This window comes from Arvicanthis niloticus, chromosome X (assembly GCF_011762505.2).
Source record: "Arvicanthis niloticus isolate mArvNil1 chromosome X, mArvNil1.pat.X, whole genome shotgun sequence".
In the NCBI taxonomy this organism is placed as follows: Eukaryota; Metazoa; Chordata; class Mammalia; order Rodentia; family Muridae; genus Arvicanthis; species Arvicanthis niloticus.
This window is the reverse complement of record NC_047679.1, coordinates 42472-114560: the sequence shown is the minus strand read 5'-3', so window position 1 is coordinate 114560 and position 72089 is coordinate 42472. Positions and strand designations below refer to the sequence as shown.

At 38.3% G+C, this 72089-nt stretch overlaps 2 protein-coding genes and 1 pseudogene across 2 annotated transcripts; all 3 read left to right on the top strand.

Annotated features, from left to right (window-relative positions):
- Positions 1-26297: 26297 nt before the first annotated feature.
- LOC143435478 (uncharacterized) lies at positions 26298-34622 on the top strand. Its single transcript, XM_076918319.1, has 2 exons — positions 26298-26702; positions 32061-34622. The coding sequence occupies exon 2, from the start codon at positions 32161-32163 to the stop codon at positions 33865-33867; it is 1707 nt and encodes a 568-aa protein (XP_076774434.1). The 5' UTR covers positions 26298-26702; positions 32061-32160; the 3' UTR covers positions 33868-34622.
- On the top strand, positions 26696-32067 carry LOC143435542 (igE-binding protein pseudogene; annotated as a pseudogene).
- A 6122-nt stretch (positions 34623-40744) lies between the features above and the next one.
- On the top strand, positions 40745-55272 carry LOC143435607 (uncharacterized). The gene is given in 7 exon segments (XM_076919063.1): positions 40745-40925; positions 44180-45251; positions 45647-45746; positions 52369-52495; positions 52692-52752; positions 54321-54418; positions 54421-55272. Coding segments are annotated over 6 exon segments (1155 nt in total). The 5' UTR covers positions 40745-40925; positions 44180-45171; the 3' UTR covers positions 55110-55272.
- Positions 55273-72089: the final 16817 nt, after the last annotated feature.

The window sequence follows — 72089 nt, the reverse complement described above, 5'->3', positions numbered from 1 at the left end:
TGTGTAATGTGTAATATGTAATACATAATATGTAATATGTAATATATAATATATACTATATAACATATAACATATGACATGTAATAAATAATATATAATGTGTAATATGTAATGTATAATATGTAATATATAATATATAATAAATATATAATATATAATGGATAATATAATATATAATAAATATATGATATATAATATTTAATATTATATTATATGGTATATAATTATATAATATCATATAATATTTATATATAATATATAATTTATAAAATATGTAATTAATATATAATATAATATAATATATATTATATATTATATAGTATATAGTAATATACTATAATAATATAATATATAATATCCGGTCCACAGGTCATGGTTTAGCATGAGAGAGAGAGAGGATGGACGTGAGGAATGGAGACCAGACAGAGTGTGATTCAATCCTGTTTATTCTTCAGTCTCTCTTACTAGTCCAAGTCCCAAGTCTTGAGTTCCTAGTCCCTAGTTCCTAGTTCCTAATGCCTCCAAGTTCCAAGTTCCAAGTTCTAGTCCCGAGTCTCATCCAAGTACTATTTTCTAATTCCTAGTTCTAAGTTATTCCAGCTCCAAGTCTCAAGTACTAATTTCTAAGTGCCCTCTTCTGTTTGCCTCTCACCTTTTATGTCTCACTTCCTAGTCACACCTTTAAGTCACACATTTAAGTCATACCCTTAATCACACCTTTAAGTTTCATACACCCAAGGGAAGATCCTGCTTATCTAAAACAAGATGTTATCAGAGTGTGCTCACCTGTTGTAGTCTATTGTAAACAAGTCTCTTGTCAGGGTATATGGCTAAAGATGGCTGCAAGGATGATAGCCGCCTTCTGTCTCCCCACATTGCATGGTGTTTGGTAAAGGGCTAGGGTGTGGTGGACATGGGTGGAGGATTAGAGAGAGGAGAGAGATTGTGAGGGAGCTGGAATTAGCTCATAATGGTTGCCTAGTTTCCTGGTCAGTTTCCTGGGGATGCTTACTTAGTAGGAGTTTAGAATTGGGGGCCTGAGACCAGGGCCTGATTGTCAAGGGGGCATGTTGGGATAGAATATTCATTCCTTCTTTTGATATGTCCTTGTCCTCAGCTCAGGGTGCTAGGTGGCCTGCAGGCAAGATAATGAATGTGGGTGGCCAACACCTCTGAGCCTCTGAGGTGGAAAAAATAGTGAATGACATTGTGGGGCAGCATCCACCAGAACTCATATTGAGGGATATCTGAGATACCAACTTGTGTGCCTGGGTTAGTAGGCGAAGGTCTTTGAGAGGGCCCTTCTTTTCATCTCCCACTGTACTCTGTGCTCAGGCAAGGGTAATGAAGGCCCCAGGGACACACAGAGCAGCCCACCCATTGCCCTGGGTCTAGTGCAAAGTCTCCTGCTGCTAGGTGAAAAGCCAGTGTTGGGACTAGTGACCCATAAAGAAGGTTGGTTCCCCAACCCCATCCTGTGTGGCCTCTGTTCAACTTCTGTTCCCTGAGCTCTCTGACTTCACCACCAAGGTTCCCTACCAGCTGAGGATCATACTGGGAGGACATTCTTGGCTGGGTGCCTTGTTCTGCCAACCTGAGAGAGTGTGCTCAGGGACAGAGGAGTCCACATCCCCAAGAATAGAACAGGTGGTCAGCTTTAGGGGACTCCCATGGAGTGGGGTCAGGCAGGCAGGTCCTAGATCAATCTCTGGGCCTGGATTAGTTCCAGTGTCCTTTAAAAAATTGAAGTTTGACAAGGAAAGAATTTGATATGAAATTGAATGTGATTTAAGAAAATTTTCTGATAAAATTGAATATTTGCATGGAAACAATGTTTGACAAAATTGAAGACACTGTTGAAAAAAACTAGTGATACAAATTAAGATAAGGAATGGGAATTGGATGAAAAAATATAAAACATACATGGAAAAAATTGATTAAAATGATGACAAATACAAGAAAAATGTATGAAAAAAACCAGTTTTTTTTTTTTTAAATTCTTTAAAAAATTGAAGATTGTCCAGGAAAAGATTTTATATAAAATTGAATGTGATTTAAAGAAAGTTTCTGATAAGATTGAATATGTACATGGAAAAAGTATTTGATGATTCTGAAAACATTGTTGAAAAATATTGTTAAAAATTAAGATAAATATGGAAAAATTAGTGAAATAAAGTAAAGCATATAAGGAAAATTTGAGTACAATGATGACAAACAGAAAATGTAGGAAAAAATTGAAACTGTTTTTAAAATAATGTCTAAAAAATTGAAGATTGATGCGAAAAATTTTAATATGTAATTGAATGTGAATTAAGGAAAATTCTGATAAAATTAAATATTTGCATGTAAAAAGTTTTGATAAAATTGAAGACAATGTTGAAAAAACTAGTGATAAAAATTAAGATAAATAGTGAAAATTTGATGAATATATACAAAAAACATTTAAAAATAGATTAAATGATGACAAATACAAAGAAATGTTTGAGAAAGTTGAAATTAATTTAAAAAAATTAAAAAATTAAAGATTGACAAGGAAAATATTTCAAATAAAATTAAATGTGATTTAAGAAAAATTTCTGATAAAATTAAATATTTGCATGGAAAGCTGTTTGATATAATTGAAGAAACTGGAAAATACTAGTGATGAAATTTAAAATAAATCATGAAAATTTGATCAAAAAATCATAAAAATTCAATTAAAAGTTGACAAATACAAAAAACATGTATGAAAATATTGAATCAATTAAAAATTACAAAAATAATAAAAGATGGATATTGAAAATTTTGATATGAAATTGAATGTGATTTATAGAAAATTTCTGACAAAATTAATTATTTGCATGGAAAAATGTTTGATAAAAATGAAGACAATGGTTAAAAAAATAGTGACAAAAATTACGATAGTGAAAATTTGATGAAAAAATACAAAACATATAGAAAATTTGAATAAAAGGATAACAAATACAAAAAAGTATGAAAAAGTTGAATTTTTATAAAAAAATTTCTAAAATAATTCAAAATTTACAATTAAAAATTTGATATGAAATTCAATTTTATTTAAGAAAAAATTTCTGACAAAATTCAATATTTGCATAGAAAATGTTTTATAAAATTGAAGACATTATTGGAAAATTTGTGATAAAAATTTAGATAAATTAGTAATAATTTGATGAAATAATACAAAACCTATTTAAAATTATTTTAAAAAATAGAAGATTGACAAGGAAAAAATAGATATAAAATTAAATGTGATTTTTGGAAATTTTCTGGTAAATTGAATATTTGCTTAAAATTGATTAAATGTAACATTTTCTTTGTAAAAATGTTGGATATACTTGGAGACATAAAAAAACTAGTTATAAAAATTAATATAAATAATGAAAATTTGATGAAAAAATACAATACATACCTGGAGAAAAATTGATTAAAATGATGACAAAAACAAAAGAATTACATGAAAAATATGAAATTTGTTTTAAAAAATCGTTAAAAAATGAAGATAAACAAGGAAAATACTTCTTACAGCATGGATGTGATTTTAGTAAAATTGCTCAAAAAATTGAATTTTTGCATTGGATAAAATGTTTGATAAAATTAAATACACTGTTGAAAAATCTAGTGAGAAACATTAAGATAAATAGTGTAAATTTAAAGAAATAATAAAAAACACACATGGAAAATTTAATAAAATGATTACAAAAACAAAAAATATATTAAAAATTGAAACATTTAAAAAAATTTTAATTGAATATTGACACAGAAAAAAATTTTCATGAAATTGAATCTGATATAATGAACATTTCTGATAAAATTGAGTATTTGCTTGGAAAAGATATTTGGTAAAATTGAAGATATAGTTGAAAAAACTAGTGATAAAAACTAAGAAGAATAGTGAAAATTTGATTAAAAAATACAAAACATACATGGAAAATTTTTCATTAAAATGATGACTAATAAAAAAGCATGAAATGTTGAATTAAAAAAAAATCTTATAAATGAAAATTGACAAGGAAAAAAATTCTCATGAAATTGAATGTATTTAAGAAAAATTTCTGATAAACTTGAGTATTTGCATGGAAAAAGTTTTGATATAATTGAAGATATTGTTGAAAAAACTAGTGATAAAAATAAGATAGTAAAAATTTGATGAAAAATACAAAATATATAAAATATTTAATTAAAAGGATGGTAAATAAAAATATTACACGGAACAACCGGTTCCTTCTCACAGCAGTTTACTCAGGATGCTTAGCAGTTGGTTAGTCAAGATGGCAAGCCCCTGATCCCCTCCCAGGCGCAGCTTATAAACCCTGCCAGGAGCCCATGAACTCATGCCACGTGCACCATACAGCTGAGGTCACTAAACAGCAAAACAAGCTATGTGGGATAAACAATATATTTATCAGGGTGTGCTTTGTATTTATATTTATAGGCTTTTGGTAACCAAGTCTTTCATCAGGGTATATGGTTCCAGATGGCTGCAAAGTTGATCTAGCTGCTTTCTACTAAAGTCAGCTCCCAACATATCCTCTCCAGCATTTTCTGTCACCTGAATTTTGGATCTTAGTCTTTCTGACTAGTGTGAGGTGGAATCTCAGGGTTGTTTTAATTTACATTTCCCTGATGACTGAGGATGTTGAACATTTCTTAAGGTGCTTCTTGAGCATTCAAATTTCCTCCATTGAGAATTCTTTGTTTAGCTCTGTACTCCATTTTTAATAGGGTTATTTTGTTGCCTGGAGTTTAATTTCTTGAGTTCTTTGCATATATTGGATATTAGCCCTCTGTCAGATGTAGGATTGGTAAAGATATTTTCCCAATCTGTTGGTTGCCATTTTGTCCTATTGACACCATCCTTTGCCTTACAGAAGCTTTGCAATTTTATGAGGTCCCATTTGTCAATTCTTGATCTTAGAGTAAAAGCCATTGGTATTCTGTTCAGCAACTTTTCCTCTGTGCCTAGGTATTTGAGGGTCTTCCCCACCTTATCTTCTATTAATTTCAGTGTATCTGGTTTTATGTGAAGGTCCTTTATCCACTTGGACTTGAGCTTTGTACAAGGAGGTAAGAAGAGGTCTATTTGCATTCCTTTACAGTTTTTTTTTACAGCTGACTTCCAGTTGAACCAGCACCATTTGTTCAAAATGCTGTCTTTTTTCCACTAGATGGTTTTAGCTTTTTTGTCAAAGATCAAGTTACCATAATTATGGGGTTTTATTTCTAGGTCTTTGATTCTATTTTAATGATCCTCCTGCCTGTCTCTGTACCAATACCATGCAGTTTTTTATCACTGTTGCTTTGTTGTACAGCTTGAAGTCAGGGATGGTGATTCCCCCAGAAGTTCTTTTATTGTTGAGAATAGTTTTCACGATCCTGGGCTTTTGGTTATCCCAAATGAATTTTAGAATTTCTCTATCTTTGTGAAGAATTTAGTGGAAATTTTGATGAGGATTGCATTAAATCTGTAGATTGCTCTTGGCAAGATAGCCATTGTTAGTATATTAATCCTTCTAATACATGAGCACAGGAGATCTTTCCATTTTGAAATCTGCTTCAATTTCTTTCTTTAGTGACTTGAAGTTCTTGTCATACAGATCTTTTACTTGCTTGGTTAGATTCACACCAAGGAATTTTATATTATTTGTGACTATTATGAAGGGTATTGTTTCCCTAATTTCTTTCTCAGCCTGTTTATCTTTGAGTTGTTTGAATTAATTTCATATCCAGCCACTTTACTGAAGTTGTTTATCAGGTTTTGGAGTTCTCTGGTGGAAGTTTCAGGGTCACTTATGTATACTGTCATATCATCTGCAAATAGTGAAATTTTGACTTCTTTCTTTTCAATTTGTATCCCTTTGACCTCCTTTTTTGTCTAATTGCTCTGGCTAGGCATTCCAGTACTATATTGAATAGGTAGGGAGAGAGTGAGCAGCCTTGACTAGTCCTTGATTTTAGTGGGATTGCCTCAAGTTTCTCTCCATTTACTTTGATGTTGGCTACTGGTTTGCTGTATATTGCTTTTATTACATTTAGGTATGGGTCTTGAATTCCTGATATTTCCAAGACTTATACCATGAAGAGATGTTGAATTTTGTCAAATGCTTTCTCAGTATCTAGTAAGATGATCATATGATTTTTTTGAGTTTGTTTATATAGTAAATTACATTTGGTAGATTTCCGAATATTGAACCATCCCTGCATTCCTGGGATAAAGCCTACTTGATCATGATGGATGATTGTTTTAATGTGTTTTTGGATTCAGTTTGCCAGAATTTTATTGAATCTTTTTGCATCGATATTAATAAGGGAGATTGGTCTGAAATTTTTTTCTTTGTTTTGTCTTTGTGTGGTTTAAGTATGAGTGTAATTGTGGATTGGTCTGAAATTTTTTTTTCTTTGTTCTGTCTTTGTGTGGTTTAAGTATGAGTGTAACTGTGGCATCATAGAACAAATTGGGTAGTGTTCCTTCTGTTTCTATTTTGTGGAATAGTTTGAAGAGAATTGGTATTAGGTCTTCCTTGAAGGTCTGATAGAACACTGGACTAAAGCCACCTGGTTCTGGGCTTCTTTTGGTGAGGAGACTTTTAATGACTATTGCTACTTCTTTAGTGGTTATAGGACTACTTAGATGTTTTATCTGCTCCTGATTTAACTTTGGCGTCTGGTATCTGTCTAGGAAATTGTCCATTTCATCCAGATTTCATTTTTGTTAAGTATAGGTTTTTGTAGTAGGATCTGATGATTTTTGTTAATTTCCTCAGTTTCTGTTGTTATGTCTCCCTTTTCATTTTGATTTTATTAATTTGGATACTGTCTCTGTGCCCTCTGGTTAGTCTGGCTAAGGGTTTGTCTATCTTGTTGATTTTCTCAAAGAACCAGCTCCTAGTTTTATTGATTCTATATATAATTCTTTATGTTTCTACTTGGTTGATTTCAGCCCTGAGTTTGATTATTTTCTGCTGTCTACTCCTCTTGGGTACATTTGCTTCTTTTTGTTCTAGAACTTTCAGGTGTGTTGTCAAGCTGCTATTGTATGCTCTGTTCAGTTTCTTTTGGTAAAGACTTAGGCTATGAGTTTTTCTCTTAGTACTGCTTTCATTGTGTTTCATAAGTTTTGGTATGATGTGTCTTCCTTTTCATTAAATTCTAAAAAGTGTTTTAATTTCTTTCTTTATTTCTTTCCTGACCACATTACTAAGTATAATGTTGTTTCCAAGTGAATGTGGGTTTTCCATTGTTTCTGTCATGATTTAAGACCAGCCTAAGTCCATGTTGATCTTATAGAATGCATGGGATTATACAATTTTCTTGTATCTGTTGAGGCTTGTTTTCTGACCAATTATATGGTCTATTTTGGAGAAGGTACCATGTGGAGCTGAGAAAAATGTATGTATATATACATTTTTTAAGATGAAATGTTTTACAGATATCTGTTAAATCCATTTAGTTTATAGCTTCTGTTAGTTTCACTGTATCTCTGTTTAGTTTCTGTTTCTGGGATCTGTTCATTGCTGAGAGTGGGGTGTTGAAGTCTCTCACTGTTATTGTGTGAGGTGTATTGTGTGCTTTAAGCTTTAGTAAGGTTCCTTTTTTGTTTGTTTGTTTGTTTTGTTTTGTTTTTTTCAAGACAGGGTTTTCTGTGTAAGCCTGGCTCTTCTGGAATTCACTCTGTAGACCAGGCTGGCCTCGAACTCAGAAATTTGTCTGTCTCTGCCTCCCAAGTGCTAAGATTAAAGGTGTGCACCACCACTGCCCGGCGGAAGGTTTCTTTTATGAATGTGGGTGCCCTTTTCTCACAATGAGCTGTTTTACTCATGCAACACATGTCTTAATGCTCATGGTTATGAATATCATTGTATATGTTTTTTCTTTTAAAATATAATATTTTTATCAATTCTTGGAGAATTTCTACACTATATTTTGATTATATTAATTTCCTATTCCATCTAAGTTCTCCAAGGTCTTCCCTTTACTCCCTCCCCCATCCCCCAAACTTATTCTGAAGCAGACTTTCTCTGACTCTTATACTCTTTCTCTCTCGTCTTTCTAGATGTTCTCTGAGCCTTGATATTTGTGTTATAATGTACTAATTCTGTTGTAAATAATTTTTGTGTACCCTAAGATCAAGTATTGTCTGCATTTTGACAGTTGTGACTTTCTGTAACCACCTTCCTAGGCAGCAGAAAGAAGTTTTTCTTGGTGAGGGATAAGAGCTAAATTTAGCTGTGGATATAAGGATAAATTGAATTTTGTTATTAATTAAACTGGCTTGAAAAAGTAGCATTAGTAGAATCTCCTATAGGTCCCCATAGTCTCAGATATATATAATTTTAAATAAACATGCACAGTTCCCTATGAAGTTTTCAAACATCCTTATTGTTATTTGCCCTTGTTCTTTCCATTTCCTCCATGTTGCTCCCTGTCCACTTCTTCACATAAGTCTCCCACACACAGTTTCCCATCTCCCCATTAGAACAAATATGTTATTTCCTTTTCTAGTGCTCCTGTTCCTCATGATGCAAACCCCTCATGATGCCTTTGTACTTTTCTGGTATCTTTAGTTAATCCAGGTTTTATGTTCACATCTAAAGATTTGGAGCTAGCAGCCCCAGATAAGAGAACAACACCTGCAGTGTTTATCTTTCTAAATCTGGGTATAATATTTTTTAGTTGAATGTATTTACCTTTAAATTTTATTTTTTGTTAGAGCTGAATGATATCCCATTGTTTTGTGTGTGTGTGTGTGTGTGTGTGTGTGTGTGTGTGTGTGTGTGAGTGTGCCACAGTTTAATTATTAAACTGATAAATGTATCAGTTTAAGGACATTTCAATTGCTTTCATTTCCTAGCTATCATTAATAGAGCACCAACAGTTGAATGAAGGTCCCTTTTCCATAGTTCCTTACTCCTCTAGCATTTATTGTTGGTTACTTTGTTGATTTTTGCAGTTCTGATTGGGGTAAGATGAAATCTAAAAGTTTTGACTTGCCTTTCTCTAGTTGCTAGGAACAATGAACATTTTATGAAATATTTCTTAACTTTTTTTTCTTTTGATAACTCTTGGTTCAACTCTCAGAGAAAATTTTAACAGGTTGTTTATTTTGACTCTTTGGGTTTTTTTAAAGTTCTTTACATATTCTAGATATTAAGTCTCTGTCATATGTATTGCTAACAAGGATTGTCTACTATCCTGTAGGCTTCCTCTTCATCTGGTTGATTGCTTCTTTAGTAGTGCAGATTTTCATTTTTAGGAGACCCCACTTGTCATTGTTGGTCTTAATTCTTAGGCAAATAGAGTCATACTAAGCATGTATTTTTCTATATTTGTGTCATGTGTGATTCTGCCTATATTTTATCCTAGCTTTTTCAGTGTTTCAGGTTTCATGCTTGGGTATTTGGCCCATTATGAATAGTTTTTGTGCAAGGGTCCCTGAAAATGCTAGTCAGCAAAGCAACCATCTGCAAAAAGAAAAGACAGAAACCAGTTTAGTACTGAGGACCATCTCTACAGTGTTCCATACTGGGAATTGAACCATGCAAAGAGATAAGAATGGAGACCAGGGGCATATTGACTTCCTAAACCTAGATCAATCAGACTATGGGGAGTCAAATGCCAGACCATTCATTATCAGCATATTTAAAACACAGTGCTGGGCTGGAGAGAGGGCTCAGCAGTTAAGAGCACTGACTGCTCTTCCAGAGATCCTGATTTCTATTCCCAGCAACCACATGGTGGCTTACAACCATATGTAATGAGATCAAATGCCTTCTACTGGTGTCTCTGAAGACAGCAACAGTTTACTCATATACATGAAATAAATACATCTTTAGAAAGAATAAAACAAAACACAGTATAATTTGGAAAAAGGTCTTTTTATTGGGTTGAGTTCATTGGTGTTAAGAGATATTAAGGAAAAATGATTGTGGCTTCCTGTTATTTTTGCTATCAGAGGTGGAATTATGTTTGTGCAGCTATCTTCTTTTGGATTTGTTGGAAGATTACTGTTTTGCTTTTTCTAGGTGGTAGTTTCCCTCCTTGTGTTGGAGTTCTCCATCAATTATCCTTTGTAGTGCTGGGTTTGTGGAAAGATATTGTGCAAATTTGTTTTTTTATGGAATATCTTGGTTTCTCCATCAATAGTCATTGAGAGTTTTGCAGGGTATAGTAGTCTGGGCTGGCATTTGTGTTATTTTAGGTCTGTATGATATCAATCCAGGATCTTCTTCTGGATTTTATGGCCTCTGGTGAGAAGTCTGGTGTAATTATTTTTTTTTTAATCCATATAACATCTTTATTGTTATAAGGCCATTGAAGATATAATTGCATTACAAGGCTTATTTTTTTTTACAGTGTGGGTGGCAAATGCCAATTTGAATATCACAAAGATTTCAGTCATCAGTGACCATGTTGGAAATAACTTCCAAGCAAATTTATTTCTCCTAATGGTTCTTGGGAAAGACAATTACATACTCAAAAAATGCTGATAAATAGCTTAAGTTACAGGCAATTATTTGTTGTTTGTGTATTTTCATTTTTTTATTTTATTTTATTTTTTATTAGATATTTTATTTACACTTCAGATGGCATCCCCTATCCCCCATGCCCCCCCCCCCCCCCTTAGGAAACCCATATCCCATGCCCCCTTTTCCTTTTTGCATTTATACATTTTTTTTTAAAAGAATGTTAATCATAGGCTTTATAAGTTTGGAATTGTTCAATCAGAGGTGTAACCCACTGACCGACTTAGATATAACAACTATCTTTGACTGGTGGAGATACATGAATATCTGCCTCCCTGTCTCCCTCCTCTTTCTCTCTTTCATCACCTAGCTTCTCCTCTCCTTCTTCTTCTCCTCTTCTTACTCCTTTTCTTCCTCTCAGTACTCCTCCTACCTTAGCTCCTCCTACACATCACCCTTCCTGTTAAAATGAAACTTTTCTCTCAAAATACAATTAGAGCATAATTATGCCAATTTGTACCAGTGAGGTACAGGATAGTCCTAATACCCAGTCCATCCTTTTGTTGACTAACCAGCTCCTCTGTCATCTATTCTAACTAGAACATTTAGTTCTGAACCTGGCTTTAGGATGAATGTCAGCTGACGACCATCCACTCAAATCTTTTCTCTTAAGGTCAATAGCTATTTGTTTTCAACCCCATCAGAAATCCAGAATGACTGAGTTAACTATAATTGTGGAAAGCACAAATCGTAGTTTCTAAAACTTAGCCAATTTATAGAGACCTCTGACCACCTGGACACTCGCTCTACTTCAAAACGTTGGAGTATCTGTTCTTCTGCCTTCTGGTCCAGGATCTTATGACAGACCTTAGTGCTGCAGAATTATTAAGGGCTTATTACTCTGTCTAGGCAGATATAATCAGTCAACTATTCTGCAAGTGTGTCCTTTTCTGGACAGTAATTTGTCTGTAGAAGGAAAGTGGCAATTCTTGCCTAGTGGCTGTCTCACCACAACTGGAGTAACTCCAAGGATGCTCAATTTCTTCTTAGAATATAACATAGGAAGCTGTCTGGAGCAGACAGGTCTCTAATGAAAATGAACATTAATACTAAAATGTTTGTCATGTCAATTCTAAGGATTTCTGATGTTTTGAAAGCCAGCTATCCATGTAAGGTAATCTGGACTGTTGCCTGTTAACTCCACTCAGCTATTTCTACATAAAACATAGAGAATACCCTTATAATAAACTCCAAGTCATGAATTTGCTATAATCCCTTAACTCACAGGCTGACCATCTCAAATCAGTTAAAAAGAGTTAAAGAAGGACTGGGTCTAAGCTTTGTATTCCTAAATGTGTTATACTGGTACAATGCCTATGAGAGTAGAAATATTTGTCTCACTCTTATATCATTAAGAAGCTCATGCCAATGACTGTGTCTATTTCTTTAGGCGTTATGGGACTATTTATATGGTTTATCTGCTCCTCGTTTAACTTTGGTACCTGGTATCTATCTAGAAATTTGTCCATTTCCTCCAGATTTTCTAATTTGTTGAGTATAGGCCTTTGTAGTAGGATCTGATAATTTTTTTAAATTTCCTCTGTTTCTGTTGTTATGTCTCCCTTTTCAGTTCCGATTTTATTAATTTGAATGCTGTCTCTGCGCCCTTTGGTTAGTCTGGCTAAGGGTTTGTCTATCTTGTTGATTTTCTCAAAGAACCAGCTCGTGGTTTTGTTGATATTTTGTATAGTTCATTTTGTTTCGACTTGGTTGATTTCAGCCCTGAGTTTGATTATTTCCTGCCGTCTACTCCTCTTGGGTATACTAGTTTCTTTTTGTTCTAATGCTTTCAGGTTTGCTGTCAAGTTGTTAATGTATGCTCTTTCCACTTTCTTTTTGTGAGCACTTAGAGCTATGATTTTTCCTCTTAGTACTGCTTTCAATGAGTCCCACATGTTTTGATATGATGTGTCCTCATTTTCATTTAAATCTAAAAAGTCTTTAATTTCTTTCTTAATTTCTTCCTTGACCAAGTCATCATTGAGTAGAGCATTGTTCAGTTGCCAAGTGTATGTCTGTTTTCTGTTGTTTTTTGTCCATGTCAAAGACAAGTCTTAATCCATGGTGGTCTGATAAGGTACTGGGGATTATTTTAATCTTTTTGTATCTGTTGAGGCCTGTTTTGTGACCAATTATATGGTCTATTTTCGAGAAGGTACCATGAGGTGCTGAGAAGAAGGTATATTCTTTTGTTTTAGGATGAAATGTTCTATAGATGTCAGTTAAGTCCAATTGGTTCATAACTTCTGTTAGTTTCATTGTGTCTCAATTTAGTTTCTGTTTCCATGATCTGTCCATAGCTGAGAGTGGGGTGTTGAAATCTTCCACTATTATTGTGTAGGGTGCAATGTATGCTTTAAGTTTTAGTAAAGTGTCTTTATGTATGTGGGTGCCCTTACATTGGGGCATAGATGTTGAGAATTGCAAGTTCCTCTTGGTACATTTTTCCTTTCATGAATATGAAGTGTCCTTCTTTATCTTTTTTGATTACTTCTGGTTGAAAACTGATTTTATTTGATATTAGAATCGCTACTCCAGCTTGTTTCTTGGGACCATTTGCTTGGAAGATTGTTTTCCAACCTTTTACTCTGAGGTAGTGTCTGTTCTTTCCACAGAGGTGCATTTCCTGAATGCAGCAAAATGTTGGGTCCTGTTTACGTATTCAGTCTGATAGTCTATGTCTTTTTACTGGAGAATTGAGTCCATTGATATTAAGAGATATTAAGGAAAATGAGTGTTGTTTCCTGTTATTTTTGTTATTGGCAGTGGAGATATGTTTGTGTAGCTACCTTCTTTTACGGTTTTTAGAAGATTACTTTCCTGCTTTTTCTAGGTTGTAGTTTCCCTCCTTGTGATGAAGTTTTCCACCAATTATCCTTTGAAGTGCTGGGTTTGTGTTGAGATACTGTGTAAATTTGGATTTGTCATGGAATATTTTGGTTTCTCCATCAATAATGATTGACAGTTTTGCTGGGTATAGTAGTCTGGGCTGACATTTATGTTCTTTTAGGGTCTGTATGATATCGGTCCAGGATCTTCTGGCTTTTATCGTCTCTGGTGAGAAGTCTGGTGTAATTCTTATAGGTCTGCCTTTATATGTTACTTTGCCTTTTTCCCTTACTGCTTTTAGTATTTTTTCTTTGTTTTGTACATTTGATGTTTTGACTATTATGTGGTGGGAAGTATTTCTTTTCTGGTCTAAACTATTTGGAGTTCTGTAGGCTTCTTGTATATTATGGACAGCTCTTTCTTTAGGTTAGGGAAGTTTTCCTCTATAATTTTGTTGAGGATATTTACTGGTTCTTTAAGTTGGGAGTCTTCCCCCTCATCTATTCCTATTATCCTTAGGTTTGGCCTTCTCATTGTGTCTTGGATTTCTTGTATATTTTGGGTTAGTAGCTTTTTGTATTTTGCATTTTCTTTGACAGTTGTGTCAATGTTTTCCATGGTATCTTCTGCACATGAGATTCTCTCTTCTATCTCTTGTATTCTGTTGGTAATACTTGTGTCTGTGACTCCTGATTGTTTTTTTTAAGTTTTCTATCTCCAGGGTGTTCTCCCTTTGTGATTTCTTATTGTTTCTACTTCCGTTTTTAGATCCTGCATGGTTTTGTTTACTTCCTTCTCCTGTTTGGTTGCATTTTCTTGCAATTCCTTAAGGGATTTTTGTGTTTCCTCTCTAAGGGTTTCTATCTGTTCTTTGAGAGTGTTATTTATGTCTTTCTTGAAGTCCTCTATCATCATCATGAGAAGTGATTTTAATTCTGAATCCTGCTTTTCTGGTGTGATGGGGTGTTCAGGGCTTGCTATGATGGGGGAACTGGCTTCTGATGATGCCATGTAACTTTGGTTTCTGTTGCTTACGTTCTTGCGCCTGCCTTTTGCCATCTGGTTAATTCTAGTGCTACCTGTACTTCTGTCTCTGATTGAAGCCTGTCTTTCCAGTTGTCTCGCTTGTGTTTGGTCTTCTAGGAGTCCAGATGTCTCTGTGATTTTTTCCAGCTGCCCTGATTACAGTGGTATCTCTAGGATGCCTCAGGGTATGGTGCCTCCAAGGTAGCAGTCCAGCTAGATGTCTGCTGTTCTGGGTGCAGTGTCTCCTCTTGGATATCTCAGGATATGTTGTCTGACACTCTGAGTTCAGTTGTTCCTCTGTGGCTCTGGGTTGAGTGGACCTTCCAGTATGTCTCAGGCGGGATCGGGGTCCACACAACTGCAGTCCTGGTAGAGGTCTGGTCTGGCCTCAGACCCGGGAGATGGGCAAAAGGGGGGTGCTAGCTGGCAGGGGCGCGGGGGGGGGGAGGGGTATCTGCTGGATTCTGAGCACTCAGGGCACCCAGCTATGAGCTCAGGGTAGTATGTGGGTTTTCCTACCTCAAGCTGGTTACGGGATCTGTGGATCCCCCAGAATGTGTCTGGCGGAATCCGGGGTGCACTCACCCGCAGGCCTCAGACCGGAGGAGGGGCAAGTGGCAGAAGGGGGGTACTAGCGCTGGCTATGGGTTCTATGGATCCCCCAGAATGTGTCTGGCAAAATCCGGGGTGCACTCACCCGCAGGCCTCAGACCCGAGGAGGGGCGAGCGGCGGAAGGGGCGTGCTAGCGCTGGCTATGGGGTTCTATGGATCCCCCAGAATGTGTCTGGCAGAATCCGGGGTGCACTCACCCGCAGGCCTCAGACTGGAGGAGGGGCGAGCGGCGGAAGGGGCGTGCTAGCGCTGGCTATGGGTTCTATGGATCCCCAGAATGTGTCTGGCAGAATCCGGGGTGCACTCACCCGCAGGCCTCAGACCCGAGGAGGGGCGAGTGGCGGAAGGGGCATGCTAGCACTGGCTATGGGTTCTATGGATCCCCAGAATGTGTCTGGCAGAATCTGGGTGCACTCACCCGCAGGCCTCAGACTGGAGGAAGGGCGAGCGGCGGAAGGGGCGTGCTAGCACTGGCTATGGGTTCTATGGATCCCCCAGAATGTGTCTGGCAGAATCCAGGGTGCACTCACCCGCAGGCCTCAGACCCGAGGAGGGGCTAGTGGCGGAAGGGGTGTGGTAGCACTGGCTATGGGTTCTATGGATCCCCCAGAATGTCGTCTGGTGTAATTCTTATAGATCTGCCTTTATATGTTACTTTATCTTTTTCCCTTACTGCTTTTAGTATTTTTTCTTTGTTTTGTGCATTTAATGTTTTGATTATTATGTGAGGAGAGGAAGTCCTTTTCTGGTCTAGTCTATTTGGAGTTCTGTAGGCTTCTTGTATGTTTATGGATATTTCATTCTTTAGGTTAGGGAAGTTTTCCTCTATAATTTTGTTGAAGATATTTACTGGCCTTTTAAGTTGGGAATCTTCACTCTCATCTATACCTATTTTCCTTAGGTTTAGTCTTCTCATTTTGTCCTGGGTTTTTGGATGTTTTGGGTTAGGAGCTTTTTGCATTTTGTGTTTTCTTTGACAGTTGTGTCAATGTTTTCCATGGTATCTTCTACACCTGAGATTCTCTCTTCTATCTCTTCTATTCTGTTGGTGATGCTTGCATCTATGACTCCTGATTTCTTTCCTAGGTTTTCTATCTCCAGGGTAGTCTCCTTTTGTGATTCCTTTATTGTTTCTGTTTCCATTTTATGTACTGAATGGATTTGCTCAACTCCTTCACCTGCTTGCTTGTGTTTGCTTGTAATTCCTTAAGAGATTTTGGTGTTTCCTCTTTTAGGGCTTCTACCCGTTTACCTGTGATCTTCTTAATTTCTTTGAGAGTGTCATTATGTTCTTCTTAAAGTCCTCTATCATTATCATTGGAAGTGATTTTAAATCTAAATCTTGCTTTCCTAGTGATAGGGAGAATTCGGGACTTTCTAGTGTAGAAGAACTAGGTTCTAATGATGCCAAGTATCCTGGATTGCTGATGCTTATGTTCTTGTACTTGCCTTTTGTCATATGGATCTGCTTAATGCTACCTGCCCTTTCTCTGACTGTAGCCTATCTTTCTTAATTATCCTGGTTGTTTCAGAACTGTGTGGTATGGGTGTTACTACTGGGGTTCAAGCTGGTGCCCAAGATCTGCTCAGTGCTCAAGCCCAGACAGAAAGAAACCAGTGCTCCTGGCCAGGAGTGAATTCCTGGGTCCCAATTGGTCCCAGTTACTCCCTGTTAGGGGCGGGTTGCTGTCTCCTTAACTAAAATACTGCCCAGGTTAGAGCTCCTTGGAAGCCCTCTTTCTCTGCATTTTGTGAGATTGGTTACCTAGAACACTTTGTCTTTTTTTGTGATTTAGTGGAATTAATTAGAATTTCTCTCCATTTAATTTAATATTGGCTATTGGCTTGCTGAGAAATGACATTATTATGTCCCTTGTATGTACGTTTAGGTATGTCCTTTGTATCATTAATCACTCTAAGAACTTATCATACAATGAGGTTAAATATTGTCAGAGAATTTTTCATCATCTAAGAGATCACAACTTTTTTTTTATACTTTAATCACATTATGTTAAACCATTCCTTCACCTTTTGAATGAAGCCTATGTCATTGATCATGCTGAATGATCTTTTGATGTGTTTTTTTTATTTTATTTATTTAATTTTATTAGTTTTATTTTATTAAGTATTTTTCCATATTTGGTTTTAAGGAAAAATTGGTCTATAATTCTCTTTTGCTACTGAGCCTTTATATTGACTAGATATATGAGTAACCATGGGTTCACAAAACAAATTGGCTAAGGTTTATTCTATTTCTTTATTGTTGAATACTTTGAGGAATATTCTTATGAAATCCTTTTTGAAAGTCTGGTAGGATTCTTCCCTAAAATTCATGGCCCTGGGCTCTTTTTTGGTGGTAGATTTGTAATGACTGCTCTTTTTCTAGATGTTTACGCAGTTTAAGTTGTTTATCTTAGTTTGATTTAACTTTGGTAAGAGGAACCTATTGAGGAAATTTTTCATTATTTTTAGAAACTCCAGTTTGATGGAGTTGAGGCTTTTTAAAACTATGTTGTAGGGCACTGAGCTGAGAGACAACCAGGTGTCTGGTTGAACGAGCTTCAACCCCCGGAGACCATTTGCGGGACGGTAGGCCGTTTGGCTCTGTTCCTGGCCCCCTGGCGCTCTCAGCTTCCACCCTTTACCGCTTCACAGCCCCTCCCTCAGAAGGTTGAGAGGTCTATGACCATCGGGTCACATAGGAATGGTGCCCCAGGCTCTCCTCACATGCATATGAGGCATCCCGAAAACCTCAGACTAAGCCAATGAGGTTACCTGCTGCTAAAACCTTCACCCATCCCAAACTGTATATATTGAGCTTAATTGAGAAGTAAAGCACACACAAGAACCATCCAGGTGTCCGAGAACTTCCTTTAGGTCATGACCTGCCGCAGCCCTTCTCCGCTACCCGGCCGGCGCTTCCCGGCTTAAGAGCTGTAACGCTTTCAGAGCCTGCTAGGCTTTTCTGCTACCTAGCCGCATTCCCCGGCTAAACAAAGAGCTGTACTGCTTGACAACTCGCCGGCTCTCCCTGGAGCCTGCCTGGAACACCCGGCTGCCTTTCTGTCAGCTAGTCTGGCTCCTTATCAGCCTGGCCCGAGCCTGGACCAGTTCAGCACGGAGTAGCAGGGGCAACACCTGGAGAAGATTAGCCAGCAACGACCGATGCCAGAAGCAGCGGCAGGGGCAGGCAATCACCTCCTCCCCACTCACGCCCTGCCACCAGCCGGGAGACTGCCGCAGGACATCTGCAGGACCAGGATCCAACACTATGTCATTACCATTCTTTAGATTTTTTCATTGTCTATTATTTTGTCCCTATTTCATTTCAGATTTCATTAATTTGGATATTCTCCAACTTTTAATAAGGGTTTGAGTATCTTGTCTAAAAAAAATGCTCAAATGGTCAACTCCATGTTTCATTAATTCTTTGCATTCTTCTCTTTCTATTTTGTTGATTTCAGCCCCCAACTTGATAATCTACTGATGTCTAATCCTTTTTTGCATCGCTTGCTTCTTTCTGTTCTAGAATTTAAACATGCTGTTAAATTGCTGGTGTTAGAGCTCTCCAAATTTTTATGTAGGCATTTTGTGCTATGAACTTTCTTCTTATCACCACTTTTATTTTATGTTCCATAAGATTCTGCATGTTGCATATTCATTTGCATTGAATTATAGAAAGTCTCTGATTTTTCCTTTATGTTTTTCTTAAGCTGTTTTCATTCATAGTGAGTTTTTCAGCTTCCATGAGTTTGTAAGCTTTGTGTTCTTTCTGGTTTTGTTGATATCCAGCTGTAATCCAAGGTGGTCTGATAGGATTCATAGTGTTATTTTAATTTTGTTGTATGTATTGATGCTGGCAGTGTGTCTGAATATGTGTTTGGTTTATAAGTAAGTTTCATGAGGTGCTATATTTTGATAGAATGTTCTCTAAGTATCAGCTAGACACATGTTCATGTTTTCAGTTAGCTGGAACATTTCTCAGGTTTTGTTTGGAGGAGGTTGTCCACTGGTGAGAATAGGGTATTGGTATCTTAGAATATAAGTGTATGTGTGTTATTATTTGATTTTAGCTTTATAACACTTTCTTTAACAAAGGTTAGTGACCACATGTTTAAGGCATAGATGTTAAAAAACTTGAAATGTCATCTTCCGTGTTTTTTTTTCTTTAAGGAATTTGTAGTGTCTTTTCCAATTCTTTTGATTAATTTTGTTTAATATCTATTTTGCTATATTTTAAAATGACTATACCATTGGTCCATCTTCTTGTAACATCTTTTTTTTTGTACATTCTTTACGTTGAATTAATGCCTTTTCTTGATGTTGAACTGTATTTCTTGTATGCAATTGAAGGATAGATTTTTTTATTAACATCTATTCTGTTAGCCTTTGTCATTTTATTGGTGAACTGTGGTTATTGATACTGACAGAGTCAGTGAACAGTGATTGTTAACTTCTTGTATTTTGTTGTTGTTGCTGCTGCTGGTGGTGGTATTGGTGTTGGGGTATTTGTGTGCTTACCTTTCTTTTGCAGATACTACAAGATTATTTACTAGCTGTGTTTTTCATGTGTACTGTTAACTTCCTTGGGTTGGATTCTTCTTATATAACTTGGTGTAAGTTCATATGTGTAGAAAGATATTGTTTAAATTTGACTTTAGGAAGGACTACCTTATTTTTTCCATTAACAGTGATTATTTTTTCTACAAATAATAATCTGGGCATTTGTAGTTTCTGCAGCATATATGTCTATGCCCTTCTGGCATTTACAAACTTCAGTGAGATGTCATCTGTATTTTTTATAGATCTTTGTTTATATGTTTCTTGGCTTTTGACCTTTGCAGCTTTTAGTATTCTTTCTTTGTACTAGATGTTTTGATTATTATACAACAAAGAGACCTTCATTTTATGGTCCATTCTCTTTGTTGTTTTGATGATTCTTTTACTTTGATAAGTACCTCCATTCTTATCTTAGGAAATTTTTCCTCTAAGATTTTGTCATCAATATTTTCTGAGAATTTGATCTAATATTATCCTTCCTCTAGTCCTAGTATCCTTATGTTTTATCCTTTCACAATGTCCTGGATTTTCTAGATATTTTGTCAGGAACTTTTAGATTTAATATTTTCTTTGTGTGATATATGCATCCCTTTATTGTATCTTCCATGCTTGAGATTTGTCTTCCATCTCTGTATTATTCTATTTTGTTGAGAGCTGCACTAGCCCCATGTTGGGGTGGCCAAAAAATGTCGAGGCCCAAGCAAAATGTTGAGGCCCGGGCTGACCCACGTTTGGGCGGCCACTGTATCCTGGCCCAAGCTGCCACTCCGGTCCACAGGTCGGGATTCAGCAAGAGCGAGAGTGAGGACAGACTTGAAGAATGCAGACCAGACAGAGTATAATTCAATCCCCTTTATTCTTCAGTCTAAGTCCTAAGTCTTGAATTCCTAGTGCCTAGTCCCTAGCTCCTAGTCCCTCCAAGTTCTAAATTACTTCTTCCGAGTTCTCTCCCAAGTGCCTGCTACCTGTCTTCTCTCTGCTGTGTCTGCCTAATGTCTGATTCTCTACTGTCTGCCTCTGCCTTTTATATGTCTTACTTCTAAGCCAGGCCTCTAAGTTAAACTTTTAATCATGCCCTTAGGTCTTGTCTCTAAATCTGATCTCTACACTTCTAAGTCATGCTCTTAAGTCACACACCTTTAATCTCACACACCTTTAATCTCACGCATCTTTAATCTCAAGGTATCTAAACCAAGATTATCGAGTGTGCTCAGCTGTTGTAGGCTATTGTAATCCAAGTCACATGTCAGGGTATATGGCTCAAGATGGCTGCAAAGCTGATAGCCGCTTTCTGCCAAAAGTTGGCCCCCAACACTATTTATGAATCTTGCCTCTGTAGTTCCCTTTTGCAGTCCTAAAATTTTGTTTCCATTATTCTGTCAGTTTGTGCTTTCATTATTGTTTCTGTTTCCATGTTTATGTATTCAACAATTTGTTTCCTTCTACTCTTGGCTTGTTTTTCTTGGCTTTATTTATAAGATTTATTGTTTTCCTCCACATTTTGTTTGTGTTTTGTTTTGTGCTGTCTTTGAGGCATTTATTGATTTCCTCCAACTGTTTTGGTTTCCTGGATTTCTTTAAGTGATTTAGTCATTTCTACTTTAAGGGCCTCTATCATCTTCATACAGTTGGTTTCAAAGCCTTTTTCTTGTACTTCAGCTATGTTGCAATATTTAAGAACTTCCTCAGCAATATAAATGAGCTCACACTCATGAACCAGAGGGTAATAAATGTTAGTCCTTATTAGATAATTAAATACCAACATCATGGAATGGAATGTAGCTATAACTTCTGGAAGTGAAAAGGTCTATTTTATGTCAATGTACTTGATATACAATAGTTTGTCTCCACATGATGAAATTTATGGTGGGATGGACCATAGGCTCCATGATAGATTCCATGAAATATTCAGCTTATATTTTACTCAATTTTTGACTAATGCCATGCTTGTTTTATTTTCTTAAATTGGACAGGGGGGCAAGTGAAACACTTTTTAAATAAGTTACTTTTGTTGCAATGATGCTTTAAATAATGTTGCTTCCAATCATTAACCCTGGAGTCACCATTACAAAATAAAACATACACACAAAGAGAGAGAGAGAGAGAGAGAGAGAGAGAGAGAGAGAGAGAGAGAGAGAGAGAGAGAAACCTGATGGTGACAGAATAATAATTTTCTAATTTTCCAGCATGTATTTATTCATGTAAGGTGAATGAAGACAAACTAGGTTGATAGGTATATAATTTTGGAACTTTTAGCATAATCCAAGAATATTGAATTTACAACTTTGGAGATACGGCCAATACACTTTCAGTGTTAAGTCAGGACAGAAGATTGAGACACAGGCCATTGGCTGTAGTTGTGTGTGTCATGTTACAGATCACAGAAGCTAACATTGCACAAAGCATCCAGGTTAAAGAGTACTGTATTAATGCCATTTTCTCTGCCAGAAAACTGACTACGCTTTTTCAAAGCCAATGAAGATATATTTGTTTTCAATTATGTTTCCTTTTTTCTTATTTAATTAAATTTTCAAAAATTATTTACATTCTAAAGTTGCCCCCTTTCCTGGTTTCTCTTCTCTGGGGCCTTCTCCCCATCTTCCTCCCTGCTGCCTCTGAGAAGTTTCTCTCCTACCTGCCCACCCACCTGGACCTCACCTCCACAAGCTTCCCTCTTCCCTGGGGCATCAAGTTTCTACAGGGTTATGTGCATCCTCTCCCATTTTGTGCAGATAAGGCAGTCTTCTGCTGCACACATGCCTGGGGCCATGAACCATCCCCTGTATGCTCCTTGGTTTTTGGCTTAGACTCTGGAAGCCCTGAAGTGTCCAGGTTAGTTGACACTGTCATTCTTGCTATGGGGTTGCCATCCTCTTCACCTCTTTAAGTCCTTCCTCTGACCCTTCCATATGAAACATTTCATCCTATAATAATACATATATATGATTGATAGATAGATAGATAGATAGAGAAATCAACAAGATAAACTTTTAGCCAAACTAATGAAAGGACACAGAGATAATATCCTAATTACCAAAATCAGAAATGAAAAGGGAGACATACAATTATATATAACTTCTCCTCAGGACCTCATGCTATCTTCTTCAAATTTGAACATATAATCTGTCACAAATCACCAGGCAGTGGTGGTGCACAACTTTAATCTCAGCAATTGGGAAGCAGAGGCAGGTGAATTTCTGAGTTTGAGGCCAGCCTGGTCTAGAGAGTGAGTTCCAGGACAGCCAGGGCTACACAGAGAAATCCTGTCTCAGGAAAAAAAAATCTGTCACAAATCAAGCCACAACAGATACAAGAAGACTGAAATATTCTCATGCATTCTATTCAAATCACTACAGACCAATCTAGAGTTCAATAATAGCAAAAACATCAGAATGCCACATACTGAACAACTTTCTACACAATGACAACTTGGTCAGGGAAGAAATAAAGAAATAAAAGACTTTCTAGAATTCAAAGAGAATGAAGACACAGCATATCCAACCTTAGGGGATATGGAGAAAGCAGTGGTAAGACAAAAATTTATACCACTAAGTGCCTTCAAAAACATACCAGAGAGATCCTACACAAACCCCTTAACAGCACACCAGAAATATTTAGAACAAAAAGAAGCAAACAAACCTAAGAAATATAAACAGCAGGAAATAGTCAAACTCGGGGCATAAATGAAAAAAAAAAATGGAAACAAAGAGAACAGTACAGAGAATTAACAAAACAAATGGCTGATTTTTTTTTTTACAAAATCAGCAAGATAAGAAAAAAAAAACACTTAGCCAGACTAACCAGAGGGCACAGAGACAGTATTCAAATTAACAAAATCAGAAATGTAAAGGGAGACATAACAAGAGAAAATAAGGAAATTTTTAAAAATTATTAGTTCTTTCTATAAACTAGAAAATCTAGATGAAATGTGTAGCTAGAGAAATGGATAATTATCTAAACAGATACCATAAACCCAAATTAAATCAAGATCAGGTTAATTATCTAAACTGTAGTATAAATCCTAAGGAAATCAATGAAGGTATTATAAACCTTCTATCAATGAAAAGGTAAGGGCTAGGTAGTTTTTTTTTTATAGAATTATACCAGACCATCAAAGAAGAGCTAAGAACAATACACCTTGGACTTTTCCACAAAATAGAACCAGAAGAAATACTACCAAATTCATTCTATGTTTATTTGTTTTAAAAGTCAATTATTGCTTTCAAATGCAACACTGCTATACTCTCTTGTTTGTTTTCATTCCCTTTCAATTCCAAGTCATTAAGAATTTTTTCAGTTTTTTTCAAGTCCTGCTGATTATTTAATTTTGTTCATAGAAATGTTGCCTGTAGCTCAGGTCTGCCTCTTTGTATGTAATTGAGAATTGCTTTGAGCACCCAATCCTTTCTCTGCTGCTCAGTGCTGGAAAGAGTGTCTTGCAATTCTTCCAGACTGGTCCTTGACTGGTCAATGCAAAACAAAAATAAAATACTGAGTGAGTTTCCTCCAACCTTTCTGGCTTTTCTTGCATCTTAAAATGAAGAGGGGCCTGTGCAAGAATCAAGATCTATGACCAACGTTGAAGCAGGGTTAGTCACAGTACAAAAAAGGATGGAAAAGGAGGGTGAAATCTTCCCTGAATTGACAGTGATTGATATTAGCAAGGAATTGTGAGGCAATTAATTTTAGATGATCAACAAATGTCCTGATTGGTAATTTCTTGTGTCTGCACACTAGGCAATCAAGAATCTGGATAAAAAATCTAAACTAATATTAAATCAATGTACACTAGTTACACTAGTTCAACCAAAATAGAAAATCTGGGTATCATGATGTGTTTCTGTTTAAAAAGACTATTATTTTCTATTTAAAATGTTCAGCCTGAAAGAAAAAGTAAAAATAATATTTGATGTGTTTTAATACAAGATCCTAAACTCTGGACACATGGCCATAAAGCCTGGTTCAACTTTGAACAATAAATTTGGGGACTATAATTTCATCATTTCTAAATTTTTTGCTGCCTTCCATGATTGCTTCATAAAGATGCCTAAAGCATGAAGCTGGGGAGAAAAAGGTAGATGGTGCTTCAGGTACCAAGTTTGGTGTCTGAGAAAGAGACCATGAAGGAGAGAGAAGAAAAGGAAGAAAGAATGCACCATGGGGTAGGTGGATTGTGAGTGCATAGCCAGTAGGGCTGGCCAGGGAGTATGAGCAGCCTAGGCATAACATGGCATGTGATATCTCAGAGTTATTAACAGGGAAATAGACAAAATAGCATAGAGAGTTGATATCTGCCCAACTCTGCTGTTTTACTGATTATTGTAAATACAAAGTCTTTTGTGTCTTTTATTTGGTACCTCTATGATTTAATTGGGGTAAGAATCTCCCAAATAATATTTACCACAACAAAATGGCTATAATGATGGCTTTTGTCCAGTGATTGAAATGGCATTAAAAGTAAGATGATAGAGGATGCTCAGTAGTCCTGGCTCTTGTTCTTTCTAGAAAATATCATACTGTGCTTTCAGACACCTTTTCTTTAAAGAAGATGAAAGGAAGGGATTGTTCCAATAACATATTATTAGATGTAGAAGCTGAAACGCAAGGTGCTGCTCCCTGTGGTAGTCATGCCTAAAATCTCAGAACACAACAGACAAGGCTACACAATCATATGGTCAAGACCCAGCTCAGTGATGTAATGAATTTGAGGCTAGCCTAAGCTAAATTAAACCCAATCTCACTTCCACCTTAAATATGTTTATCCAAAGAAGATGGAAAGTTATATTAAATACATCCATTCATACATACATATACCTTTCTAATTAATATTTTCATGTGTGTATAACAGCATTGGGAAAACAAGGAGAATCAATAATAAAATATTAAAATAATTCTCTGTGTGGGGAAATAAAGTTTACTTTAGACTTTGGGTTTTCTATTTGCATCTGTATTTCATCATTTTCTGTATCATTAACTTAGTTAGAAGGGATCTTGACCATCCTGTGTCTTCTATAAAATATTATATTAGTGCTCTAAAGTGTACATTATGTAGAATTGATATACGGGGCATGAGATGTCAAACAAATGGGACTCATTGCAAACCCATAAGGGCACCAGAGGACAGAAAAGAAATTGAAACAAAATTTAGTAGTCGTCTTCTTCTTCTTCTTCTTCTTCTTCTTCTCTTCTTCTTCTTCTTCTTCTTCTTCTTCTTCTTCTTCTCTTTTCTTCTTCTTCTTCTTCTTCTTCTTCTTCTTCTTCTTCTTCTTCTTCTTCTTCTTCTTCTTCTTCTTCTTCTTCTTCTTCTTTTCTTCTGTTTTTTCAAGACAGGGTTTCTCTGTGTAAGCCTGGCTCTTCTGGAACTCACTCTGTAGACCAGGCTAACCTCAAACTCATAAATCCACCTGTCTCTGCCTCCCAAGTGCTGGGATTAAAGGCATGTACCACACCACTGGTCAACAGTAGCCTTCTAATTAATGAATTGCTTAGGAATCTAGTGCCATAGGGTATACAGAGATATTAATTCTAAGGTGAAAGATAAGTCAGTGGACCTAGCCGATCCCACTGCAAAGAGAGAAGCACAACATTTACTGGGCGATTAGGATTCTGGAGACAGACATGCCTCACTTGGGTGTTGTTATGAGCGGCGCGGGAGCTCAGGCTCCGTTTGAGGGGGATGGAGCGCGCGAACTGGCAGCTAGGAAAGTGCAGAGAGAAAAACTACAAGCTGCCGAGCTCCGAGCTCGCTCAGGATACAGCCCACTTCCTCTCAGGCAGTTAGTTCCATATGATAAGCGCTACGGTTAGAGACGCCAAACTCACGGCCCAAACCAGGGCAGGATATGACCAAACTGGCAATCAGCCAATCGGGTATAAACTCGACAAGCTAAGGGTTATATAAGCTGGCACCACGGACCCCCGCCTGTCCCCGTCCCCGTCCCCGTCCCCGTCCCCGTCCCGTCTCCTCTCCTCATTGATGAAATAAATATTGTTGTGGAAGGATCCTGACGCGCGTGTCGTCTTTCGCGGGCGAGAGCGTGCACGTGCGGGTTATAGTTGGTACCGAGACCCGGGTTGTTATGCCACACCATCGCTGGTGCCACGGATGGGGACCCTCCGCGTTTGCGGAGCAGGATTCAGAACCACAAGACGAGGTAAGCTCTGAAAGGCATGCATTTTTATTTTCAGCTAGCAGGAGCCCTTGAAGCCTTCGCTATTGTTCTGGTAGCACTCATTCTGTTCCTTTTGGTTTCATTCTGCTTCCACAAATATTCTTGTTAAACGAGACACTTTTAAAAAGAAACTTGCAGCCATTGGGTGTGGTTAGTCAGTATATAAGCCGAAGCGCCCCTCCCTGTGTGTTCGCTCCTGTCGTACATAAGAGGGCAGCATGGGAACTTCACATTCTGTGGTTAAGGCTCTTCAATCACTCTTAAGGCAACATGAATTAAAAGTTCCCACCAAGACTTTGCAGAGGTTTGTAAAGGAAGTGGATCGCATAGCTCCCTGGTATATCGGCTCAGGGTCACTAACGCTCGCTTTCTGGGACAAACTGGAGGGTGATTTGCTTAGAGAACAGCAGAATGGGAAATTAATGCCTGGAACTAGACCACTGTGGAAGCTAATTAGGTCATGTCTACTGGATGAGAAATGCAGTCCGGCTATAGCGACAGGCCAGGGGGTGCTAGAAGACCTTCAGAACAGCATGTCAGAATCAGAGTGGAATAAGAGATTGAGAGCTCGCAGAAAAAAGGAAAAAGGTATACCAGAAGCATTAGGCCCTTCCAAAGACTCACAGTCTATGGAAGAGAGAGATAAGGGGAAGAACACCCTGGGTGAGATATATATGAAGAAAGATAGGGAGAGATATACCTTAGAAGAGAAAGGTAGGGAGGGAACCAAGGCTCCAGAAAGAAAACCCCTGTATCCGGTACAGGAACTGAAAGCCTTGAGAATTGATAATTGTGAGCCAGAGGAACTCAGCTCCTCTGAGGAGGAAATCTCAGATAAACAGACAGCCTACTATGATAAGCAGCTGCCGTTGCAAACTGGAAAGCAGAAGAAAACAGGAAATAGGGACTGCACAGTTTCTCAGCCTGTTGCAGTCTCCCACCCCATTGTTTCCAGTGCCCCTCCACCTTATGTGGAGAAGCCTTATGCGGAGAAGCGCTGCTCAGATTCCTTCCTGTCAAAGGGAGATAAGAAAAAGTTGTTGCAGGCCTTTCCGGTGTTTGAGGTTGCGGAAGGAGGTCAAGTCTATGCACCGGTAGAATATGGTCCCATTAAGGAACTTGCTGAATCAGTTAACAGATACGGAGTTGATGCTAATTTTACAGTCATGCAGCTTGAGAGACTTGCCACTATGGCTATGACTCCGAATGATTGGCAAAGTACAGTAAAAGCTGCTCTCCCTAATATGGGACAGTACATGGAATGGAAAGCCTTATGGCATGATGCTTCTCAAGTACAGGCAAGGGCCAATGCCAATACAGAAGGCAATCAAAGAGAGTGGACGTTTGAATTGTTAACAGGACAAGGACAGTATGTTAATGACCAAACAAATTACGATTGGGGAGCATATGGCCAAATTTCAGCTGCTGCTATTAAAGCATAGAAGGCCCTCTCCAAGAAGGTGAGGCCGGGGGACACCTAACAAAAATATTACAAGACCCCCAAGAGCCATTCTCAGACTTTGTGGCTAAGATGACAGAAACAGCAGGCAGAATTTTTGGAGACCCAGAGCGAGTCAAACCATTGATAGAACAACTGATGTATGAAAATGCCTCACCAGAGTGCAAGGCAGTCATTACCCCTAGAAGAAACAAAGGGTTAACAGACTGGATAAAGGTCTGCCGAGGACTTGGAGGCCCTCTTACTAATGCTGGCCTTGCAGCGGCTATCTTACAAAGCCAAAACGGCTCTAGTCCTGGCAGCTGTAAAGTCTGCTATAACTGTGGCAAACCAGGTCATTTGAAACGAGAATGTCGTGCTTCCACACAAAAAAGAACTCCAGGGCTTTGTACAAAATGCAGAAAAGGTTATCATTGGGCTAATGAGTGTCGCTCAGTTAGAGATATTCAGGGAAAGCTTATTCAACATGATTCCCCATCAGTGGGAAGAGATCAAAGTATTCCAAAAAACGGGTTTCAGGGCCCCAGATCCCAGGGCCCCAAAAAATATGGGACACAAATCAGCAACCAGAGGACACTTCTAGCCACAGAGCTACAAGAGACTCCACAGGATTGGACCTCTGCTCCACCTCCCGATTCTTATTAATGCCTCATATGGGCGTACAACCTATTACAGTTGATTTTTAAAGGCCCCCTGCCTGAGGGAAGTGTTGGCCTCATTCTAGGTTGCTCCTCTCTTACCTTGAAAAGGCTTGTGGTTCATCCTGGTGTGATAGACCAAGATTATACTGGGGAACTTCAAGTTCTCTGTTCTTGTCCACAAGGTATATTTTCTATCTCTCCTGGAGATAGGATCGCTCAATTGGTTGTTTTTTCCAAATTTACATAATTGTTTCCCATCCACTGGGGTGTCTAGAGATGCCAAAGGACTTGGTTCTTCAGGAACTGACTTTGCTCACTTGGTAGTTGACCTTAAAACTAGACCCACCTTACAATTAATAATAGAGGGAAAGAACTTTATCAGAATTCTGGACACAGGAGCTGACAGAAGTATTATTGCCTCCAACTGGTGGCCTAAGGCGTGGCCTGTTACACAATCATCCCACTCCTTACAAGGGTTGGCATATGAAGCCAGCCCTGCAGTCAGTTCACGCTCATTGACTTGGCAGGCACCAGAAGGTCAAACAGGAAGCTTTATACCTTATGTGCTTCCTCTCCCTGTTAATCTCTGGGGAAGAGACATCTTACAAGACCTAGGATTAACATTAACTAATGAGTATTCTCAACAAGCCATCGATATTATGAAAAAGATGGGATTATAAGGAAGGAAAAGGCCTTGGCAGAAAAGAACAAGGAAGGTTAAGCCCAATCTCACAAGAGAGTAGTACAGGAAGACAAGGTTTGGGTTTTCCCTAGTTGCCATTGAGGGTTCTATGCCCATACCCTGGCTTACAGAGGAGACCATATGGGTTCCTCAATGGCCCCTATCCTCTGAGAAATTAGAAGCTGCTACAAGGTTAATTAAAGAACAAGTACAGCTTGGTCATTTAGAGCCTTCTACCTCTCCTTGGAATACACCTATTTTTGTCATAAAAAAGAAGTCAGGTAAATGGAGACTTCTCCATGATTTAAGGGCCATAAATGCACAGATGCGGCTATTTGGCTCTGTACAACGAGGCCTACCTTTACTTTCTGCTTTACCTAAGCAATGGAAGATTATTATTATAGACATTAAAGACTGTTTTTTCTCCATTCCTTTATGCCCACAAGATAGACAAAGATTTGCATTTACCTTACCTGCTGTTAATCACACAAAAGATATCAGTGGAAAGTTTTACCTCAAGGCATGGCCAATAGCCCCACTATATGTCAGCTATATGTACAAATGGCCCTTGAGCCAATTAGGAAGCAATTTCCCTCTTTGTTGCTGGCTCATTACATGGATGACATTCTTATGTGTCATAAGGAATTAGATATTTTGCAGACCTCATACCCTTTATTACTAAAAATCCTGGAACAATGGGCCTACATATTGCTACTGAGAAAGTTCAAATTTCAGAAATTGGCTCTTTTCTGGGGACAGTTATTTACCCAGAAAAAATAGTTCCTCAGAAATTAGAGATTCGCAGAGACCATTTACACACTTTGAATGATTTTCAAAAATTATTGGGTGATATAAATTGGTTGAGACCATTCTTAAAAATTCCCTCTGCTGAATTAAAACCTTTGTTTGATATTTTAGAAGGGGATGCTCATATTTCCTCACCAAGAGCTTTAACACCGGCTGCAAGCCGTGCTCTACAAGTGGTAGAAAGTGCCTTACAAGATACCCAGCTAAAACGCATAGATGAAACCAAAGCCTTTGACTTATGTGTTTTTAAAACTAGACACCAACTGCTGTGTTATGGCAGGATGGGCCCTTGTTATGGGTTCATCCCAATGCCTCTCCTGCAAAGATTATTGAATGGTATCCAGATGCAGTTGCTCAACTTGCCCTTCGTGGACTAATGGGTAAGCAGCCATTACCCATTTTGGAAGGGAACCTAGGGTTTTAATAGTGCCTTATACTGCCCATCAAGTCCAAATATTAACTGCTACCTCTGATGTTTGGGCGGTGTTGGTCACTTCCTTTAATGGTCAGATAGATAATCACTATCCCAAACATCCCATTTTACAATTTGCCTTAACTCAAGCTATTGTATTTCCACGCATTATATCTCAGGAACCACTCCTAGATGGAATGGTAGTCTATACAGATGGGTCAAAAACAGGAGTAGGTGCCTATGTGGTTAATAACAAAGTTATATCCAAACAATACCATGAAACTTCACCTCAAATTGTGGAATGTTTAGTGGTGTTAGAGGTTCTGGAAATTTTTCCAGGTCCCTTAAATATTGTTTTAGATTCCTGTTATGTGGTAAATGCAGTAAAAGTTTTAGAATTGGCTGGAATAATTAAGACATCCAGTAAACTTGTAAAAATTTTTCAAAAGATTCAGTTTGTTTTAGTTAATAGAAGATTCCCTATTTTTATTACACATATTAGGGCTCACTCAGGCCTACCGAGACCCATGTCCCATGGAAATGACCTGGCAGATTGAGCCACAAAGTTGATTACAATTGCCCTTTCGCCAAAATTAGACTTGGCTAAAGACTTTCATAAAAGATTCCATGTGACAGCTGAGACGTTACGTCGTCGATTTAACATAACTAGAAAACAGGCTAGAGATATAGTAACTCAATGTCAAATTGCTGTCAATTCTTTCCTGTGCCTCATGTTGGAATCAACCCTCAAGGAATCAGGCCACTACAGATCTGGCAAATGGATGTTACTCACATCCCATCCTTTGGCAAATTGCAATATTTGCATGTTTCTATTGATACTTGTTCTGGAGTGATGTTTGCTTCTCCATTAGCCGTAGAAAAAGCAGCCCATGTTATTCAGCATTGTCTCGAAGCATGGAGTGCTTGGGGAAAGCCTAAAGTCCTTAAAACTGACAATGGACCAGCTTACACTTCTCAAAAATTTGGACAATTCTGTCGCCAAATGGGAGTGACTCATCTGACGGGTCTCCCTTATAACCCTCAAGGACAAGGCATTGTAGAACGGGCTCATCGCACTCTCAAGTCTTATTTAATAAGACAAAGAGGGGGAGTCGAGGAAGCTCTACCCTCAGTGCCACGAGTAACAGTCTCTATAGCACTGTTCACTCTTAATTTTCTAAATGTGGACAGTCAAGGCCATACGGTGGCTGACCGTCATTGCTTAGAGCCTGACAGGCCAAAAGAAATGGTCAAATGGAAAGATGTCTTGACTGGTCAATGGAAAGGCCCGGATCCTATATTAATAAGATCCAGGGGAGCTATTTGTGTTTTTCCACAGGAAGAAGATAACCTGTTCTGGTTACCTGAGAGATTGACAAGAAAGATCCTAACACCTGTAAATGAACTGATGGATTCCTTGGAAGTTAATTCCAGTCCTCATGATGATTCTCCAAAATTGGGTTCCTAGTATATGGGGAGAATATCGTTGGGCTATTCTATCTGCTTTTCCAAAACCTATGCCGGTCAGACATAGTGCAGCAGTTTTTCCTAAATTCTTCACAACAAATAAGACTCTAGATCTGCCCTATATGCCATATGACCCTACAAGGGCCCCATTAGGCGAGACTCGCTCCTTGCCAGAACGAGGCTCTCTTTGTTTTCAAACAACTGAGAATGGAGACTATATACCTCTCTCGAGGAGGGCTTTGGGATGGTTTTATGACCAGAGAAAATGGGCAAAAATGACAATTAAGAAAAACAATAAACATACTGAGTTCTCACAACCCTTTTGGCAATCAGCTATTTGGCTAAATGGGACATTTTTACCACCTAACTTCTCAGACGGGGAGTACCCCCATCAACCCAAAGTCTCCCCTCTTTGTAGTGTAGAAGATGAGGGAGGAATTCTGCCCTGGTCTGAATGTCAGTCCCGTATAACACGATGGGCAGATGCCAATAAGACTTTCTCTTTCTCACCCAACATGATATTGGACCCCAAAGCTAATACGGTAATGAGAGAAGGCCCCTTCTTACAGGGCCATAGTATGAATCCTTTTCACAAATGGCTACTCTGTGGAATTAATGGTAGCTGTACTACTCTTAACTCCCTAGTATTTCTTCAAGGCGGGGCGGCTGGAAGGACATATTTCACGGGAATTATTAATGGAACCATGGTTAAACAGGAAGGTGATCGGGCTCCACAAGTAACAGATGCAACTCAGTTGATCACTGGAGTGAATAAAACTCTAATTAAGCATACAGATTTTTTACCTACCCCTGTCTGTGTTTATCCTCCTTTCTTGTTTATTCTTTTAAATAATTCATTTATAGACTGCTCCAATGAGACTTGTGAAATGTCTCTGTGCTGGGATGCCCGATGGGCGTCTAGAGCCATGGTTACTAGAGTTCCACGATGGATTCCAGTTCCAGTGGAGACCCCCTCTACCTTGTCTCTATTTCGACAGAAAAGAGACTTTGGAATTACTGCAGCCATTGTAACGGCTATATCTCTTGCAGCCGCTGCTGCGACTGCTGCTGGAGTTGCCATGGCCTCATCTGTACAAACAAGTACAGCACTCAACCAGATATCAGCTACAGTTACGGAGGCTATGAATACCCATGCATCTGCTACAGCCCAGTTAAAAGGCGGGCGGATGGTTGTTAACCAACGCCTTGATTTGGTGGAAGAGAGATTAGACATCCTCTTTCAATTGGCCCAATTGGGATGTGAAAGAAATCTTGGAGCGCTTTGCATTACTAGCGTACAGTATCAAAATTTTACTCGAGCTGCCAATTTGTCTAGAAAATTGTCTTTATATCTTACAGGAAACTGGTCTGAAGGATTTGAGAAAACCATGGAGTTATTGAGAGCAGCGATTGTGACCATCAACGCAACAAGAATTGACCTGTCGATGACTGAAGGACTTTACTCCTGGATCTCTTCAGCTTTTTCTTTCTTTAAAGAGTGGGTGGGAGTGGGCCTGTTTGGTGCAGCCCTATGCTGTGGATTAGTGTTCATGCTTTGGTTGGTCTGTAAGCTTAAAGCTCAACAAAAACGTGACAAGGCTCTCATTACCCAAGTGCTTATGGCTATGGAGCAGGGAGCTAGTCCAGCAGTGTGGTTATCTATGCTGAGGAAAAACTGAATCCATATCTCCAAGTAGTGGTGAATAGTTGTCTTCTCTGTTTAGCCACGAACAGCCTTTGCACCCCATCGGGGCTTCGCCTCATTGCACTGGGATAAGTGTTTCTGGCCTTTATTGGGCTTCTAACATGAGCCTTAAAGAGTGCCTTATTATCAGTTGAGGTTGTCGAGTGGGCACTCGACAAGGAATGTTCCACGGACGTGGATAGATTTCCTGAAAACATGCCTGATTGCATAAAGGTTTGATGCCATAGCCCCCTCCATGCACACAGATGGCCTCTGGGCACCATGGAGAGGAGGTCTCCTTTCCCCGAAAAAAGGCATTGGGATGGGTATGGGAAATAAACCCATTACAATATCCCCACTTGCACAGAGGATCAGGCCTCTGTTTTCCCTCACTGTACAGTTGCACTCAGTTACAACTGATTCACCCTACCCAATCAATAAAACAGAAAGGGGGAGATGTTATGAGCCGCGCCGGAGCTCAGGCTCCGTTTGAGGGGGATGGAGTGCGCAAACTGGCAGCTAGGAAAGTGCAGAGAGAAAAACTACAAGCTGCCGAGCTCGCTCAGGATACAGCCCACTTCCTCTCAGGCAGTTAGTTCCATACGATAAGCGCTATGGTTAGAGACGCCAAACTCACGGCCCAAACCAGGGCAGGATACGAGCAAACTGGCAATCAGCCAATCGGGTATAAACACGACAAGCTAAGGGTTATATAAGCTGGCACCACGGACCCCCGCCTGTCCCCATCCCCATCCCCGCCCCCGTCCCTTCTCTCCTCATTGATGAAATAAATATTGTTGTGGAAGGATCCTGACGCGCGTGTCATCTTTCGCGGGCGAGAGCGTGCACGTGCGGGTTATATGGTGTGTTAAACCAGTCAACATATCAAGTAGCTCAGAAAGCTGCTAGCTTTCTATTGGGGGCCAAAAAACAAGAGAAGGCTCTGTAACAGGACCAAGCTGCTGTGCAGGCCAGGCTATTCTACCAGTTTCATGGTTACATAGGAATGTTGTTTGAAGCCTTTGGCAGGTGTTTATTGTGAATCATAGATTTTGAATATAAGAGTAAGGGCTCCACCATCAACTCTATCCAACTATTTTCCTTTGAAAAGAAATATCTTCACCTGCAATTCCATCTTAGTAGAAATTGAACATGTCATGCCAGGGAAATGTTAGTGATCCACAGAAAGACAACCACAAAAGCCGATTTGATGCAACTCACATCAGGGTCTTTATTCTATTTAAGCTAGCTTGCCCCCATCCCCAATGCACCAGCATCAGCCAAGACTGTTTTGGTTGCCATGGAGCCCCAAATGGCTAACTGGAAAAGGCTTTATTGTAAGCAGCATGTGGGCAGTACGTGTGCAGGCATCTAATTGGAAAGCTGCTGTGGCCTTTAACATAATTGGCTGGTGCTGGGAGTCATATCAGAAACTTAACCTCACTTCCCCTCTGCATTAGTATTTGTTAGGCATGGGCTTGTAACCAAATTTGTAGGTTTATTGGGGGAATAACCTGGAGACCCTGGTATTGTTGAGGGTGTAATTTGGAAACTCTAATCAATGCCCTTGATATTATGTATGCATCTAGAACTTCCTGATATAGGCCCTATCATTAAATGACTGAGGAAGGAAATAACTAGGTCCTGTGTTACTAAGGGTTCTGCCTGTTATGTAGGCCCATATCCAAAAGTTAACAACTGCATCATGAAAACATGTTTCTGGGACAATTCTGAAAGACACCAGTAAAGAGAAATCACTACAGTTCAGAGCTTCATGCAATAGTCATGCTCATACATTTGTTTGGAAATGTGTGATTGTTCATTGAAAATGGTTGTGGTTTAATTTAGAAGATAAGATAAGCCCTGTGCTGGATCTTCCTATCTTTATATATTTGTTTGTCTTTAAAAGAAGTTTTACTGGATATAAATATCTTTTAAATTATTTACATGTTTATGCCTCCATAAAATTTTAAATATGGCTGGACATTTTTGGCACATGCCTTTAATTCCAGCACTTGGGAGGCAGAGGCTAGGTGGATTTCTGAGTTTGAGGCCAGACTTGGTCTACAGAGTGAGTTCCTAGGACAACCAGGGCTACACAGAGAAACCCTGTCTTGGAAAAAATTTAAATATGTATATATCATAATTAAAAACATAGATATGTTATTCTTATATAAATGAGGACAATTATCCAATATTAACATCTTATGGTCTTGGAGTAGTAAACTCTTTAAAAGTAACTTAGAATCTTAAGGGATAGAGACCACATTGTGTAACTAGAAATAGGATAGGGTTCAAAGAGATACCACTGTACCCAGAACTGTATGTTTACATGTATCATATTTTGAAAAGTATATATTAAAATTTAATTATACCTCCTCATGTTACCTATTCCAAGGAAAGATTCAGACCCATATTATCAGTTATATATATATTTTACCTGTGTGGATATATAGATTAAATATATTTCTATCCTTTCATATCAATTTTTAAGTTTATTTTCAATAGGAACAAAATGAACTAGGGTCTAGTTAACAAGTTTAATTTACTTGTAATTCATTTGCAATTAAGTACATGATGTGAATAACAAATCATGTCTCATCTGTACATTCTACATGAAATTAATAAAAAGTCAAATTTTATAAGCCATGAATATGTGTTTATTGCTTGTCTGGGATTCCTGTTTCAGAATTTTCATTGTCAGGTGAAAACTTCACATAGAAATATTTAGTAAGTATATTTTTAGGTTGGGCAGAAAGTAAACCAGATAAGTCTAGAGCAGAAGAGCACTGAAGAGCATTTTATAATCAGACAAAAACTAACTGCAGAAATAGTTGATGGTGTGACCCAGAATAGGGTAGCATAAATGTTGTTTGCTGGCAGCAGTTTGTCTGGATCTTGGCAACTTATCATTTGATTGTCTGTGGGGTTCTGTGAATATCAAAGTCTTCTTGTGTTAGAATGCTTCTTTTGGAGGCAAATAGCTGGAAAAACTTTTAGGTTCTTTTGAGAAGCTTTTCTCTAAGCAAGAGAGAAGCTCTCAGTATAAGAATAAAACAAACCATTAAGATATAAAATGAATATCTTGTAGCCCTGATATTTCTTACTTTGTGAGATAGGGTTAATATTGATTCAGTGGGCACTATCAATCAATAATGGTAGCCACCTTAACCTTAACCCTGAGGCTAACCCTATCCTAACCCTCAACTCTTAATTTCCTAACCTCCTAAACCTAATTCTAAAAACCCTTATCCTAATCCTAACCATAACGGTTTAATTCCCCTAAGCCTAATTCAAATCCTGCTTGCTGAGGGGCATATTTCTTAATTACAACTTTTGAAGTGACGAAACCCTTTATTAACATTGTCTTTTGAGATGTTCAGATCCACCTTTAATCTGGGCTTTAGATTCTTTTGACATCCTACATACATAAATGACATTGAGCAAGGTAGTGTTTTTGTTTTTTGTACTTGCCCTAATTTTTTTTTTTTAACAAAACAAAGGTGAATTGTTTATTTGTGTTTTAAAACTGGTATTAACAAGTAGTTAATTCTCCAGAATTCTGGTATACACTGAAGATCAGCTGTAATATTCTGCAACATGAAATCAACCAGCCCTTGATTTTTCTAATTTTTCTTGCCCTGAAATACCACCACTCAGGGGAGACCCTCACTCAAGTCTTGGGTTGTCACGATCACCCAATAACTCACAAAACACCAAAACTGGATGCAAGCAGCATGAGGCTCATGAGGCTTAAATCAATCGACTGATGGCCAATTCATAACCCATGCAGGGGCAGAGGAATTGACAAGACCACCTGGTCAGGGGTGGTCTTATATAGGAACCCACAAATGGGGGAGGGGTTGAATGGGTAACCAAGGAAACATAACATAAAAATAGTGGAAAGTCTCAGAAAGACCCAACCCATATTAGTCAGGGTCATGTGGGAAACACCTTGTACACCCAGTTTCTTTAAGAATGTAGCCTTACCCTACCATTCACTTTATGGTTAACTATTTCCTGGAACCACCCAGATGACTTATATTCTTTCTTTGTGGTCAGCCAGTTCTTGGAACTGGCCAGTCTACATTTTTGGCTTGTTTCAGAGAGAAATTTTCCATGCTCTTTAAAGAAAAGCCTATATATTTCATCAAAAGGTCTTTTTATAATTTTTATTCTTCAGCCCAACAGCCTTTATTGTGGCATTCTATTAAGTCCTCTTTCTATATAGAAAGATTCACTCTCTCTATGATTTGAGATATGTTTATCTAGAGAACCTGTGTCAGACCCTGCTCCAGATGGGTCCCACAAAGTCTCCAGCTTGGCAGAGGATAGGGTGCAAACAGCTGTTGTCTCTGTTGCTGTCACTGTCCCTGCCCCTGCCCATGGATGGACCAGGGTAGAGTGTCAGCAGGGAAGGTCTACTGCTGCCTGTCACTCTCTCTGCAGCAGAGAAAGGAGAACCCCGAAGGCGCTCTGGGAGAGCTGGTATCTTCTGAAGTGTTACAGCTCTTTGCTAAATTGGGAAGTGCTGGCTAGGTAGCAGGGGAAGAGAGCAGATCTCTTGCCCAGTTTTAACAGCTCTGGAGCCGGTAAGAGCCCCCCCCCCAGTTGGCAAAGAGGGGAGGGTCTATGACAGAAGCTCTCAAACAATACAGGATGATTCTTGCACGCCTTTACTTCTCAATTAAGATCAACATATACAGTTTGGGGTGGGTGAAGGTTTTAGCAGCAGGTGATCCTATTGGCTTGGTTTGAGGTTTTGGGGATGCCTCATATGCATGAGGAGAGACTGGGGCACTATTCCTACATGACCTGGTGGCCATAGACCTCTGTAAGTGGGAGGGGCTGTGAAGGGCAGAAGCTGAGAGAGCCAGGGGCCCAGGAACAGAGTTGAATGCCTTCCATCCCAAAGGGTCTCCGGGTTCAAAAGCTAGTTTGACCAGGTGCCTGGTTGTCTCTCAAAGCTCAGCACCCTGCAAACCTGTACTAATCCAACTCTGGTTTTTGTTCACTTTGCCACTGATGAAGATGTGCTGGCTAACAATATTGCTCAACTGTGTTTCGCTTATGTTTCTGGCTTTTCTCCAGGGTTGAATTATACATATCATTTGTTGAAAGGGAGCTGCAGTTTCCCTGAGCCCAGCATGAAGTCACAAAACAAGATTCTTGTTTCCTAAACTCCCTATTTAATGTTAATCGTCTTAGCATTCTGTCTAAAACTCTACCTCACAGTTTCCTGGTGCCAGCCTGGTATGTTCCTCCCCATAGTTACCTCTCTTTAAAGAGAGATGGAATATGTCCTATGGTTGTGTGGGAAGGTGTGGGGGAAGGGGATGTCTCAGCAGGCTCATGACTCTTGCTGAGGTATTTTTTTTCCAGGAGGTACCCTTCCTTATGCTGAGATAGCCCTTCCCCAGGAGCAACCCACCACAAGACAGTATAGTATAGAATGTAGTTTATTCAGGACATGGAGAGGGGAGTTAAGAGGGTAGTAGAGGCAGAGAGAGGCAGAGTAGAGAAGTAGAGGCTGCATGAGCATGTGGAGAGAGAGGGGGGAAGGGAAGAGCCCAGGAGGGCAAGAGAAAAAGAGAGCAAGATGGCAAGAGATCAAGAGAGAGGAAGGGACAAGCAGCCACCTTTACAGTGGGTCAGGCCTACCTGGCTGTTGCCAGGTAACTATGGGGAGGAGCATACCTAGCTCTTGCTAGGTAACTGGGGTGGAGTTTAGACAGAATGGTAAGAAATAGCCAGGATATTCTTCCACTTGTGGGTCAGATTGATACCTCCAAGGCACATTGAGTAATGAGCTATTGAAGCTATTCACCTTTACAGGAAGAAGAAGGCAAGTGCTGTGAGGAAAGCTCAGGCAAGGTCTGAACTCAGGTCCTGGGAAGTGTAGAATCATTGCTCTCAGAGGGGTGGAGCAGTCTGCAGAACAGCCAGAGGTGGAATGCTGGATTCTCCCCCAGGGCTGGGTGATTTGAGATTCCGATTTGAAGATAGAAACAAAAGCTAATGGAGTGCAAATGACTCCTGAGATCTGGAAAAGATCTGGCCCTGGTCTGGAAGAACACTTTGGCCTTGAGGAGAGGTAGGACTCATTGGCGAATTGAGGCTCCTAGGCAGACCTGCCAATCACACAAGGAGGCAGATTCTTCTGGGTGCCATTCTGCAGTTTTGCAGTGCCTGTGCAGGCTTGTATGGTCATCTGTGCCCTGCTCTGAGCTCTGCTGTCAGGTGCCATGTGGAGACCTCAGGGAAGCTCTGAAATTGAGTCATGGTGAGCACAGCATCACTGCCCACAATGGATAGGGGCAGGTGGCCAAGCAGTGGAAGCTGGGATGCTGGGTCCTCTCTGGGGCTGCATGGGAAGCATCAGGCAGATGTGACCACCTGTGACGTCCCTAGTGATGTTCTTCATTTGTTAGATCAGGAGGTGACCTCTGAGTAATGTCACTATCATGGCTGATTCTGAATCTGCCCCAAACATTTGGACCAGTTGCTTTTTTGTAGAAACTTGTGTGATTTCTTTGACTATGCAGCACATGTGTCTAAACTCTTTATTCTTTTATAGTATACATTAGGAGGACAGGCATAGCTGTCTGGGCAATGTGGTGCATGCCTTTAATTTCCAGCACTTTGGAGGACAGAGGCAGGTGGATTTAGTGAGTTTGAACCCAGCCTGGTCTACAGAGGGAGTTTCAGGACCGCCAGTGCTACACAGAGGAGTTGGTTGGTCCGAGACTACATTACCCATGAGGCCACGGGCCAAGATGGTGGAATGAGAACTACCTGCGCATGCGCAGAGAACTCAGCCAAAGGTTGCGGCTGGTCAGAGACTACATTTCCCATGAATGATCGGACCGGCTCACATGCGCAGTTTGGAGATTGCACCACCAGCCCCCAGCTGCTTCCTGGATCCTGGAGGAGCACAGCGGTCCTGGTGGCTTTGGCGGGCTCCTTCTGATGTCACAAAATCCGCTATGCCATCAGATCGCCCATCACGTAGCCACTGCCTCCAGAAACGGGGGAAATGACCGGAGCTTCCAGGTACCATGGCTGGCGGGCTGGGAGTGGGTGAAAGCAGAAGCCTTGGGCTGCCTGTGAATAGGAGGTGGTGCCTTTGAATCTGAGGCAGGGGTATGACCAGAGCTGCTTCTAGGTACCTTGGCTGTTGGACCTGTGGACACACCCCCAGACTTGTAGGAAGGAGAACTGTATTGTGTTGGGCACGTGTTATTATCCCTGGTTATCATTTTCATGTGGACACAAAGGGTCATCCAGTATGTGTGAAACTAACCATCTATGGACTGTGATTATATTCTTGGTTTTTATTTTATGATCTAAGATAAAATACTTAAGTACAAGCATGGTGGTACACTGTGTTAAATCCCAGGAGGTGAGCATTAAACAGATCTCTGATTCAAGTCATCCTGGTACAGAACAAGTTTTAAATAAAGAAAAGCTTAGGTATGGGCAAAGTGTGACACACGTTTTATCCCTGCATTCAGAAGAGACACACAGATATTTGAGTTCAAGGTTCATCTACAGAGCAAGTTCAAGAACAGCCAAGCTTAGGCAATGAAGTTGTTGAAAATAGAAAGCTGGTGATGGTGTAATACAAGAGGCCATGTTCCAGCCCCAGCAAGCAGAAGAACTCAGCAGCTTTGTCTATGTAGGCTCTGCTTTTAGAGGAAAGAATAGAAGAGATGACTGAGACAATTGATGCTGGTTAGCTGTAGTTAGAACATTGGTGGTGATGAAGAAGAAACCAGCATCACTGAGGCTGAAATCTTCTCGAAGTGTTTTCTGAGAGGACAAAGAAGCTGTGTTCTAGAGATAGCCACTGGTTGTACCTTGCTGTGCACCTGGAGTTGATCATGTGTGAGAATCAACCAGGTGGTATTGGTTTTGAAGGCATAAAAGAATCTAATCAGGCAGAGCAGCTAAGGCTTGGCACCATGAAGGAAGTGTATGAGAGGAACACAGTGAATCGAGTTGCAGCAGAAGAACCCAGCATATTGAAGATGTCAGTCCCATGAGATGAGCAGAAAGAACAGCAGCAGCAGTTGAGCACAGTCAGCCAGAGGCTAGAGTGCTACAGAGGGAAGAGCTGGTGAAGTGACCCAATCTCTTTTGAGGAACACAGATGATCATGTATGGATCACAGATACTGGAACAAAAAGCTGTAATATTGAAGTTACCTTTGAAACCCTAATACATTTGAGATTCCAGAGCTGTGGGGTACCTGTTCAGGCAAAACAGTTTCAGGGAATAAAACCTAGCCAAAGAGTAAGTATTGTGCATTTTGAGAATGCTATAGATGATGGGGAGTTTTTAATTTGAACCTCGTGTATTTTGAATTATGTTATTTTTAAACATGGTCCCCACATGCTCATGTGTTTGAACAAGCATGAAGGGGCCAGGCAGTGGAATATGGTAGTGTAAATATGCTTAGCTCAAGGGAGTGGCACTATCATGAGATGTGGAGGAACAATATATGCTTTGTTGGAGGAAGTGCATCACTATGGGGGTGGGCTTTGAGGTTCCACCCAGTGTTGAGTGGACCTTCCTACTAACTCACTGGAAGACAGTCTCTTCCTGGCTGCCTTCAAGATCAAGAAGCAGAACTCTCAGCTTCTTTGCCAGCATCATGTCTTCTTGCATGCCTGCCATGCTTCCTGCAATGATGAAAATAGATTAAATCTCTGAAACTTTAAGCCAGCTGCAATCAAATATTTGTTTTTATAAGAGATGCTTTATTTTTGAAGTCTCTTCATAGCAGTAGAAATGGAAATGCTAAGACAGACACCCTGTGAGTGTATTTAATATGGCCAAGCCTTTGCACAATTCTGTAGTCTTTCATTATGAAGGAAATACTAATGTATTAGAGAGAAACATTATAAATATATTTAGTATAATGAAGGCCTTTGCACACCTCTATAGATCTTCATCATGATCAAACTATGCATAGCTTGAGAGAACAGTATGAATGTGAGCAATCTGGTAAAGCCTTTATGTTATGGGTATCCACTAAGATCCAACACAATTCAAACAGCAGGACAATGTAAGAATGATAAGGATTTTTTGTAGTCAATTCAGTACTGATTAATCAGGACCACAAACATATACTCAGAAGCTTAGGTGCATCACCCCACCCCACCCCACCCCCACCCTGAGCCTGAAAGTTATATGAATTCCAAACTTGAAAACCACACATATCAGGGCCAAGTTACAGCTACATTTCCCACCAGTCAGTATTTCCTTCAGTTGTTACTCTATGTCAAATGATACAGAATGTAGGTTTTATGGTCTAGCCTATCACACCCATTTTGTTCTTTTGTGGTTAGGAACAAGCATTTTATTTTGAAGAATAAAAGCATGAATAACAGAAATTATGATTAGGAGCAGTCATTGTGTTTTGGGGAAACAAACATAATTAATGAAAGCTGGTCAGATATTGTTCGGTACTCTCTCTCCTTGTAGCCTGTACTTGAACTTAGTTTCAATGTATGATTAAATGCAGGTTGGTAACAAAAGGCAGTTTTTAGAACGAGGTTTTTTTTTTTCTTCTTCCCTACATTTAGATATCAGTCATCTTCGAATACATAGCAGAACACATATTGGAGAGAAATCTTATAACTGAATTCAATGCAATAAAAACTTTTCACAACACATTTATTTATGAACAAAAAGGATCACATTATCGAGAGAAATTCTATGAATAAGCAATGTGGTAAAGCCTTTGTATGTGGCAGTCATCCGAAAAACCTGAGAAAAAGTCATAATGCAAGAAACCCTGTAAATGTAGTGAATGTGTAGAAGTCTTGTACTTTCTGATATCTTTATAGAAGACTAAACTTTTTAGTAAGTAATCAATCTATTAAAGACTTTGTATATTACAGTAGTTTTTCAGCACCTTCAATAATATCAAAAATAATCTGTGATGCCAAATAATTTGTATGTTCTTATCCAACACACTTACATTGAGTTACTCAAGGTTATTTATTATGTAGAAAAAAATGTGACAAGTGTCAACAGTCATTTCAAACTTAGTGATGTCTTTCTATTTTGTTTACACTTGCAAACTCATTTGTACGTACAAAGGCCACTAGTTTTTCTTTTTCTTTTTTAGTTAATCATATATCCAACGAATTTGCTAAAAATGTTTATCAGCTCTGGGAATTGCCTTGGTGAAGTTTTGGTTCACTTGTGCTTACTATCATATCATCTGCAAATAAAGATAATTTTATTTCCTCCTTTCTAATTTACATTTCCTTCCTTTCTTTCTGGCTTTTCTTTAGGGTTGATTGATACCTATCCTCTGGTGAAAGGGAGATGCAGTTTCCCTGAGCCCAGCATGAAGTCACAAAACAAGACTCTTGTTTCCTAAAATCCCTCTTTAATGTTAATGGTATTAGCATTCAGTCTAGAACTCTACCTCACCATTACCTGTTGACAGCCAGATATGCTCCTCCCATAGTTACCTCTCTTTAGAGAGAGAGGGGGATATATTCTATGGTTGTGTACAAAGGTGTGGGGGAAGGTGATGCCTCCTCAGCAGGCTCATGCCTCCTGCTGAGATATTTCTTCCCCCAGAGGGACCATGCCTCATGCTGAGACAGCTCTTCCCCAGGAGCAACCCACCACAAGACAGTATAGTATAGAATATAGTTTATTCAGGACAAGTGGAGGGGAGTTAAGAGGGTAGTAGAGGTAGAGACAGGCAGAGAGAGGCAGAGGGTAGAGAAGTAGAGGCCAGGCATGAGTATGTGGAGAGAGATGGGGGAAGGGAAGAGCCTAAGAGAAAGAGAGGGAAAGAGAACAAGAGATCAGAAGAGAGGAAGGACCAAGCAGCCACCTTTATAGTGGGTCAGGCCTACTGTGAGGAGGAGCATATATTGTCTATAAAAGCTATTCACCTTGATTACAGGAAGTAAAAAACAAGTGCTGTGAGGGAAGCTCAGGTAAGGTCTGGAGTCAGGATCTGGTAAGTGTAGGATCATTGTTCTCAGAGGGGAGGAGCAGTCAGCTGAACAGACAGAGCTGGAATGGTGTGTTCGCCCCCAGAATTGGTGGGTGAGAATTTTTTTTAAAGACAGAAACGAATGGTAATGGTGTGAAAACTACTCTGAGATTTGGAAAAGGTTGACCCTGGTCCAGAAGCACACTTTACCTTTGAGGAGTGGTAAGACCCACTGGCCAATCGTGACTCACAGGCAAACCTGCCAATCAGACAAGGAGGCAGTACTTCTGGGTGCCATTCTGCAAGCTCTCGGTGGCTGTACAAGCTTGAATGGTCATCTGTGCCTTGCTCTCAGCTCTGCTGTCGGGTGCTTTGTGGAGACCTCAGGGAAGCTCTGAAATTGAGTCATGGTGAGCACAGGATCACTGACCACAATGGGTAGGGGCAGGCAGGCTGAGCAGTGGGAGCTGGGGTGTTGGGTCCTCTCTGGGGCTGCATGGGAAGCATCAGCCAGATGTGACCACTTGTGATATCCCTGGTGATGCTTCTCACTTGTTTGATCAGGGTGTGACCTCTGAGTAACATCACTATCATGACTATCATGGCTGAATAGGCCCAAAACATTTGGTCCAGTTGCTTTCTTGTAGAAACGTGTGATTTCTTTGAATTTGTGGTACATGTGTTCAAACCCTTTTGTCTTTTATAGTATACATTTAAAATACAAGCATAAATCTAATAGATCTGCTTTCATACATTACTTGTTTTTGTTTTGTGTGTTTAGTTTTGTTAATTTTTTCTGTTGCAGTGTAAGACCGTCCCAGGAAAGGAGGACCTCCCTCAAGCTTCAGGAATTCGTGGCCACCCCAGTAACTCACAAGACACCATTCTTGATGCAACAGCAAGAGGTATATTTCGGGGTCAGTTGACTGAGGCCGAGACTTGTGGCCCACGCAGGGGCAGAGGAGTGTCGACCTCATGAGCTGGGAGTGGAGGGTTTATATAGAGCAGAACCACAAACCAAGGGGAGTGAGGGGATTACCAAGAAAACATAACATAAAAATAGTGGAATATTCCAGAAGAACCCAACCTAAGTGAGTCAGGGTCATGTGGAACACACTCTGTATACTCATTCTTCTCAAAAATGTGGTCTTGCCATGTCACTGTGGCCTTGCCTTGTCATTATGGCCTTGTCCTGTCACTTGCACAACTATTTCTCAGTTGCTCTGGACATGGCCCTGCCCTGTCATCATGGTCACTAGTTTCTCAGCAGCACCTAGATGACTTGCATTCCTCTCTTCCCTTTCTGGTTAGCCGGTTCCTGAAACCAGCCAGTCCACATTTTTAGCTTGCTTCAGAGAAAATTTTCCATGCCCTTTAAAGTGAGACCTAAAGAAAAGCCTATATACATTTTATAAAATGATTTTTAAAATTTTCACTCTACAGCAGTTTTTTATATTGCATTTTTTGTTTAGTGTTTATTATGTGGTAATGAGACTTTTTTTCCCCTCCGATCTGTTGGGTGTTTTGAATGCTTCTTATTCATTAACAGGCATCTTCTTCGGTTAAGAACAATTTTCCTTTATGATTTCATTAAAAATATTTTCTAGACCTTTTGGCTGATATTCTTCTTCTATTCTAGTCATGTGTAGTTTTTCCCTTCTCATATGTTTCAGAATTCTTGGTTGTTTCGGGCCAGAAAATGTTTAGAATCCACATTTTTTTTGACCGACGTATCCATTTTGTCCTTTTCATTTATAATGTCTGAGACTCTCTCTTGTTTCCTGTTCTGTGGGTGAGTCTTACCTCTGTGGTTGTCAGTGCACAACATTTTCAATGGCCTGCTCTCAGGGACTTAGCAACTGCTTATGTCAGTCTTTGCCTCCATCACCTGTTCTTCTTGTCAGGTGTGCTTTATATACATGGTCCACCAGCTACAGCAGCTCTCTATGTTTGTTCCCTGTCTCTGTTCTCTGCACATGCCCCCTCTCTATTCTTTTTCTCTACTCTCAGGGCTCTCTTTTATGTCTGTCTGTGTGCCTGTCTGCAGATCCTCTTCTGTGATTCTATCTCTTCCCCAGGTTCTCACTCATCTCACTGCCCCCAAACAACCTCTTTTGTACCATTATCTGTTGCATGTTTTCATTTCTCAGGTCCTGCTGTGATAGGATAGCTTGGACTTCTTGATGACGTATTTTCCTGGTTATTATTCATTATATTCCTATGCTGGTGTCTAGGCCTTTGGGTTTGAAGTGATTTTCAATTTAGGTACTGTTTTCTGGATTTGTCTTGCTTGCGTGGGAGTTTTGTTCCTGGGTTACTGTTTGATGTCTGGGTTAACAGAGAAAGTTGCCTGACTGTTGCCTCTTTTACTGACATGTTTGGTGGGTATCCTCAAGAGGGAATGCTTGCTAATGTTGGGAGCATAGAGAAGAGGTGGGCCTGAAGAGATGATCTTAGGAATCCACAAGGAGACATAGTCAGGACAGAGGTAAAGCTGCCTCTGGTGTTTAGTACAGTGCTAGGGGAAATTGTGATCATTGCATCTGGGATAACAGACAGTGTGGTAGATCTCTAGAAAGCTTACCTTGTGTCCTGGCAGGTGAAGCATGTGGTTGAACAGGGACTGTCTGCCCAAGTGGGGCTGAGACACAGGGATGAGGCAAGAGAGGAAGGGCAGGTGGGGATTGTCTATCGTGTCTATAAGACGATGCACAGGGAGAGAGGCAACTTCCCCTGGTATTCTGTCTCAAAGTAAGTGCCACTGATATTAGGATCTGCAGTAACAGATAGTGAGGTAGGTCTTTGGACAGAGTACCTTTTTTACTGCCGTGGCTTGTGGTTGAACAGGAGTATCTTTCAATAATAAGGACCTTAGGTACAAAGATGAGTTTGTAAAGCCCAGTCAGTTCTGCTTTAGAGAGTGTACAAAGTTCACTTGAGCAAACATACTATGACAACCCCCCACCCCCCTTCTAAACAGCCAGTCAAGGTACAACTGCAGGGTTAAGCTACATATAGATAACTAATACACTTTACAGAAAAAAAGTTAGCCTACCAATCATGGTTGTCAGATGGTTTTGCCCCATTGATTAGTTCCTGCAGATTATGCCAGACATGAAGTTTTTAAAATAATAAGATGCTGACCTGTATGTTAATGCCCCAATCTTGCTGTAACTGCAATAAATAACTAGCACCCCTAGACTTGTTCTTGTAGTTTCAGTCTCATCTGAGGTTGACTAGTGAGAATCCTTATTATAGAGCTCATAATAAAGACCTCCATGTATTTGCATTGCAATAGGTTCCTTGTTGGTCTTTGGGGTGTTTGTGACTTGGACATAACATCTTAGTGCATTGACTGGAACTGTAAGACCCTCAGGACTCCCAACTATAGGATTGAAAAGCCAGCATTTAAGATGCACCATGGTTTTTTTGTGTTTTTGTTGTTGTTTTTGTTTTTGTTTTGTCAGTGGCTTTTCTGCCAGATTTGTGTCTGTGTCGCTTGGTTTTCTTATTTTTCTTGAGTATATGTGGAGGGAGATGACTAAATTGAACATGGAATCCTGCTACAATGGATACGCTGAAGAGTCATAGCCCCAAAGTGCTTCAAAAATGTTCCAGAGCCTGGTATAGTAGACAGTGTGCCTCTGGTCTTAATTTCTGGGAAGGCTGGAGAAGACTTGGAGCCTTGTTACAGAACTCACAGCTGCCATCCTGTCTTCATTTTCTCCTCTAAGTGGAAGAATCTGCTGGGTAACCTTTACCACCCCCTTGTGGCTGTCTATTTTGTGTGTGGCACTTTGTTATTTTCTGACTGAGGAAATGAGACAAATTCCACCCTAATCAATTTAATTACTAGCTCCACACCTTGGGTTAAATTCTTCTTAACAACAGGACCTAGACCCATTGAATAGTTCATGACAGAGAGCTCTTGGAGACAGCATCCAGGGCAAAATCAGGCTTCTCCCTACCTTGTTTTACAGGGTGGAAAGACAATGACCTCATTTTCCACCTCCTGAACTACCCTCTACCCAGTTCATATGTGACTTTGTAGTTTTGAACATGGAGCTGTCATAAGATGAAAGGTCATTCTTCATTGATTCTAACAAATTTAGAATATCTTCCTTGGATCAGAGCTCCTGTCCCTTAGGGGTGTTTTTTTCAGGACTATGAGGCAATGTGTTTCTCCCTTCACCTTCCAGCAGTTTTAGCCACCTCTTTGGTTGCACTTCCTTTGGAACCCAGGGTTAAAGACACTCAGCCCAGGTCAGCACAGCCTCTAAGCTCCCCATTCCAGTGTATTCTTCCCTGCTCTGAGCCAGTTGCCCTCCCTATATTGTCCTTGCTGTGCCACAACTCCAAGTCCCTGGTGGGGTGGCATGGCCTCCTGTAATTGATATGGTTAGCTCATTGGCTTTGGGTTGTTACAACTTCCTCATTTATTATTATGTCTGTGTCAGTTGTTTTCAGTTCCCAACATTTCAGAGCTTCAGTCATCTGAAGGAGCCTCAGTCGAGGGCATGCCCTCATCTGAATGGCTGTTTGCTGTGTCTGTGAGAGATAGTGTTGATGATTGATTAGAATGGCTCTTCCACTGAGGGTGACAATATCCCTAAGCAATTGGTCCTGGGCTGAATGAGAGAACAGGCTGAGCATGAGACATTAACCAAGGAACAGAGCAAGCCAGGATATAGTGTTTATCCATGCCTTTTGCCTTCAGTTTCTAATCTAAGCTCCCAAAATGATGGACTGTGATCTGACAGAAGCATGTACAACAAACATTTATTACCTGAGATGCTTTTGCTTAGAGGATTCGAACACAGCACAGAGTAGCAAGTTAGACATACAAAAACAACAAAATGGTATCAAAGGGTTATTTTGCTGCTGTACACAATCTATGTTATAGATTGTATTCTTGTGGACAGGACAAATTTGGGGTAGAAAGGTTTTTAAATTTATTGGTGTCTCTAACTGTCCACTGGGGGTCCTGCCTGAGTCCAGATGTGGTCTCTTCAGCGTCCATATCTAACTGCTATGCATCTCAGCTAAGATCGACCACATAGTCTCCTTGTTGCCCTACAATTTGTGGTCTCTGACACATCCAAAATGTAACCCTTTCCCCCAGCCAGCTGCAGGTTTTGAGTCATAGTCCCCCTCTGGCCCTCTCTTGTCTCTCATCACACCTGTTCCTGGTTCTCCCTGATTCCCCTTTCTTATCTGCTCTCCTATGGAGTTCTCTCTCTTCCATCTGCCTCCTATGATTGCTTTATTCCCCCTTTTGAGTGTGATTCAACCATGTTCATTTGGGCCTTCCTTCTTGTATAGCTTCTTTGGGTCTATGAACTGTGGTGTGGGTTTCCTTTACTTTGTGGTTATTATACATTTGTAAGTGAGTACATACATGCATGTGCTTTTAGGTCTGGGTTATTTCACTCTGAATGATAGTTTCTAGCTGTATCCATATTCCTGCAAAATTTATGATGTCCTTGTATTTAATAGCTAAATAGTTTTTCCTTTTGTAAATGAACCACATTTTCTATATTCATATTTTGGTTGAGGGGCATCTGGATTCTTTCCAGTTTCAAATTGTTATAAATGAAATGGATATGAACATAGTTTAGTCCCTATTCTAGGTCATCTGCCTTCACAGAGTCCCTCCTGTATCTTCCTTTAGTCCTTTGAGAGGGTGTGGGTCTCTAGGTATCCATAATGGTGTACCAAGTCTTTATTGGTTTAGGTGCATCTTCTCCACTGATGCCAGGCATGGCAGCCCAATTAAGGGAACAGATTCCAAAGATAGAGAGCAGCTTTAAGGACAGCCCCTGCTACAGTTGTTGGAAGACCATCATGAAGACTGAGCTGCACATCTGCTACTTATGGGCCAGGGTCCATTGTCCAGCCTGTGTGTTTTTTTGTCTGTGGCTCAGATTTTAAATGTCCCCAAGGGTCAAGGTTAGTTGAGTCTGTTGGTCTTCTTGTGGAGTTCCTATCCTCTTCAAGGCCTTCAAACCTTTCCCCAATGTTTCCATCAGAGTTACCAAAATCCAAGCAAATTTTGACTGGATCTCCTCATCTGCTTCAGTCAGCCACTGGGTGGAGCCTGTCAATGGATAATTATGTCTGGGAGCATCACAGAGTCTCCTTAATAATGTCATGGACTTAAGCTTGCCTATAATGTATGTCTCCAATTGAATGAGTTTTCATTGGCCATTCCTTCAGCCTCTGCTCCAGCTTTACTTCTGCATTTCTTTTAGACAGGATAAATTTTGTACTGGGTGTCTCCAGTGTTGTGGTTGAATCTGATCCTTCAGCTTTCTTCTCATGCTTTCATATATTCCCCATTTGGACTCTGTCCCTAAATCACAGAAGATACTGTGCACACATTTGCTATTCAATGCTATGTTATTTTGCAAACCTGGTAGTTTTATATTTTTAACTTTATTCATTCTGTTTTTGTTTTTCTAGAGTAAATTTTTCTGTGAAGGATTTCTTGTCCTGATTGTAGATATAGAAACCACATAAGCCACCTGACATGTTTTTGTTCAATAAGCACTTGCTTTTCTGCTGCTATTCATCCATATCTTTCATTTTGAAATCCACCCAAATATATAGGCTATATTCTATCTCTCCAGATGGCTTATGCTCATATCATCAATATTATCTGATGCTTCAGATTCATTGAACTGCAAGTGTGTGATGTTCTGCCTAACTCTGGTAATTGTCGTGAAATTTTTGAATAAATAAGTGTATTATACGTGTGTGCATGAATATGCATGTGTGCCTCATCTTTACTGTTGTCAGAAGATGGCCTCAGAACTCCTGATCTTGAAGAAATGGACAGGTGTTAGTCCACATGTGTCTGCTACAAATTGACCACCATTATGTGGAAGACCAGCAAGAGCTTCCATCTCCTTAGCTATAACTCCTGAACTATGTTCTTTATTTCTGATCAACATATACATTACTAATATTTTCATCTGTCCATTTTTAACTGTTTAAACATGCATCCCTTGTTTTAAGTAAAATTTCTTAATGTTGCTGTTTAAACTGGTTCCCTTTACTACATCTTTGCAGGCACTTCAGTAAAGAACTGTGAGTTCAATCATTTTTGATTCCTGGATTATTTTTGTAGCAGAGTGATGTTCTAAACATGGAACTTTTGCTGTCCTGAGACTGAATGACATACACCTGCCTGTACCTCTGTGACTAAAGACATGAACAAATATATGCAGCTTGCCCATCATTTTTGTAGTTAGTAATTGTTTATATAATTTTTCAGATGTGTGCCCAGTACAGTTGATCTGTTTCCCCCTGCATATCCCTCTCAATTGCCATTTGTGTTGCAAGGCTATATCCTATTGAAAGGGTTTGGAAGTGACACAGGTGAACCTTATATTTCAAATTTGTGTGTCAGCAAATAAGTGGTGGAATCACCTGAATTGTATAATTATATTGTCTAGGAAGCATACATTTACTTTGTATAATGTCAGTATCAGGCTTTGTGTTGTACATGTGTATGTGATATATTAGGATGCAGTGACTTGTGATGATGTGCATGTGAACTTCACTGAGGAAGAGTGGAATTTGCTGGATCCTTCCCAGAAGAGTCTCTACAAAGATGTGATGCTGGAGACCTACTGGAACCTCACTGCTATAGGTAAGACTGTGAATTTTTTTTGCTTTTCAAAATAAGGGAAACTATTTCTTGGTTACTGATGATCATCTCTTATTTCAATAAAGACCAAGTAATATTGAGTTGAATAAATCAGGTTCATTGCTGTGAAAATTCAGAGTAACTTGGATATTACCTAATTCCAATACCATATCATTCATTTTCTAGTACTGTGTTTTAGGCTATAATTTGGAAGACAATCATATTGAAGAAAAACATCAAACTTCTAGAAGTCATCAAAGGTAATTTTAATGTTTAAGCTAATACAAATATGCCTGTGAGGAAATTTTCCTATGATCAGGGAAGCTCTAAAGGAAAGCAAGTGTGTAAAATATCAGTCCTTTTTATTGTAGCTATGATTATAATATTCTCCCCAAACTATGTACCTCAATAGTCAGTTATCTGATCTGTGTTTACAAGGCAATTCTATAAGAAAGAAGAGAAGGAAACAATGCCTTAAGAGATTTCTTTAGAGAAAGAGAGAGGGGGCATGGAGGCAGATGTTCACAGGTCTCCACCAGTCAAAGATAGTCTTTATATCTAGGTTGGGTATTGGATTACCCTTCTGATTGAGCATTACCAAACTTATAAATCCTTTGATTAACATTTTAAAAAAAATTGTATAAAAGCAAAAAGGAAAGGGGGGCATGGGACAGGGTTTTTCTAGGGAGGGGAAATGGGGAAAGGGGATGGCATCTTAAATGTAAATAAAATAAATAAATAAATAAATAAATAAATAACTCTGTCTCGCAAAAAAAAAAAGTTACATACAGGAGAGAGCAACAGGAAAAATAAGGAATGAGAACACAATATTTTTGTGTTTCTTCTTTAAGGGCTTCTACCTGTTTATCTGTGTTCTCAAAAAAAAAAAAAAAAAAAAAAAAAAAGAGATTTCTTTATTTGATTTGTATCTCCTTTAGAGCTATGTTGTATCACTACCAATTAGTACAGTCTCATAATATTTAGATGTTGTACATTGTTTAGTGATAAACATGTATCCATATCCTTCTAATAAGCAAATACTCCATCATAAAGTTGGTAATACTCATATTATTGTAGTGAAATTATTAAGTTTATAGCAAGGTTAGTTTATGAGAGTCAAGAATGTTGTCCTGGAGAAACATTAATCATATCTACAATGAACAAAATGTCAATGTGTGTGCATTCATTGTTAAAACCTTTCATTTGTTCTTTTTAAAATGGGTATATCAATTGTCAGAATGTATGAAACTATGTGAGCATAGGGATATTAATGTACCTCTATCTACTTCAGAACAATGAGAAGATATGTAGTATTCTGCCTTTGGTAGACTTTCTGAATATGATAGGTGTTTGCAATTAATTGGTTTTCTGAAGTTTACTGGGAATATCCCCAAGGTCATACTGCTGAATATCTCTATGGGTACGAGAAGTTCTGGAAATTCTTCTGTTCATCCTGGTTCACAGTGCTGCTGTGGATGTGATGCACACTACAGGAAAAATCTAATGAATGCAATCAGTGTTTTAATACTCTGAGTTGTTCCATATTTCTTCTGACATGTGAAATACTGTCATATAGAAATCTCATGTAGAAAAAAGATGCTATAAATGTGAGCCATGTAATAAGTGCTCTTACCATCACAGCTATTTTCAAAGAGGTAAAGCAACCCACAGTGAGCAAGTACAACTGTGAACATCAAAGTGATAAAATCCTTAAGATCTGAGTGTTCTTTATTATTAGACCAACTGTAAAATTTATTCATATTGGTAAAATGATTGATCAGGCTAATGAATGTGGTAAATCTTTCACATGTACCCATTATTGTTGCAGGCATGAAAGAAGTCATACTGGAGACAAACCACATGAATGTAATCAATATGGTAAAGCCTTGGCAAAATCCAATTGTCCCCAATTCATAAAAGAACACATACTGGAGAGAAACATTATGAATGTAATCAATGTGGTAAAGCCTTTTCATGTCACAGTAGTCTCCAACGTCATAAGAGAGCACATACCGGAGAAAAACCCTATGAATGTAATCAATGTGGTAAAGCCTTTGCAAGACCCAGTCATCTCCAATATCATAAAAGAATACATACTGGAGAGAAACCTCATGAATGTAATCAATGTGGTAAAGCCTTTTTATTTTACAGTAGTCTCCAAAGTCATAAAAGAACACATACTGGAGAGAAACCTTATGAATGTAATCAATGTGGTAAAGCCTTTTCATTTTACAGTAATCTCCAAAGTCATAAAAGAATACATACTGGAGAGAAACCCTATGAATGTAACAAATGTGGTAAAGCTTTTGCAAGATCCAGTCTTCTCCAATATCATAAACGAACACATACTGGAGAGAAACCACATGAATGTAATCACTGTGGTAAAGCCTTTTCATGTCACAGTAGTCTCCAATGTCATAAAAGAACACATACTGGAGAGAAACCTTATGAATGTAATCAATGTGGTAAAGCCTTTTCATTTTACAGTAATCTCCAAAGTCATAAAAGAACACATACTGGAGAGAAACCCTATGGATGTAATCAATGTGGTAAAGCCTTTGCAAGATCCAGTCATCTCCAATATCATAAAAGAACCCATACCAGAGAGAAACCATAGTTATGTAATCAGTGTGGAAAAACACATTTATAACTGAGAAGTCTCCAAAGACATAAATGATCACATACTAGAGAGAAACTGTATGAATGTAATTAACATGGTAAAAGTCTTTTCACAAAGTTTTTGTCTCCAAAACAATAAAAGAACCCTTATTGGAATGAAATCTATGAATGTAATCATTGTGGTAAAAGCCTTTCCATAAAGATTTTTCCCCAAAATATAAAAGAACCATATTGGACCGAACCATGAAGGTAATCAATGTGCTAAAGCCTTTGCATGTCCCACTAGTCTTGAAAGCATAAAAGATCCCATACTTGGAAGAAAGTTCATGAATGTAATCAATGTGGTAAAGACTTTTTACAACTTTAGAGTCTCCATTATTATGAAAGAACATTTACAGGAGAGATGCCTTGTGAATGTAATCAGTGATGTAAAACATTTGTAAGTCACAGTCATCTGCAGTGACATAAAAGATCACATACAAGAGAGAAAGCTGCTTGAGTATTAATGTGGTAAAGCCTTTGCATGTCATAATTTTTTACACATACACAAAAGAAAACACACTGGAGAGAAGCCTTATTAATGTAATCACTAGTAACATCTTTGGCAATTCACCTTTATTTGTGACTACATAATAGAACACATTCAAGAGAGTAATTCAATGTACAGGGTATTAGGCCCTTGCATGTTGCAGGCATTGCCTGATACATAAAATAACACACTACTGTAGAGAAACTGCATGAATGTTATAAAGGAGATAAAGGTTTTGCATGACGATGTACTCCCCAAATACTTAAAGGAACACATACTTTAGAAAAACCTTACAAAAGTAATGAACGTGGAAACGCCTGTGAATATCACTGTAGTCACCAAAGACATAAAATAGCACAAATTGGAAAGGAATCTTGTGAATGTCCTCATGTTGGAAAATTTTTTACATGCCACAGTATTCTCTGAATACAAAACTCAACACATACTAGAGAGAAGCCTTCTTAATGTAATCAATGTGGTAAAGTGTCTGCATGTCCAAATCATATTTAAATGCATAAAAAATTCATAGTAGAAATAAACTGCAGTGATTTGAATATTCCTGGCCCTAAGAAATGACAATATGTTTGTCCTTGTTAGAGTAGATATTACTGAAAGAAGTGAATTCCTAGAGGGCTGGTCTCTGGAGCTCAGGCCAGTACAAAATAGACTCTCCTACTATTTTGCTGGATGACAGTCTCTTCCTGGATGCCTTTTCATGAAAATGCAGAACTCTCAGCTCCTTCTCCAGCATCATGGCTGCCTGCATGCTGACATTCTTCTTGCTATGTTGGTAATGAACCAAACATTTGAAAGTGTTAGACAGACCCAATTAACTATTTGCCTTTAAAACAGTTGCCTTGGTCACAGTGTCTCTTCTTAGCAATGGAAATTCAATCTGAAACGGAAGTTGGTATCTCAGACTTAAGTATTCTTATTGGTAGGCCTGACCATGCTTTTGTTTGAAGCTATGTGGAGTTTTAGACTTTGAATTAGTACATGGATTAAGTGGAATTTAATGTGCTATGCTAGTAGAACACATATGTACTAAGGGTGGTTTGAATTTTGTATAGAATTTTTATAATGTTTTGCTGTAGAATGTTGCTGTGTTTTGCTCTCATCTGAAGGTAAAGAGGTTTATTTTTTTAATTGCATTGACAAAGGAAGTCTCAGGAAAGCCGAGCATAGCTTTTGGCCTTTGTTTACTCTTATGGTGATTGTTTTGATCATGCTTAGTAAACTTAGAAAGGTAAAATAAAAAATGTTAGGGCTCAAAGAGAAAATCTCACCGGGAAGTTGAATGAAGCTATATCCTTGTGATAAAAGATACACAATGGTATTAAAGAAATGTTGATATTATGGCAAGATTCCATCTATCTTAAACATATAGATGTAAATTTTATGAATGAGAACTGTATAATGTTAGGAATTATTATTAGTCTAATTATTGTTTTTACTGTGGACATAAGGAGATACAAGTATGTGTCAAATTGACAATGGACAGATTGTGATTACTATACTGAGTTTTCAATTTAAAATCTAAAAGGATATACTTAGGTCCAGGCATAGTGGTACTTGCCTTAAATCCCAGGAGATGAGCAGTCAAGCAGATTCTCTGATTATGGTCATCCTAGGCACAGAACATGTTTTAGGATAATACAAAAGCTTAAGGTACAGGCAAAGCTGTTACACACCTTTTATCCCAGCATTCAGGAGACAGAGACAGGCAGATCTTCAAGTTCAAGGTTCATCTACAGAGCAAGTTCAAGGAAAGCCAAGCTTAGGCTGTGAAGTTGTTGAAAAATAGAAAGCTGGTGATGGTGTAATACAAGAGGCCATGTTCCAGCCCCAGCAAGCAGAAGAACTCAGCAGCTTTGTCTATGTAGCTCTGCTTTTAGAGGAAAGAATAGAAGAGATGACTGAGACAATTGATGCTGGTTAGCTGTAGTTAGAACATTGGTGGTGATGAAGAAGAAACCAGCATCACTGAGCTGAAATCTTCTCGAAAGTGTTTTCTGAGAGGACAAAGAAGCTGTGTTCCAGAGATAGCCACGGTTGTACCTTGCTGTGCACCTGGAGTTGATCATGTGTGAGAATCAAACAGGTGGTATTGGTTTTGAAGGCATAAAAGAATCTAACAGGCAGAGCAGCTAAGGCTTGGCACCATGAAGGAAATGTATGAGAGGAACACAGTGAATCGAGTTGCAGCAGAAGAACCCAGCATATTGAAGATGTCAGTCCCATGAGATGAGCAGAAAGAACAGCAGCAGCAGTTGAGCACAGTCAGCCAGAAGCTAGAGTGCTACAGAGGGAAGAGCTGGTGAAGTGACCCAATCTCTTTTGAGGAACACAGATGATCATGTATGGATTACAGATACTGGAACAAAAAGCTGTAATATTGAAGTTACCTTTGAAACCCTAATACTTTGAGATTCCAGAGCTGTGGGGCACCTGCTCAGCAAAACAGTTGCAGGGAATAAAACCAGCCAAAGAGTAAGTATTGTGCATTTTGAGAATGCTATAGATGATGGGGAGTTTTTAATTTGAACCTCGTGTATTTTGAATTATGTTATTTTTAAACATGGTCCCCACATGCTCATGTGTTTGAACAAGCATAAAGGGGCCAGGCAGTGGAATATGGTAGTGTAAATATGCTTAGCTCAGGGAGTGGCACTATTATGAGATGTGGAGGAACAATATATGCTTTGTTGGAGGAAGTGCATCACTATGGGGGTGGGCTTTGAGGTTCCACCCAGTGTTGAATGGACCTTCCTACTAACTCACTGGAAGACAGTCTCTTCCTGGCTGCCTTTAGATCAAGAAGCAGAACTCTCAGCTTCTTGCCACCACCATGTCTTCTTGCATGCCTGCCATGCTTCCTGCAATGATGAAAATAGATTAAATCTCTGAAACTTTAAGCCAGCTGCAATCAAATATTTGTTTTTATAAGAGATGCTTTATTTTTGAAGTCTCTTCATAGCAGTAGAAATGGAAATGCTAAGACAGACACCCTGTGAGTGTATTTAATATGGCCAAGCCTTTGCACAATTCTGTAGTCTTCATTATGAAGAAATACTATGTACTAGAGAGAAACCTTATAAATATATTTAGTATTATGAAGGCTTTGCACACCTCTATAGATTTCATCATGATCAAACTATGCATACTTGAAACTCTATGAATGTTAGCAATCTGGTAAAGCCTTTATGTTATGATATCCACTAAGATCCAACACAATTCAAACACCAGGACAGTGTAAGAATGACAAGGATTTTTTGTAGTCAATTCAGTACTGATTAATCAGGACCACAAAAATATACTCAGAAGCTTAGGTGCATCACCCCACCCCACCCTACCCCCACCCTGAGCCTGAAAGTTATATAAATTCCAAACTTGAAAACCATACATATCAGGGCCAAGTTACAGCTACATTTCCCACCAATCAGTATTTCCTTCAGTTGCTCTATGTCAAATGATACAGAATGTAGGTTTTATGGTCTAGCCTATCACACCCATTTTGTTCTTTTGTGGTTAGGAACAAGCATTTTATTTTGAAGAATAAAACATGAAAAACAGAAATTATGATTAGGAGCAGTCATTTTGTTTTTGGGGAATTAACATGAATAATGAAAACTGGCCAGATATTTTTAAGTACTCTGGCCCCTTATAAACTGGGTCTTGAATTTAGTTTCAATTCTCTTCCTCCTCCTCCTCCTCCTCCTCCTCCTCCTCCTCCTCCTCCTCCTCCTCCTCCTTCCTTACTGAGTATGTGTCCTGTTCAGTAGGGGTCCAGGGAGTTCACCTAAAAGAGATCCTTGGTGGAGGGGGTGTGAAACAGGCAAAAATGCAAAGAATGGCGATCTGTCTATAGGCTGATGAAATCGCAATCTTTACTTTTTCACACAAGGGTTATATACACAAAAGGCAAGTTTTGGGGAAGGGGTGATGCAGGAGCGTAGGTGTTCAGATAGAGTACAGATATCTTCTAGAACAAAGTGTCAGCTGGGTGAAGGTTCAGGGGACAGGACACTATGGCTCTGCCTATGATTCACTTGTCTTTATCTTAGTTGGTAGTATCCACCAAGGCTATGTATCTGCAAGGTCTATGATGACCCAGGCTGTTAAATTTCTACAAAAGCTGCATGTTTACAATATCTTATAGGTATCTGTTTTAGTGTTTTTCCACAGAGACTCAAGACTTTGTGTTAGCATGTTGACTTAGGCCTATGGCTGATTTTAGGCCTTCAGTGTATAAGCAAAGCTGCCCCTGATATCTCCCACCTTCTCCAAGTATAAAAGGACCGTGATGATTCCAGTCTTGCAAAGGCAGGGATATAGGCCTGACTCACAGTAACTAAAGGGAACCTTGTAATGGCTCAGGCCCTCGTTTTGTTGTTCAATAAGGTGTGAGAGCCATACCCATCACAGTGTCTTTTTCCTGGAGAGGGGATACTTTTGACATCAACCCCTATGCAGTCAGGCTTGTCCCTCAGGGAACCCAGAAAGATATTTTTAATTTTATATTCCCCTGTAGTGCTTAGCCTAGCAGCCTAAGCAAAAATTTAGATTGCCAATAAGAGAAGGTTCTGGGTGGCCCCTCTCTGCTTGGTCTAGGGGGCAGGAGTCACCTCTTTTAGGTTGAGTGGATATATGTTTTAGGAACACCCTGGATAGAGTAACAACCTCCTCTTGAGTCTTGAGGTTCTCCATAGCTAACTTATAATAACATAGCTGAATAGGTTTTGTTATCAAATCATCTGTCTGTTGTTTCACAGATTTAGTAAACCTATTTAAGGCCCAGGGACCAAAAGAAATAAGCAGAAATATCCCAATTACTGGTCCCAAAATTGTAAGAAGTAGGGTTGACAACCATGAAGATGTTGAAAACCTATTTCTTTACCAGCTCTCATCTTTCTCTCTCTCTGTCTTTTTAAAAGGCTTTCTCTGACCTTTTTCATGCTCTCTTTAACAATCCTTATCTATGTAAAAGCAACATTCTTCTTTAAGGGCTGAACACAGTCTAGAGCTGTACACATTTTTTTTTTTTCTATTGTAAAAAAGTAAATCAAGTCCAATAAAGTTCTTTGCAATTTCTGGAGATCACTTTAGACAGCAAAATGAGTGATTTCTTCAGATAGTAATTTCAGTCTCTAGTTGTTTGATGTCCTTGTCAATGGCCCACTGAAGATCTGAGTAGTATAAGTCTGGAGGCCAGCATCAGGATTAGGTCTTCCAACCTACAAACACCACAGGTTATTCATTTTTACCTGGAAAGGAAAGAGAAGGGAATTCTCAGGGAGATTTCTCTTCCTGGAGGTCAATTGTTATTCATCTTATTTTTAATTGGGCCTGGCTTTGTGGGGGTATCTCTTTATTTCACTAATCTTTTTGGCAGCCATTTAGCTATGCTTCTTAGGTATCAAACAGGCATGTCAATCTTCAGCCCCATATGAGAATTGGGTCTTGGCCATTCCATTTAAAGGTAAGAGGGTCCTTCCGCATAACTGTGACATAATTTTATCGGCCTCAGCATGCCATAGGCAGTCAGCTGCAGATTTGCCATGAGCATCCAGATTTAGAGAATTGAGAATGAACAAGGCATGATGAAAATTATTTCTGGGGTATATTTCCCCTCTTTTGTATTAAAAATCAACCTTTTAGAGTTCTTAGTAAAACCATTGCAGAAGTGCCACCAACTGCCTCTCCCACTGTCAGAGAGTCATGAAGACACTATTTTAATGTTCCACAATATCTGTTTTATAATACCTTCTCCTTGAGAATTACAAGGAATTTAATAACGAATAACACCAAATTGTCAGCAAAATATCTCAAATGTCTGACTGCAACAGTCAGTTTTATTTTAATATGATATGGAACACCAAGTATAAAAAGATAATATAGGCAACAACTAATTGTACTTTCGATTGTTTTTCTTGTTAAAGTAATTGTAACTAGAAATCCTGAAAAGGTGTCAAATCACATATACATATTTTAATTTTCTAAAATCAGAAATGAGTAACATCTACTTACCATAATTGATTAAATATAAGTTCTCATTATTAAAAAATTGAGGACATTAAAAGCAAATTGTTGTAATTTGACTTATACACTCTCTGAAATATCAAATTGTTGTCTTAAGCTATTATTATTAAATATAGATCCACAAAGATGCACTGTCTTGTGGTAATGTTATATAGACAAATAGATGACTCTTTATATCTTAATGATGATCTTATAAATATTTTTAAAATTATATCTATGTTTATTAAGCTCTTTTTATAATGAGACTCTTACTAGGTCTTTTTCTGATAGTCAAAACTGTAATAAGAATTCTGTCAGTCTCTCAAGTATCATCAGTTAATTGTTCTTAGATAATAACCAGACTCTTTTTTTTCCACTTAAGGCACATTCTCGGAGGTTATAAAACAATTTGCCAAAGATCAATAAAAAGGGAACCAACAATTTACTGTAGCTGTTAGGATAGAAAATAAAACATTGTATTGTCTTATCTACACAAATCCTCACTGATAACCCAGTTATAATTCTAAACCTTTAGTGAACCTGTGGAACCACACAGGTAATAGATGTTTAGCCACACAATCATTTTAAACGAATATGCATATAAACATTTTTCATTATAAACCTTTATCTCAACTTAATTTTTGGTATAAACTTGTAACAAACTGTAATATGTGATCATACACTCTAAAAGGAGTAGAGCCTAGCAGTTTTTGCTGAGTCAAAACAAAAGCTGTTTACTTAATCTTTGACTGTTTTTAGAATGAGATGCTAAGTGCCAAAAAACTGCAGCTTTTGATCTCAGGGATCACAATGTCAGGTCAGCTACAGTGTCACTATAATCTAGATAGACAAACTCTTATTATATAGTAACCCCAATGTAAAGAATAAAATTGTATGGCCAATTGTTTTTTTAAGGTCTGTAATCGATCTGATATACAATTTGTTATGGCATTTTTCTGAGATTTAGACAATCCAGTATGAGCTCTTAAATGTCTTAAAAAATTAAGAGAGAAGGCACATTTTTTTAGCTTGAGCTGTATTTGTAAAATTTGAAAATTAGCAATATCTAAAAGAGAAACAATTTTAAGCAATTATAAACCATAAGTCATATACTAGCTATAAGTATATCGATTGAGAGCTTAATTTTTTTTTTTGTATTTTTAAATAGTGGCTACAACACATAGTTCAATTATCTTTACTGAAGCAGGGGAAACTCAAGAGAGTAAATATGTAATCTAATTATGTATATTGTCTCATTAAATGAGCTGTCTATTAATACAGTAAACACACCTTTTATGGGCTCTATGTATAAATTCATAAGAAATATAAAGGCATATATAGGGAGAAAACTGTAGTAAATTGATTATTTATTAGGCCAAATATCAGTATTCTTTAATAACCTATTATATTATCTTTTGGAATAAAAAATATTTCATTAAGTTCTTTCTTAAGTGCCTTTTGTGATCTTGACTTATAGTTTTGTATTAACATAGCCACAGTTTCAAAACAGGATGTTAAAACTTCTTCAGAAATAGAAATATAAATCCATATTAATAATTTCTTTTATCAAAGGACTGTTAAAAAAACAGCCACCAACTAATTAATCCATATCTCTATTAATAATAGCTTTTTCTACTTTTTGTAAAATTATTTTACTTTTATCAGCCAATTGTAGAAAGAAATTAGGGCTTGTATCTCTCTTGAAAACATAAAACATGAGCTTAAATTCTTCTGTGGAGAGTTTTAAATAAGGTCTTAGCCAATTAGCATCTCTTAGAAACTTTTGAAAGTAATTTAAAATAAGTAAACTCTCTTTTTTATTTTAAAATTTTGTGTCACAATCTATCTAGAAATATAGCTGATGTCTCAGATATTGAAAAGACATTGTCTTTGGATGTTTTTTGGAGCAACAAGCACTTTTTAGAATTTTAAAGCTCCTTGTATGAGAGTAAAGGTTTGAATTAAAACTCCTTTAAAAAGATTAATAATTAATTAATAAGCCAACTGTGTAGCAATTGTCCCCAGGTTCAAAAGTTTAGAGTAGAGCCATGAAAATGTACATGGGCACCAGGTACCGGTGGCCTGCACCATTAGTTCCAGCACTCAGGGGGCAGAGTGCAGGGGAATCTGAGATTTTGAGGCCAGATTGTTCTACAGAGTGTGCTCTGGGATAGACAGAACTACACACAGAGACCATGCCTCAAAAACAAAACAAAAAGAGAAAAAGAAAACCAGGAAAAAAAAAAAAGAACAAATAATGGCCGTAAATTTTTGTGAGAACTTGCCAATGCATACTCACAAATGTAGCTGTTTTGCTGCTTTTACTTGTCTGTCTGTGTCTCACTGAAACATCGATAATAGTAAAAGTTCTTACTCATTAAGTTTGCAGAGATGAAGCAGCCATCCACCCAGCAGGCCATGCTTTGCCAATGATATAGCTCAAACCACCAGAGCACCTGCACCTCCCTAGCCAAGGGTAGGTGAGCCTAGCTTAGGGTGAAGTTCCTTGAAACTACTCTGCCTTTGCAGCGACCTTTCCGAGGGAACTGCTTCTGAGTCCCCCATGAGGCTCTTCCACCAAAGCTCTCCAGATCCTGGCCAGAGCAAAAAACTCAGTGCCCCTAAACTCAAGAACAAGGTCAACCCACGTGATGTTCTTTCTTCAGCCCAGAGGGATTCTGGTGTGCTCCAAATCCCAAGGCTCCCAGTTCAGGGTTACACAGAGGGGTGAGGAGATGCACAAAGACCTCTCTAGCCATGAACTTCTCCCACATCTCAAAAGGAGTCAGTGGGTAGGAAGGTGGAAAGATTGGGATGAACTTACTTGGTCCAGGCCAGGCTGTCATGTGGTCAAATCTCAGACCTTTGGAGGGCTGCAATGGCCAGCAGCATTTCCTCTGAGCCATCTAACTGACTGCATTCTTAGTTGGGAGCGATGTAGAATTAGAAATGGAATAACAGCAATCCTACCCTACTGAGTACTCGCTTTATCCTGTGGATGTGAGACAACTTAGATTCGCGTCATTGTCTCAAAGGGGTGCGGATGATGGGCCTGAGAAAGCAATAAGGGTCTTGAAATACCTTATTTTTGCTAGTCTTTGAGAGGCTGTTTGGCTCCATTAAGAACTGAGAAAACCCTATGACAGGAAAGTAGCCACCAAAGATTCTCAAAAGTATTTACAGAAAAAAAAAAACAGCTTAAATAAGGTTTAATAAGGATTAGAATTCTGAGTCATCACACTATTGTGAATGTTTTGCCTACATGTTTGTGTACCACATGCATTCCTAGTGCCTGTGAAGTCCAGAATAGGGCCAAAGAGGCACTGGAGCCCTTAGAACTGGAGTTATAGAAACAGACGGACTACAAGCTGCTACCTAAGTGCTGGGAATTGTATCTCGGTCCTCAGACACAGCAGTGAGACCTCTTAATTGCTGGATAATTTCTCCAGCCCAGTACTAAGGTCACATCTTCAAGTTCTGTCAGGCAACCGGACCAATTACAATACCCTAAATTGTTTGTGGGAATCTCTTGGAACATGGAACGACAAAACTCACAGGGAGGTTTCATACACTTGGCACCAGATATTTTGTTCTAAAGTCTTTGTTTGGGGGAGAACATTGTTCCCCAAGGTGGAATAATTCAAATTCAACTACAATTACTTTTTTTTTTCTGAGACAGGGTTTCTCTGTGCCACTTTGGATATTCTCAAACTCCCTCTGTAGACCAGGATGGCCTTGAACTCACAGAGATCCCACATGTTTTTCCCTCCCCAACCTGGACATTAAAGAAGTGTGTCACCACCTGTGGATATAGATTGGTAGATCGGTAGGTAGGTTGGTAGGTAGGTAGGTGGATGGGTGGGTAGGTGGGTGGGTGAGTGGATAGATGGATGGATGTATAGATAGATTCTAACGCGCCCCCCTGAGCCTTTGCATCCGTGGTAGAGAAAGCACGAGACGCAGAGATCAGGTAGTTACTGCAAAATGAGGCTTTAATCTGTCTCACACACGTGGGGAAATGCGGAGAGGCGCGGAAGGGCAGAGCTGAGGAAGGGGTCCGGCTTAAGTACAGTCTAGAGTGACTTATTCACTTCTGATTGGCTGTTCACTCACCACCCAATATTATGCCTCGGGATTGGCAGTGACTTTGGCACGCCTATCAGCCTAGCAACTGCCCAGATAATTGTTTACATCTGGAGAAGACACGCGGCCAGCGCCATCTTGGAAATGCAAATGTATAGCCACTGCTAACAGCGGCTTCCTACAATAGATTGATTTAAGAAAGCTTATAAATAATGGTGTGTTTATGGCTTTTTCAAACATACATCCTATTATTTATCCATTTTGGTTTTCCTGTCCTACATTTTACCCTGCCATAACCCTCCAAATTTAAGCCTACCCCCCATTTTCTCTCCCATCTTTATAGCATCTATATTCTACTATGAAGCCAAGAAAATCAAAACAAATATTCATTTGTGTGTGTGCTCTGTTCTTGTTAATTTTTCTATGTTAGCAGACAAAATAATGGCCTCTATCAAAACATTTTCATAGATGTATACCATTTTATTTTATTCATCTCTCTCTCCTACTTCACTCCCACACCCGTGATATCCCCTTTCTATTCTGTTTGTCTCCTATCTCCTCTCAAATAGTTCTCCCATTTGGTTGAAAGCAGCCAATTCTACTAAAAACTCCATCAATTAACATTCTTGAAATCATTATTCATACAACCCAATGAGTGAAACAGCCTACATGTCCTTTGCCTGATTAGTACTTATTCAAAATACTTTGTGCAATGTCTCCATTTTGTTGTTTGGGATACAAAGCCTCACAGTGTAGCCTAAGCTGGCTGATCTTAAAAATCTTTCTCCCTCAAGCCTGGCCTTGTAAGCTTGTGCCACCCTGTCCAGACTTATGCAAAATATTGGTAGGAAATTTTACAATGCACTTGACAGAAGAGTGACTATTGCAAACCACAGATCAATGTTTACAGCATAAGAAAGACAGAGTACAATGTGTTATGATGCAACTAGAGTAAAACCCTCAACTGCAAAGTGTTCACATTGAAGTAATGAAGCCTGATATTTCAAATGATCTTTTAAGCTATCAGTCTCATTGTATTAACTTGGACTAACATGAAACTCACAAGTGCCTCTGTTTCCTAAGAGCTGGGACTGAAGGCCTGTGCCACCACACCTCCCTCTGATCTCCATTTTTGTGAATTTTTTTCATGAGTTATATGGGATTGCTTATATTTGTTTAGGGGTGCCAGCATGGGTGAGAGTGGGAGAGGTAGCTTCTTCTTTCTTCTCCTCCTCCATTTGTCCGGTTCTTCTCGAGGCAGCTCCTATGCTACTGTAGCTGATCTGCTGCAGTCAGTGATCCTGTGGCCAGAAACTGGAACTTGCATCCCAGCCCTAAGACCAGCAAGGAGTTAAGTAAATAGCCTTGTACTATCCTAAAAACTTCGGAGGGTAAAAGACTGCAGGCTAGGGTGATTAACACCTGCAGCCTAACAGCAGAAAATTAGGCAATGTGGTCTTTGTTCTATCTCAGCAGGAACTGCAGTCCCAAGAAGAAAAGACACTTTAAAAAGTTGCAGCTATCTGAGGGGAAAGATGAAAAGTCCTGAGTGTGAAAGAAGAAAAGATTCTAACAAAGTAAAAATTCTAAGGGAGAAAAATTCTAGGCAGGGGGAAAAGGAAAGGAAAAGACAAAGGGTTCCTACTAACAAACTAACTCACACTCTCACTGACTCACTCACTCACTCACTACCTAGTCTTTGTCTTCAGTATTTATACACCATTTAGAGTACATGGTCACATGTTACAAAGTTTATCACAAGTTCACACCAAAAATAGAGTCATAAATTGAAATAGAAGTTTACAATACAGAATGTTTACATGCATACCCATTAGGAGTAAATATCTAACTAGACATTCGTCACCTGTCTAGTTCCACAGGTTCACTGAAAGTTTGAAACTATAAACTTAAGAAGTTAGTGAAGTTTTGTATAGATAAACCCAGGCAAATATTTTCTCTTCTGTCCTGGTACCTATAATAAATTGTGAATTTCCTTTAGTGATCTTGGTTAATTGTTTTACAACTTCTTGGAATGTGCTCTGAGCAGGAGAAGGTCTAGTTACTATCTCGCTTGGGGCAATTTACTGATAACACTCAGGAGACTGGCAGAGTTCTCATTGCAGTTTAGACTATGCCTGCAGTCTTAATATCAGGGACTTAATAGCAGTCCTGTTATAAAAGAGCTTAGTAATCATTGATATAATTTTAGGAATTCTTATAGGATCATCATTAAGACTTAAGAAGTCATCTATTTGTCTATATAGTATCACTACAAGACAGTACATCTTCGTGGATCTGCAGAGATCTTCTACAAAGGGGTATGCTATTGCTTAGTGATTGTTTCATATGTATAATAATAATAATAATAATAATAATAATAATAATAATAATAATGGGAAAAGCATATTAATAGCAGGAATCTTTCCTAAAATCACATCTACCACAACCTTGCTAATGGAACATACTCATCTCAGATTATATAATAATCTGAGGCAAGCATTTCAGGATGATCATCTGCTAATTATTGGCTTGTCCCATTATGGCTCCTGACATAGGGGCATTTTTTTTTCTATCGCCATTACATTCATCATTATGATATTAACTCACCCCAAACAGATGCTTTCTTGCTACAAAAATAGTCATGATGGGCAGGTCATGAAGGAAATAGTGATTTGTGTGTTTTATATATACTATTGTTTAAGGATTTACTGGTACTGTATAAATGTATACTTTTAAGTATAATTATCATGGTCTTCGATGCAGGTAAATGAAATAATCTAAGCCCTCTTTTAAACTCAAGCCCAGATATGAAAAAGCAAAAGGAATAAAAGTGCACAGAATTTGAAGCGTAACCCAGGTTCTACTGGAAGATATATCTGGTATCAGGTTACATTGTCAACCAACAGATGGGGGGATATAGAACACCCCAAAGCATCCTTTTTTGGCAAATTTGCATTTTAGCTTAAATAAATCTGTGTGTCTCATCTGCCAAGACAATAAATTATTTTCCTGTGTGGAAATGAGCCAGGCATTATTTTCTCAAAGTGTGTGTCTTGTACACACAGGCAAAACTGGATGGGATCATTTTTATGATTATGATAATAGTTAAACTCATAATTATATTTCTTTCTGAGCAGAAGTTAAAAATATGTGTGGTGATTCCTTAGGTTTTGTGCCTAACATAACTAAAAAATAATTATAATGACCTGTACATTTGTATAAATCTCAAGTAATATTTGTTCTAAAGCTGGGCAATGGTGGTCCATGCCTTTAATCCAAGCACTAAAGGGATGGAGGCAGGCCTGATCTAAAAAGCCAGTTTCATGAGAGCCAGAGTTACACAGAGAAACCTTCTCTTGAACAATCATGTGTGTGGGGTGTGTGTGTGTGTGTGCATTACATTTTTCTCTAACATTCAGGAAAATATGTTTTTTATATTTTATATTTTCTTGTGAAGTTTAGACATTGTTCTCAGGGGCTGTTATCAATCCTCAGCATGTAAAGAAATAAGACACACAAATATTTTTAAAGAGCTTGAGAGATGAATCAGTGGGTGAGAGTACGTATTACACTTGCAGAGGACCTGATTTTAGTTCCCCAAATCCACATGGTAATGGTTTCACTTTCAGGGGTTCCAGTGCCGTTTCCTGACCTCCAGGGACACCAGGAACATAGTATGGACACACACATAACTGCAGGCAGAACACTCAGGTACATAATATAAACAACCTAACAAACAAACCAATAAAGTAAAACACAATTCTTGTGAATAGAGAGATGTCTTAGCAGTTAAAAGTGCTTGCTCCTTTTTAATGGTCTCCACTAATTTGAGTACCAATGGGTAAATTTGGAGGCTCACAACTACCTATAACTCCAGTTCCAGAGCATCTAATTGACTCTGTTGGTCTTCCTGTAAAGTTCCTATCCTATTATTCCCATTCCTATCTCCAGCAATCATTCACTCAACTCCTCCATGATAGTCCCAAAACTCCATCCACTGTTTGGCTGTGGGTGTCTGCATCTGTCTGAGTCAGCTGCTGGGTGGAGCATCTCAGAACAGTCATGCTCACGTCTGCAAAAACAACACAGTATCATTAATAGTGTTATAGACTGGTGTTTGTCCATGTGGTGGGTCTCAGGTTGGGCCCATTATTGGTTGACCGTTCCCTTAGTCTCTGCTCCAACCTCAGTCCCTGCATTTTCTGTAAACAGTATAAATTTGGTTTCATGTATTTCATGTATTACATATACATAATAAATGTAATATGTATATATTACAAAGAATTATATATAATTATATATAAGAATAATTTATTACTGTTATTATTATTACTATTATTATTATTATTATTATTTTCTATATACACACCCCACATGCTGGTCCTTGCAAAGACCCCAAGAGTTCACATGAGCACAGAAAGCCCTGTACTGGGTAGCCTGTGGTGGCCTGTGGCTGGGCGGGCTGCAGCATGAGAACAGTATCTACCCTGTGAGCACACTGTATGTTAGCTGGATTCTGACTGCGCAGCATCTGGTAGTCTGGGCTGTATTGTGCTCTATGATAAGCTGTTACAATACTATTACATATATATATTTATACTACATATATATATTTGTATATATAATATATCACATATATTATATATAATAATTGTATTATATCATATATAATATATATTTTATAATATATATTCGTTATTACATAAATTTTTATGTTTTATATTGTATCATGTATAACATATGAAAATTTTTATATTAAATATTATATTATATAATTATATATTACAAATATTACTATATGTGTATATTGTATCATATATATTATATATTACATATATTAATATAATTTATGTTACATATTTTATATAAGTACATATAAATAAATTGAAGTTTGTATATATGTATATATATACGTATATCTCATATATTATATAAATATATATACTATATAACATGTTTTTATTACACATATTATATGTATGTATATAATATATATTACATATGTTACATATTATATACTATGTATTATTTTATATATATACATATATAATGTGAAACTTTGTCTATATATGTATAAATATAAGTATTTTTACTATATATATGTAATTAAACTTAAAATACAACATGTCTGGTTTTAATTACAATGTAGGAAATATGTCAGAGGCACATGCCTATGATTTGGATCGTTCATTTAGTAGGCCACATATATCACTCTATGCTGGCAGGCATGAGGACTGTTTATATAATATATAATGTAGTATGAAGACATTTTAAATTTAAATTTTATATTTTATATAACATTATATTTTATACAAAAATTTATAACAATATTATATTTTATATGCTATTTACAAGTGTTATATATAATATAGTATATATTGTACAATGTAATATAATATATATTACTATATTATATGATATATTGTGTAGATTATATATTATATATAATTTTGTATTATATATTATATGTATTATATCATACATTATATATTTTTCTATCATCTTCGGTTTTCAAAAGAAATTTTGCATGTCAATCTTTAATTTTACTAGTGGTTTATATACAAATATTTTCAATTTTTTCATATATTTTGTTTACATTTTAGCTCACATAAATCAAAAATGTTTCAAAAATGTTTTATATCTTTTCAAAAATATTTTATGTTTATCTTTATTTTATGACTATTGTTTCAACAATGTCTTCAATTTTATCATTTTTCCATGAAAATATTCAATTTTTTAGGGATTTTTCTATAAATTCTTTCAATATTTTCATACTTTTTTCTATATTTTTCTTCATTTCAATCAAAAATCCATACACAAATATATTTTTTCATCAAATTTTATATATTTGTCTTAAATTTATTACAAATTTTCCAACAATGTCTTCAGTTTTATCAAATATTATTCCATGCAAGTATTCAATTTTTCAGAAATTTTTCTTAAATTGTCATTTTTTAAACAAATAAACAAATTTTTACATGTCAATCTTCAGGTTTACTTAGAGATTTTTCTACAAACACTTTCAGATTTTTCACAAAATATTTTTATAATTGACTTTATAATAATTTTTTCATAAATGTTATATATTTTTCAGCCATTTTTTATCTTATCGTAATTCTAAACACTAATTTTTTTTCAAATTATCTTCAATTTTATAAAACACTTTTTACAAGTAAATATGCAGTTTTATCAGAATTTTTTATTAATTCACATTCAATTTTATATCAAATTTTTTTCTTGTTAATATTAAATTATTTTAGAAAAATTTTTAAAAAGATTCAACTTTTTCATACGTTTTTCTTTTTCAACAATGTCCTCAAAATTATCACACATATTTTTCATGCCCGT

What these genes read in the sequence shown, in the direction of transcription:
- LOC143435478 (XM_076918319.1), top strand. Translation starts at nt 32,161, where the DNA reads ATGATGATTCTCCAAAATTGGGTTCCTAGTATATGGGGAGAATATCGT.